The 72,089-nt window shown below is 29.6% G+C and overlaps 6 protein-coding genes across 11 annotated transcripts in view; 4 read left to right on the top strand and 2 right to left on the bottom strand.

Moving 5' to 3' along the window:
• LOC113846455 (XIAP-associated factor 1-like) overlaps positions 1–1,570 on the top strand; it is a 5,153-nt gene extending 3,583 nt beyond the window's left edge. The window contains exon 5 of the mRNA XM_027474755.1: positions 1,096–1,570. Coding sequence (XP_027330556.1) covers positions 1,096–1,264 — 169 coding nt within the window. The 3' untranslated portion in view covers positions 1,265–1,570. The remainder of the gene's footprint in view (positions 1–1,095) is intronic.
• Positions 1,571–7,659: 6,089 nt separating this feature from the next.
• Positions 7,660–12,852, top strand: LOC113848541 (probable rhamnogalacturonate lyase B). Of its 4 annotated transcripts, none has more exons than XM_027478130.1 (15): positions 7,660–7,799; positions 7,885–7,913; positions 8,266–8,325; positions 8,448–8,567; positions 8,659–8,778; positions 8,958–9,099; positions 9,652–9,834; positions 9,983–10,138; positions 10,226–10,332; positions 10,824–10,914; positions 11,069–11,210; positions 11,592–11,748; positions 11,859–11,975; positions 12,066–12,192; positions 12,463–12,852. In XM_027478130.1, the coding sequence occupies exons 1-15, from the start codon at positions 7,758–7,760 to the stop codon at positions 12,733–12,735; spliced, it is 1,866 nt and encodes a 621-aa protein (XP_027333931.1). In that variant the 5' UTR covers positions 7,660–7,757; the 3' UTR covers positions 12,736–12,852. The 4 variants fall into 4 exon arrangements, with proteins under 4 accessions (XP_027333931.1, XP_027333930.1, XP_027333932.1 ...); XM_027478129.1 differs by having other exon boundaries at positions 7,885–8,006; XM_027478131.1 differs by lacking the exon at positions 7,660–7,799 and having other exon boundaries at positions 7,887–7,930.
• A 1,260-nt stretch (positions 12,853–14,112) lies between these two features.
• LOC113848435 lies at positions 14,113–14,498 on the bottom strand. The gene is made up of 2 exons (XM_027477943.1): positions 14,335–14,498; positions 14,113–14,238 (listed from the first exon to the last, which is right to left on the bottom strand). The coding sequence occupies exons 1-2, from the start codon at positions 14,482–14,484 to the stop codon at positions 14,113–14,115; spliced, it is 276 nt and encodes a 91-aa protein (XP_027333744.1). The 5' UTR covers positions 14,485–14,498.
• Positions 14,499–19,818: 5,320 nt separating this feature from the next.
• LOC113847003 (transcription initiation factor IIA subunit 2) lies at positions 19,819–24,293 on the top strand. Its single transcript, XM_027475819.1, has 4 exons — positions 19,819–19,943; positions 20,108–20,256; positions 20,343–20,393; positions 23,928–24,293. Exons 2-4 carry the CDS (start codon positions 20,128–20,130, stop codon positions 24,066–24,068), a joined length of 321 nt encoding a protein of 106 aa, XP_027331620.1. The 5' UTR covers positions 19,819–19,943; positions 20,108–20,127; the 3' UTR covers positions 24,069–24,293.
• A 20,660-nt stretch (positions 24,294–44,953) lies between these two features.
• LOC113846536 (E3 ubiquitin-protein ligase UPL2-like) lies at positions 44,954–61,254 on the top strand. 3 transcript variants are annotated; one of them, XM_027474928.1, is made up of 17 exons: positions 44,954–45,076; positions 45,359–45,486; positions 48,196–48,291; positions 48,379–48,582; positions 48,726–55,275; positions 55,428–56,485; positions 56,557–56,859; positions 56,942–57,146; positions 57,409–57,683; positions 57,779–58,074; positions 58,395–59,496; positions 59,574–59,720; positions 59,822–59,902; positions 59,982–60,207; positions 60,336–60,475; positions 60,892–60,998; positions 61,138–61,254. In XM_027474928.1, exons 2-17 carry the CDS (start codon positions 45,391–45,393, stop codon positions 61,238–61,240), a joined length of 10,989 nt encoding a protein of 3,662 aa, XP_027330729.1. In that variant the 5' UTR covers positions 44,954–45,076; positions 45,359–45,390; the 3' UTR covers positions 61,241–61,254. The 3 variants fall into 3 exon arrangements, with proteins under 3 accessions (XP_027330729.1, XP_027330727.1, XP_027330728.1); XM_027474926.1 differs by having other exon boundaries at positions 44,960–45,111; XM_027474927.1 differs by having other exon boundaries at positions 44,960–45,200.
• Positions 61,255–64,262: 3,008 nt separating this feature from the next.
• On the bottom strand, positions 64,263–67,503 carry LOC113847815. The gene is made up of 5 exons (XM_027477105.1): positions 67,305–67,503; positions 67,119–67,145; positions 66,567–66,689; positions 65,557–65,806; positions 64,263–65,209 (listed from the first exon to the last, which is right to left on the bottom strand). The coding sequence occupies exons 1-5, from the start codon at positions 67,361–67,363 to the stop codon at positions 64,397–64,399; spliced, it is 1,272 nt and encodes a 423-aa protein (XP_027332906.1). The 5' UTR covers positions 67,364–67,503; the 3' UTR covers positions 64,263–64,396.
• Positions 67,504–72,089: the final 4,586 nt, after the last annotated feature.

Here is a 72,089-nt window from a genome sequence, read left to right as displayed (position 1 = left end):
CAAAATCTTCTTGTTTGTCCGTCTGCCTTCTCCTTTTTTGTTCTAGGGGGACTCCAGTCACATCGCATGGCTTCCGCATTGGACCTTTCCTCTATTGTCTCTAAAACCTCAAAAAACGGCCTTAGCTCTTTTTGCTTTCTTTGGTACTCTGACTACAATGTATCAGAGACTTTATAACTATGTAGTCTCTAGAATTTGATCATTTTCCCCCCAATCTTCTAAATAGAAGTTAAATTTTAGCAAAAGGCAACGTGGGCCTATGCATATTCCATGCTTCTAACCTGAAGAACTTGTGCATGAGGATATGAAACCATTGATGTGCTTTCACCGCTTTTAGGAGAGTTTGTTCATGACTAGTACAATCATCTTATGGCTTTTGTAGATTGTGGATACAGCAAGATTATTCAGTTAGGGCTTTATGTTAATAATTAGTTAATTACACTGTTAACATGAATCCTTTGGCCTCGTTATGAAGGTGGAGCTTAATTGCAAACCTGACCTACATAATGGCATAATCTGCAGAAATTAACTTTGTGAATTTCATTGCCTTTAAGCCCTAATTAGCATCATAAAGAAACATTCCGTTGCTGCTGCAGTAACTTTATTATTTTAGATGAGTGTAAGATGTACGTTTACAGGAGGGTAACAAAGGCTCTTCATTTAGTAGTTGTGTGTGACATGATGTCACCCTGTTCTTACACGCATAGTGCACGTTTCCCAAGTAAAACTGGACGAAAAAAACTTGCTACTATTGGGGCACAAAGTAGATGGTATTGTGAGAAATTGAGCCTATATTCATTAGGTGGATAAAATAGTAATTTGATAGCTTTGACATGCTACAAGAAGTTATTGAACAAGGAATTATCATCTGTCTGCATAATATTTGATTTCCCTCATAATTTTACAATGGGGAGGACATCTAACTAATATTTTAAAGTAAATTTCATTATTTAGAATCTCTCAAGAAATGTTTGTGATGGAAATGAATTTCTTAAGTTAGCATTATGATATGCCTATGAAACAATCCATTTCTATCCTTTTTCATGGTTCCCAACTTACTTATAATTAAGCTATATTCTTGTGTGTTGTGTGAAGGGATATGAGGGATGCTGAGACAGAGAGAGAGGAAGGTGCTCCAAGAAGGCAGCAGCAGAATGAGTTCTCAACTAAACGTCTTCTTTTCACAATAGCCATCACTGGTATTGCAGTCATACTGGGATCTTTTTTCCTGCAGAGAAAGGCAGAGCCCAATGATGTGCATTAGCATGCAAAAAAGCCAACTATTTTAGGATCCTGCAAATCTGCGTAGTCTGTATAACCCATTCCCCTGCATCAGAAGTCGTATAATTACCGGCATTGTCATTATATATAAACATATATATTTAGTTATATACTTCATTGAAAATAACTAGTTCTGCATTTGATGCAAATCTTTGAAAGTTGTAGGAAATTTTCTGTTCCTTTTTTTATTTGTTCTGATACGGTAATATCTAGACATTGAACACTGCGTAGAATTCTGTTAAAGTCCTTGACCGTGTGTTATTTTTGTATCATGATCGTTAAAGCATTTGTAAGGTGTCATTTGTAACCTCTGTCTGAGTGCCATACAACCAGCATGCCTAACATGGCTGTTAATTTGCATGCAGAGATTTGCCCCACAGACAGAATCAGAGAACACTGTAATACCATTTTAAGATGGATTTGGTTCTAAAATGAATAGTAGAGTTGGGAATATATAAATTGAATTTAAATAAAATATATATACAATGTTAAAAAAGTATGCTAACGGTGTATTAGGATTAAATTCTAATAAATCATGCGATTATTTAAATTGAAAACCCTTAATTTGTTTATATTATGGTAGTCTTAATGAAGGACTAAACTGGTAAAAAAAAATAAGGTTTTAATTTACTGATGAATTAATTCTTTAAGAGGTTAATTTAGTGACAAAGTCTTCAAAAGATTAAAATAAAGATTAAAAAATCAGTAATTATTATTTTAAAAACCTAAATCAGAAATTTTCTCTACTTAAATTTCAACTATGAATTTTTAAATTAATGTCGTAGCTTTTATTTTCTGAAGTGATTTTTCCACTATCAAATTCTCAACAGACATGGATATGTGAGTGTTGACAACCTATTGCACCATGTGCTTAATATTTTGGTGGCTATCAAGTGGCATCATCCTTATCAACATGTCGTTGCCCGCCGTACATTTATGCGTTGTTTCAATCCATTATTTTTGTAGTAAAAGTATTATTTTGTTTGTTTGCATATTTTGTCATTTAATAAAAAGAAAGAAAAAAAATAAGTGAGGCTCACACAAAAATAATCATTCCTCCAATGTCAAGATTTTAGTACAATAATGCAAAAGTGAGAGAGAGAGAGAGAAGTGATCTTTCTGTATTTTTATATTTTGTTGAAAATAATTTTTAAAATAATATAAAAATAAATTTAAAAAATTATATAATTAAGAATAAAAATCATATTACATTTTTAAAATTTTTTATTAAAATAATTTTTTATTGTTATTATAAATTTTTTATATATAAATTAGTTTTTTTTCTAATATCTTTTCCATCCCTCCAAACAAGTAAATTTTTTTCACTATTTTCTCGTATTTCTATTAATCCAAACAACACATTTTTCCATCTTATTTACCATATATTTTTCTCTCACCATAATTTTTTTCTACTCATTTTCTATTTCATCCATACAAAGCATTAGGGTGCAATTAAGAATACAATTTAATTACATATTTATTTTAATAAATTTTTATTATATAAGAAATTATGTTATAAATTAAATTAAAAACTTTTTATAATGTTCTGAAAAAAGTTTAACAGGATAAGTTACACTAAAAATTTTATTAAAATAAATTAAAATTAGCTATTAAAAATTATATAAGTTATTTTCATGAATTTTCCATCATGAATTTTCCATCAACTCTTTCAAATATTCCTGTGATTGAATTTTCCCTCCTCAATGGGTTTATTTTATTATTGTATTTCAAGAATTTCTCATTTTGTTTTTAATGACTTATTCTAATCACATATCATTTTTCAATTGAAAAATACAGAAAAGAGACAGGGCAGGCGATTTCGATACCTCTTGCATTCGGTCTTTTTAGTAAATGAGATTGAGAACGTATCTGTGTGTTTTATCTGGTGAAAAGATGATATATTGTGGGCTTTATCAACTATACCATTAAATGTTGACGTAGAGAGCACTCTTCTTGTGCAAGCTAACTAGCTAAGCGATATGTACCATCTTTCTAAAGCAAGCAAGAAAAACAAGTTCTTTCTAAGGAATTCTCTCTAATTACATTCGTTTAGAAGGAATCGTTTCTCTACATTACAAAGATGACAACTAACGATTTGCTGAGGACAATTCTTGGCAAATATCATATATTTATTCAAATGATATAAATGAAAAAATAAAAATTAGTGGTCGGCAAGGCAAACAAAATTATAAATATTTCAAATCCTTCCTTTCCTATTTGTTGGCACATGTGAAAATTTTCTTTCAATAATTTTTTGTTTGTCCTTTTGAGAAAGTCCTTTCTTATAGTAGAAGAATTTTTGCATCTTATAATAATCCGATCAATACTTAGTATAAATAATTTTAATACATGTCAAATATTAATTAACCGGTGTTCCAATCATACAAAAATTTATTCTTGTGTAATATGCAAGTTACATTAGTATTTTTAAATAAGTTTATTTGAAAAGACGATTTTTCTTAAATAAAGATACAAAAGCAACTACTGGGATCCATATCAGATGTCAGCATATAACAACAACAAATAGTGAGTCACGAGTGACCATGAGATTTGAAAATAAAGTGAAAAGTTTCCCACGTGATTTAGTTGATCATAGAGGAGACAGTCTAAGCAGAAAGTCATAAACTTAGGTGGCAAAAGACTATACCCAAATATTTAAAAGCACAATTCTAATCTCACATGAATTTCATGTCTACTCTTCTCATATTTTAAAGAGAAATATTGCGATACTCTCATTAATACATTTTCTTATTTTTTGTTAAAAAAATTTTAAAATTTAAAAAATACAAATTTTAGTCATAGTTAATTTAATGATTTTTATTCTTAATTTAATTATTTTTATTTTTAAATTTTTAAATTTTTCTCCTGTTTTCTCTTATCAAAATGAATTAGCTTGACCTGCAAGTTAATCAACCTCTTTTAGCTTATTGGCTTATCCTCTATTTGTTAAGCAATGACAAAGGCTCTTAGCTTTTCTTTTCCGTTTATGAATATGTTCCTTTTCTCGCTCACTTTAGCTCTAAGTTAAAGAACAGCGCACATTCGTTCCATGTGAGAAAAGGAAGAGAACTTCAATTCTTCTACTTATCATTTTTGGATAGGCATTTCCATCATGCAAAATTACGTTTTGAGGGTCATACGGCATTGGAATTTGGAGGGAATAAACAATGGAATTTTTGGCAATATGATTGCCCGCATTGTTTGTAATATTAATTTTGATAAACTTGATTTTGAATGTTGAATATAGTTAATGCACTTGTTTTTTAAACTAATTTGAATTACAGAATATTTATATTGAAATAATGATTTTGATATCCATTTACAAATATAATTTTTTTTACAATAAAAAAATATATTGCCACTTTAGTTCTTAATTTTGTAAATCCTTTTCTAATTCATCTCTAATTTAATCAAACTTTATTTAAGTCTACGAATTCAAGATGTTTATCAGATTAATCTCTCTCATTAGTAGACATTAATAACATTTCCACAGCAGTATTATGGTGACACCTAAAATATTAACTTTGCATGTTAACCAGCATTTTAATTAATCTTGAAGGGCAAACAATAGAAATCAATGAAAGTTATAATAACTTTGAAGTTTTGTGAAAGAAAATAAATTTAAATATAATTACTCTTTTAAAAGTTACACGAGTCTTTTAAAGTGTGACATATTCTTTAATGTATTAAATTAAAACTTTGACAAATTAGATAAATAATTTGTATAACAAAATTTATAATTATTAAAGTTTAAAATATTTTGAATTGTATATTGTTAAAAATATAAAAATTATTTCACTACAAAATATAAAATATAAATAAATTCATTGGATCGTATTTAATCAAAATTTATTGAAATCAATTATAATATTTTACATATTTTAAAAGTTATCTCAATATAAAATATACACAAATTTACTATGTTGCATTTAATTAAAATTTATTGAAATTAATTACAATATTTTATATAATTTAAAAATTAAAATTATAATTGATTTATATTTATTATATTTAAATTATTTTTAAGAAAAATTTATTAAAATTGATTGTATATAAAATTTTACATTATTGATTATACAATATTAAAAGAGACTAACAAATTTGCTATGAATGACATTCATTAAAATAATATTAAAATTTATTAAATAAAAAATTAAAAAAATTCACTATAAATTGTTGAAAATATAAAATAAATATTGATTAAATTATATGAAAATAACCTTGCAAAAACTTACACAATTATAAGTAACTTAATAGTTGAAAATAAAATCATATCATTACTTTAAGTCTTATTTAAATTTGAATGATATTAATTTAAATTATTTTATTAATTATTAATATATTATATGTTTAAAAATATATACTAAAAATTAAAATGTACTTCAAATATAAAAGATTACAGTTATAAAATTATTTTTTTATATTGTATATTATTAAATTATATTTTTTACAAAAAATAAATAAATTATAATACAAATAAAAAATAAATTTTATTACATTAATTTTTCAGTTTCTGAATATTCATATATCAATATATAGAATTTTATTTTCATTTATATAATTAATATTTACATAACTTTTGAAAATATGTTAACTATTCTTTTTACTATTTTATTTTATTTTTTTATTTTATAATCTTGTCAACGATAAATAGTTACTTATCTAAGTAATTAATATATTTTTTAAAAATATATTATTTTTAAGTGATATTATGTATTAGAATTTATTTTTAATTAATTAAATTATATCAAATTTTTCAATATCTTTTTAATTAATCTAATTCACAATAGTATAAATTTATATCATTTAAAATTATATCATAAAATTAATATATCATATATATTCATATTTTAAATTTTAAAAATATATTTTATACTACATGTTGCCATTTTTATTGATACAAATAATAATTTTTATATTAAATAAAACAATTCTTTTCTTATAGTTTTTATTTAATTTTTAGTTAAATTTTTTGTTAATTATTTTTTTTCTCTTCTGCTATTATTTTAATATTTTAAAATAAATTAATAAGAATTGATATGTGTAGATATTTTATTTATATTTTATATTATAATTATGATAAAAAATTAAATTTTTTAAATAAATTTTTAATAATAGCTTATATTTAATAATTTTTGTAATATTTTATTTGTTATTAACTGTTATAATAATGATAATAAATTTAAAATTATCAAATTAAAATTAATTAATTATAATAATTAAAATAAATTAAATATCATAACAATGAATGGTAATTTATTCAGAAAATAAATATAGTTTATTATTTATATATTTAATATTTTTATATCATGATAAATGAATATATAAATAAAATATAATATTTTAAATCTAAATTAAATTTGACTATTATATTTAATTTTTATATATTATTTATTTTAAAAGTTAATTAGAATCTTTTATCCTTTTAATCTTTTTTTTACATTCAAACATTTTTAATGTATTTTATTAATTAATTTTTTAATTTTTCTTTTACATTAAAATAATTATTTAATGATTATTTAATAAATATTTATTTTTTATATTTAAATTATAATTATTTTTAAATATAGCTAACTAATAAAAATATACCTTTACAAACTTGTACAAAATACATGTATATTTATTAATTAAAAAATAAAATAAAATTTTATATAAGTTAGAAACTCCAGTAAAAATAGCTTAGTTAATAATAAAACTGATAACTAATTCAAAAAACATAAACTGAACATTAAAAAAAATTATTGTCATTAATATTATATTATTATTTCAACATACATTACCTGCTTATATTAATAATTATAATTCTAAAAGTGATCTTCCGTTAACAAAATTAATTCAATAAAATTAAGTTTATTCAAAATCGAATTTTACATACTCTAATTTAAATATATTACTATAAAAGCAACTTTTTTTTTTATTATTATATATATATATAAGAACATAAATAAAAAATTATAAATTATATTATATTTAATAATATCAAAACATTAAATTCTATGATTTTTAATAAAAATTTATTTGCATGCAATTTTTTATTTGTATTTTTAAGCATAAAATAAATAATCATAATAATAAAAACAAATAGAAAAACTTGAGATATTGAATAAGATACCACTTCCTGGTCATCTTAGAAGTTCCTGACATCAAACATATATTTCGTGATGTTTGTTGAGAGCATCACGTGACCCATATAACAAAACTATGGGCTAAGTCACGAAATAATTGCTTAATATCCTAATAATTGTTTAACAATAAGTCACAATGCTAAACGTGCACGGCTACAGTATTGATTGAGTAAAGAATTGAGCGTAAAAAGGGCGAAGAAATAAAAAAAAGTGCTTGGCCTTTAGTCCAAGAAAACCAGACCCAAGACTCTTAACCTCCAGAACTTCCGCCATAACACGACAAATAAATAAAACAAACTACAGCAAAAATATAGTGTGACTAGAAATAGGAACTGAGGAAGACCCTTCACCATGGCCTCAGAAGCAGTGCAGCTACGCGTCGAAGACAGTCAAGTAAGACATTATTTGCTTCATTCTATTTGAAGTTTCGAAATAATTAATATTCTGAACTTATGGCAAGTTGAATTTCTAATCTCAGGTGGTTATGGACAATGGCATACTGCAAGTGTTTTTATCCAATCCAGGTGGATTTGTTACTAAAATACAATATAATGGCATTGATAATCTGCTTGAAGCTCTTAACAAAAGTGGTGACAGAGAGTATGTGCTCACTGAGAATCAGATCTGATGTTCTTAGGATGCGATTGAGAATCCAAGTTATTAAATGTTTATTCAATAAATACTATTTACACGAGAGTTTATGTTATAAATTTCACCATAAAATTTATTAAAGTAAACTAATAGAGTATATTGACATTATAGAAGCTATAAGTTATTTTCATGAAGTCTTCCTAAGCTCTTATAAATACTCCTTTTGTGAGACTTTAACTTATGGTTATGTTAAATAATTGATTCATAGGTATTGGGACGTTGTATGGAGTGAAGCCGGAAGTACAGGAACAACTGGGACATTTGAAAAGTATGTGGAAATTCCCTCATAAGCTAAGTTCATTTTTTTCTAAGCCAAATGTTACTTACCAAAATGTGTGCACTATGGCTGTAATGTAGTTGATGTCTTGGGTGTTCTGTCATCAAATGCAGGATTATTGGGACAAGTTTTAATGTAATAACTGAAAATGAGGAACAGGTTGAAATCTCATTTACAAGTGAGTGGGATCCATCTCTGAAAGGAAAGCGAGCACCTCTAAATATCGACAAAAGGTACCATTACATATGTTGCTAACTAATTAATATTGAAATCAGTCATGAATACGATGATTAAGAAATTACACTTAAAACAATTTTTCTACAGGTATGTGATGCTTCGTAATTCCTCGGGCTTCTACTCTTACGCCATCTTTGAACACCTAAAGGAGTGGCCTAATTTCAACATACCTCAAATCAGGATTGTTTATAGGCTTCGAAAAGACATGTATGGAAAACCCCCCTTGTAACATTATGAAATATATACCCTTAGATTTCTTCATTTTCATACTTAAATGTTCTTGTGGAGGGATCTTGTTTGGTGCCCTTTATTGACTTCAACTTATATTTGGCAAAAAGGTGCAAATTAGCTTGCTGCATAGATTACTTTAGAGATTATTTATGTAGGTTTCATTACATGGCTGTTTCGGATAATAGACAAAGATTTATGCCTCTCCCAGACGACCGGTTACCCGGAAGAGGAAAAGAACTAGTTCCCCCTGAAGCAGTTTTGCTAGTCAATCCCGTGGAGCCAGAGTTTAAAGGAGAGGTACAATTTTCTTTTAAAAAAAATTGTCTAAGTTACTCTATGAAGTAAAATATCCCATCTTAAGGAAATTAATAAAGTTAAAATATTGTATTAAAAATTATATCAACTTTTTATTTTGATTTTTTAAACAAAATCTTATTAGTTTGTCTATAATAGAATTATTTTACTCCAAATGGTAACTTAGACATGTGCAACTATTAAAATACGGACATGATAAACAATCTGCATGGTTGTTTATTTTTAAAATAAGAAAAAAAATGCACCGTAACTTTTTAATTTTTTCATGCCGATAGTTTTTGCCTACAAAAAATTATCAAACTATTTTTTTATTTTTAAAAAAGACTCAATTTTATAAGCACTAAAAAATTAATACTTATAAAATTGACTGTTTTTAATACTTATAAGTATTTTTACCATTTTTTTTGTCCATAAGCATTTTTTAAATACATATGGACCAAGTATTTTACAACTTATAAAGAATACTTGAGCAAATCAACCCTTACTCATAACAATTTATTTGTGGTTAATGACATTTGTTATTGACTGATTAAGGTGGATGACAAGTACCAATACTCGAGTGAAAACGAAGATCTTAAGGTCCATGGATGGATAAGTTCCCAACCCGAAACTGATTCAGCAATGGGGTTCTGGGTAATCATACCAAGCAATGAGTTCCGATCAGGTGGCCTTGTTAAGCAGAACTTAACCTCTCACGTAGGCCCAATAAGCCTCGCCGTAAGTATTTTTTTATGTGAAGCATGAACTCAACTCGCTTGTACCCATTAATATCCTTTGTTGAGTGCTTAATTTTAATGAAAACTATGATCATTATTCATATCAATCAGCTGCAAACAAATAGCTTAAATAATTTTGTATGTGTCAGATGTTTCTTAGTGCTCATTACGCAGGAGAGGATATAGTTCTCAAACTTCAACCAAATGAGCCTTGGAAAAAAGTTTTTGGACCAACTTTTGTTTATCTCAACAGTTTGTTGGATGGTGGGGACCCACTGGAGCTCTGGGAAGACGCCAAATATCAGGTTTCAATTTCATAATCAAATTATTAAACTTGGGTAATGGAAATTATATAACAAGAATTTACACTATGCACCAAATATGGTCTTCAGATGAACGAGGAGGTTCAAAGTTGGCCCTATGACTTTCCAGCTTCGGAGGATTTTCAAAAGTCTGGCCAAAGGGGTAGTGTGTGTGGCACTTTACTAGTCCAAGACAGGTAACATCGAAGTCCCAATATTTATACTAAGTACTTATAAAATTTTAAAATGAAAGAGGATAATGACTTAAACTGTTTTTATAAATTAAAATAAACTTATATTCTCTTTTTCAGGAAAATTTTCATTTAGCTTCGCTCAAAATAGATGAATTAATTTATTAATTTTAATATAAAAATAATAATTCAATTCATTTTTCTTATTTCATTCTTGTATAAGTACTTATTTAGAAATTTAAACAGATAAAACTTCATACAGTTTCATATTTGAATATCTAAAAATTAACACAATTTACATACTTTATAATTATATCTATCTCTTACCTTTTTTATCTTTTTTTACATACACTCGTCTAAAAATACATTCCAAAATCAAAAGAGGCAACTTTTAACTGTCCTATTCTGTTGTCAACAAACGTTTTCCATATATATATAGTTGTCAGTGTCACTGTGAAAATGCATCTTTTAAAGCTCACAAAATGTCAAATTTTCAGGTGCCTAAGTAACGAGTACATATTAGCAGAAGGCGCATACGTAGGACTGGCACCACCAGGAGAAGCTGGATCCTGGCAAAGAGAATGCAAGGTTTAAACTACACAAGCACATGCTTGTTAAACACCCCAAAATCTGGGTTCAATTTCTTTTTGCTCTTGGCTTAATAATCAAACACTAAAGATTTACGAATACAAGAAGTAATTGGGCAGCAACTTCATATTTCAAGGCCTTTTTGTTTGGTCAGGGATACCAGTTTTGGACTAGAGCAAACGAGGAAGGCTACTTCTCAATCAATAATATTCGTAGTGGAGAATACAATCTCTACGCGTGGGTTCCAGGTTTCATTGGAGAGTATTGGAACAATGTTGTCCTCACCATAACCCCAGGTTACGACCATCATATTTCATTGGGAGAGAAGAGGAATGATGTGCCTATAGATATGGGCTCTAATTTTTACTGAAAAAGTTTTTTAAAAAAAACTAATTTAAATACATAAAAATTTATAATGTTGTCTAATCATAAATTATTGAATAATTAAAATATTAAACTTTATAATAATTACTAAAATTATACCTAAAGTAACTTCTAATTAATTGATAACATTAAAATCTTTATAGTATTAAAATTAAATTTATTTTTTAAAAATTGCCACATAAAGTACATAAATAAAAGTATCTTTATCCCCATTCAATGTGAATTTAGCCATTATATCACTTGTTTATATTTCATACCATGGTTGTTAAACACTATAACAATGCAATATGCAGGTTGTGAAATAAACGTTGGTGACATTATTTATGAGCCTCCAAGAGATGGTCCTACATTATGGGAGATAGGCATTCCTGATCGCTCTGCTGCAGGGTTCTATGTTCCTGATCCTAATCCAGAGTACATAAATAAGCTTTTTGTCGACCATCCAGATAAGTGAGTCCCTATTTACATGAATAGTAAATTAAACTTTAAAAGGGTGAACATTTTTTAACTTTGTGCTCCAAAACCATCTATTTCTCAAGTCTTGTTAACTGCTGACACAGGTTTAGGCAGTATGGTTTGTGGGAAAGATATGCAGATTTATACCCAAATGAAGATTTAATTTATACTGTTGGTGTCAGTGACTATAGCGAAGATTGGTTCTTTGCACAAGTCACCCGGTACACTCTTTTAAGACAATATATAGAATTGCTTTCGTTAAAAGCACCTTATGTTATTCATGAAAGATGAACTTAGTGCATGAAATACAGGAAGAAAAATGATGGCAGTTATCAAGGAACTACGTGGCAAATTAAGTTCAACCTCGATAACGTGGAGGAGAGTGGAATCTACAAATTGCGAGTGGCACTAGCAAGTGCAAATGTCTCCGAATTACAGGTTTGGCACCTTATAAAAATGATCTATCTAAGTTTTCTCATAAAATGATTAACTCCATCCTACATAGACTAATCTTAAGTAAACAAATAAAATTTTATCTATAAAAAATTAATACAATTTTGACATAAAATTATTCACCCATAAAGTAATTTAAACAAACCCTACAAAAATAAATTATTTGCTCTCCCGGGTAACCATGAATATGCTGTGTGATTTAACATTAATTTGTTTCTCGTCTCATCGTTTGATATTTTGGTTTTGGAACTGAAGGTTAGAGTGAATGATCAAAACCAAGATCCTCCACTATTTACTACGGGAGTGATTGGGAAGGACAATGCAATCGCTAGACATGGGATTCATGGACTCTACTGGCTATTCAGTATTGATGTGCCATATCTTCAGCTAGTGAAAGGCCTTAATACTATATTCCTAACACAGGCAATGGCTACTGGCCCCTTGGTCCTCTTCCAGGGGATTATGTATGACTATATCCGTTTAGAAGGCCCTAACCCTTTTCTTCTCATAAAAACCAATTCAGTATGACCCTTCTTTGTACCTACTACAACACCTTTTACAATCACAAATTTACAATGTTGTTTGCGTGTCTTGTTTTGTATCGTAAATATATGAACTTCGACATTGGACTTTAGTATATCATACATTGTGGACATTACACTTAATGTTCCATTTTGCTTGGCCCACAAATATACTTAGGAGCCGCTTTATTCTTTGTTTGCAAACTTGTAAGTGGTTTGATATGTAGTGGGCATGGTTAAAAGAGTTGTTGGTTTGGTTTTTGAGTGAGCATGATTTGTAATAATTATGCATTTGAAACATTGTTGGGTGATCCCTTTTCTTGTGTAAGGATCGTCAGACATTATAAACTAAAAAACACTTGTAAATGGGTTTGATCCACTAAATTCTGAGAATTTATTTCCGGAATTTCCATTTTTTTTTATTTGCATCCCCTTAGACTTTTTTATTATTATTAAAAATTAAATTGCATAAATATAATTTAATATGTTTTAAAATTTAATTTTAAAAAATAATTTATGGATCATTTCTTGAATTAAATTTCAAGATAGAAAGAAATTTTAATCTTTCATGAATAGAGTTAATGATCGGACAAACATGCAAAAAAAAGTCGGATAAAACTAACACAAACAACTGCGGATAAGTTTTGTCAAAAATGATCTTGTCAATGTTAGGTACATGACAGGTGTACTTAGGAAAAAGAGCCATCTTGATCTTGAGAAAGAAAATAAAACGAAAAAAGAGAGACTAAAGCTAATGTTTAAAATCAATCAAAAATTAGAGAGTAATTATCCTATTAAATAACTGTTTAAAAGTCGTGAATACAGCTTATAAATTTCATTTCAACTTCTTTTATTTATAAATTATTTTTAATTAATTTTAATAAACATCTTATTATAACTAATTAAAATAAAATTATTTCAGCTAGGAGGTTTTAAATCTAAAACTAAAGCTCAAACTTGTCAATAAATATTTATAAAAAATAATTTATAAAATGAATCAAATTTCACTTTTCTATTTATTTAATCTCTAAAACCTGAAAAAAAAAATAGAGGCTTTTGTACAAGCTCATCCAAAAATTTTAATACATGCTAGTAGCCCAATCGCTTTTTCTTACTTTTGAATCAGGCTCATATTCAAAACCTATTACGTAAGTTATCTTTACTGGAAAAAAAGAAGCTTATAAATAGATAGATAGTTATCCAAATCAAATGCATCCTAATTCGGATTAACTCACACTTAACAATATTTTATGTTCAACAAAACCAGAAAAAAAAAAAAAAGATATATTGGAGCGACAAAAGGACATTTGTTTCCCACTTTTCCTTTTGCACGAGTAGAAGAAAAGGGAGAGAAATTTGGTCGTAATTAGTGAAAAGCTAAAAGTTACGCGGATTTATTGAGTCTGTTCTTGATATCTTCGGCAGCATCAGCAGCCTCAACCTGCATCTTGGTAGCCTCAAGTTCAGCTACACTTGCTTCCTTCTCATTTCTTGCAGTAATAGTCTTTGCCTGTTTTTCCACACCAAATAATAATCAAATTGAAATCAGTACTAAACCAAAAAAAAATAAAAATAAATGGAAAGGTCGTGTTTGGATATTTCGAACCTGACCAACAAAAAATGCTTTTACGTATCGAAAGCTTTCCTGAATGGAAGCTGCTAAAGATAAGCAACTCTTCTTCAGGCGAGAAACCCACGAGGTGTTCTTGTGATTTGATAAAGGGGCTGAAGAAGAAGAACCCATCTTCTCTTCCATTTCCACTTGATATATTGTTGAATAAAAATCGCCTGCTCTGTCAAGTTCGCAGAGTTTGGAAAGAGACAACAGAAGCGAAGCAGTGTTTTTACATACAAACTGAACCAATTTGCGTTTGGGAAACAAAAAGAGATGGGTGAGGGTTACACGTTTCCGGAATATGGCTTCTTTCTTTACGTGGCACCTCTGTATTCTGTCCGCGTCATTCACTTCCTTACTCATCCCTTGATGATTCATTTAAAATAATGATAGTTGAGACTTAAAAAATAAAAATAAAAAATCTAGGTGCAATTTTTTTAACTAGTTAAGTTTTTCAGTTTTAAAATTTTGTAATTTAGTTTCTAATCGATTTTATATTTTAAATCTTCCTCTTTTTAATTTATTTTTTTGGAAAATTTGTAACGAAAAACATAAAGTAGTTTTAAAATTTTCAAGTTTTAACCTTTTACGCGATCTTGATTTAAGCAATTTTTTTTATTTAAGCAAAAATTACAGTTTTAGTTTTTTTTTTACTTGAGGGAATTTTTCAGCTTAAAGAAAAATTCGTTTAATATCATATTTGCTTAAATACAACCATTGAATGAGACTGCAGAATCATTTCGTGGTAACGACTATCCCAAGCATGGAAATTTTCACTTTTATCCAGTGCAGCAGCACCTCAGGCTAATTAAGGACGAGAGGCGATACGAGTTAATTTTAACTGACCATATATCAAATATTAAGATTGTTTAAATTAATTATAACTTTAACTATTTATTTTAACCATAGAATTATGATCATTTATTTTTTCATATTCTCATCTTTCATCTGTCATAAATTTTAATATATTTTCAAAAAATATTCAGATAAATTCTAAAATAACTCGTACAAAAATAAACTCATAGAACCATATTAAAATCACAATGAGAAATTTTAAAAGTAACTTATGAGATTCGAAGCAATTCTGGTTTATAATTGATATCACTATCTAATTGATATTTTTTATTTTCTTTGTTAATATATTTCATTACTTATTATATTTTTTTTTTATTTCTCTCTATATATAAATACTTCGAAAATATTTATCAAACAATTTTCAATTCGAAATCCCCTCCTCCCAAGTCAGTAGAAAATTATAGACAAGAAAGGCGCAAACATCGTTAAGCTTACATGCAATATTTAAGATTTTTTTTTACACTTATTCAAGTAGCTATAAAATAACAAAATCATTTATATTGCTGTTTAGCAACAAGGACTTCAATTATGTAGTTTAGCTGTGTTCCGCTGTTTCCTCCTAAATTTTCATTTTTGTTATTGTTTGATACTAGCCCTGTCCCAAAATCTAAAGAAATTATTTTATTTGTAGTGATTACGACAATAATTAATAACAAATTCTTTTTATACGACCATTTGAGATTATTCGAGCAATATATATGGTTGATTTTCTTTAAACAGTGTCTCAAATTCAAACTTAATATATGAAAGACAATATCTTAAATAATTGTGCTATAGCCTTTAATTATATAAATACAAATATTTATAGAAAAAAATAATGACACTTTTTGTTTTTCAATTAAGCACATTTTCTATTTTAAACAGTGGAATTGACAAATTTTAAAATGTTAGTTATAAATTTCAACATTTAAAATATAAAATTATTTGAGTTTATTATTTTATATAATTATTTTTTTATTAATTAGAAATAAAATAAAACAAGACTACAAAGACATATAATAAGTGTTAAAAAATAAAATTATTTTATAGATAATTATATGAGCTAAATTATTCGCAACTCGATTAACTTCACAATGAACAAATAAAATTTTCACATTTCAAGATCGGTAGATCAAGTTAAAAATATCTAAAATTATATGAGCATAAGAATGACAACAAGATATCAAATCAAAATAAATGATATTTACAACCTCTTTCTTTGCATTCACTCTAAGAGACCAAATTGTTATAGTTGTTAGAGTTTCAAGCCATTTAACATAGTACGAACTTCAGCTAAGGTTGAGTCATCATGTCCATGAAAATTATTAAAATCCAAAAATCAATTCTAATTAGAATATTTAAAGACTCATCCTAAGCTCATTTGATCCGTGTGTGGAGCAAAATTGTCATCCACATTGAGTTTAATAATGTCATCCTTAGAAGGTTTTCAAATATCAATTATGTATATCATTTTTGCTATAAGTTTTATTAAAAAGATAAATATTGATTCATCATGCAATAGGCAAGTTTTATGCAAAATTTCTTAGATCAATCAATTTTTGCTTTGAAAAATATAATTACTCCTTTAATGCTGAAGCCATTAGACTATTAATAAAAAAAGAATTCATTATTTAGAAGAAGCACTTCTAGACAACCAAGAACTTACACTACTAAATAAATGACATTGTCTCCCAAAGTCCAATCGTTAGTCATACTTCTGTAAGATAGTAGAGAAAATCATCCTTAGAGTAAAAACATTGAGGGTAACTAGAAGAATAGTGTAACTTATTGTTGGTAGATCATGCAAAGTTTGCCAAAGAAATAAAATTCTTAGAAATTTGAAGTTTCCAAGCCATTTCCAAATGTGTGTAGTGGGTTGGAAATGACAATGACTATTAAGCCAAACATAACTCGAGGTTGTTGAATAATTGCCTTCTTTCCCAAACTTCTAATACCAACAATATTGCAATGATGCAATGAGTGTGAAGGGGATTTGACAAATTAAGTCATGCAAATATTGAGATAAAATTGTATGTAATATAGAAAATTTTCAAGTGCCACTATAAATGATATTCTTGAGACAAAATCATGTATAAAAAAAACATGAATATAGTCTACTAGTTGACATAATGGTCCATAACCAAGGCAATTTACAAACCAAAAGGAAGTCATACCATCCCCTAATAAGAAAAAGAAGCCCTCCTTAAGTAAATTCTTTGCTTTAATCACTCCACGCCATATGTAGGAGGCATTGTTATCCATTGAAGCATTAAGAATGAATCCATTATTAAGACACTTGTGAGATAAGACTTGACACTACAATTTATCTATATTGATGAGGATATCCCACACAAGTTTTCTTAGGAAAGTTGTGTTAGTTGTTATGCTATCTCTAATTCTAAGACCTCTAGATCATTTATCTGTTGTTAGAATATTCCAAGAAACTTTGTGCCAACCTCTTTGGTCAACATTGTGTCCTTAAATAAACCTTCTCAAAATCTTATCAATTTCACAGTGAATTCTTCTAGGTAACCAAAAAAACTTGCATGAAATAAATGAGAATATAACTAAGAATAGATTTTACTAAAAAATTTGCCCAACTTTATTTAACACCCTTTATTAACCCTTTCAATAATATGGTTGAAGGTGTTCCTCCTATTACAACCATGCAAAATGGAGAAGTCAAAACACTTTCCAATGTCCTTAACAACCTTGATAGGAGATGGTTTGAAAAGCTTGTCTATCATTTCTTAAGATATCTAGTAAGCACATAAGTATATATTTATCAAAGTTAATCCTCAAACCAAACTTCATACAAAATTGATGAAGTGATTAGTATCTTGTTTGAGTTCTTGAAGCCCTAAAAAATAATATACATAATCAGTAAATAAAAGATGAGAGAGCTTTGGCTCACCTCTAGCTAGTCTAATAGGTTGCCAAATATTATCTTTCACTAACTACTAAATATATAAGAATAACTTTTTCATACAAAGAGCAAACAAGTAAGGTGACATTAAATCACTTTGCCAAAGTCCCTTCACTAGAGATAAAGGTTTAGTAGATAATAGATAATGATAAGGTGCTCACACACCACATAACAAGAGATATGATGACACGTGGGAGACTAAAATCTTCAAGAACACATTGTAAAAAATTTCAACTGAAGCTGTCATAGGTTTTCTAAGGATCAACTTTGAATACCAAACAACTTTTTTTTACCTTAAATTTATACATGTGATGAATAATTTCTTTAACTATTATTGTATCATCATAAGTACCCTTTCAAAGAAGAAAGTTACTCTGGTACAGACTAATGAGATTATTTAAGAAAAGGACAAAGTCTATGCACCAACACTTTGGATATGATTTTGAAGATAACATTGCAAAGACATAATATTAGTACATTTATCTCTAATAAATTTTTAAGCGTCATCACTCACAATATGCCAATACTTCTTAAAGAAGTAAGACTAAAATATATCTAGTCCTCATGCCTTAAAGAATTTTATACACATAATAATATATTTAACTTTATCCTTAGATATTAGGGTAGTGAAAACTAGTCTAGCTTCATCATTCAAAGTTGGAATATGTCAAAGGCTAATTCTTAAGGGAGAGTTCAAAGTAGGAAAAGAAAAACTTTTTAAAATAACCAACACCATTATTTGAATATAAAAAAATTTGAAATTGCGATCACCAAACTTTATCCATTATTTTATTTTTTTTAAAACTTCTCTTATAAAATTTACACAATATTAAATATAAATATTATTATTAATATGTTAAATTATAAATATAAATTATAATTTAATGTTGTTCAATTATTATTTTTAATTATTTTGTAATTTGATATAGAAGAATAAATTAAAATTGTCTCATGTATAAAGTTAATTGCAAAGATGTGCAATGTGTAATTCCATCGTTCCAAATTTATTAAATATATTATTTAATAAAATTATATATTATCATAATATATATTTGATAGTAATAAAATAACTTTGTTAGTGTATAAATTTGTAATTGTGTTGTAATTTATCAAATAATTTGTTTTTATTATATTATTATATAAATTTCATTAATTTTTATTTGAAAATTAAATTTAAATATCTAAAAATAATATATTTTAATTAAAAATATATATTTATTATATTAAAATTTAAAGTGTGATAAATATTTTTAATAATATTATTAAGTACTTAAATTCAGGTTTAAAGTTGTAGTTAATAATTTATAATTGTGTGAGAGAAAGAAAAATATTTAATTTAGATTTATTGTTAGTATAAATTATTTTATATTATGATTAATAATGTTTATTAATACAATAATTTATAATTTAATTAAAGGATATTTAAATTCAAATATATACACATGTATAGAACTCAACAGAGAAAAGAAAATAAAATATAATATAACAATAAAAAATATAATATTTCTGCTAACTATTCATGTACACAGACAACGCGCACACAAAAAAAATTATACTAATGTTAACTTAGCAAAGCAAACAGGATGCTAGTTTTTATTTGCAAGCGTCACCACTCACATGACAGAAATGTTAAGGAGGGTAGGATGGTCATTGCACATTGTTCTCCCACCTTCACTATATATACCCTCAGCTCCAAATTCTAGGGTATAAAATGCCCCAAATTTCTCCTCCCAAACGCTATCGAGCCAAACCCAAACGTTAACTGAGAAACACCAGCAGAAGAAGAAGAAACAAAGAAAGAGAGAGTCACTCTCAACTCCCTAACGTCGCCACCCGATTCGTAATATGAATTTTAACCCACTAGATCTCCGTTTTCCTGCTTTCGCTTTTTCCCACCGCAATAGTTTTTCTTATTTTTGTTATTATTATTTTTCAATTCTCTGCTCTTGAATTTTTCATTATATTTTCATTCTGTTATCAAAACTCGCGTTTTATTCCGCGCAGATCGCGTTTCGCAAGCTATAATGGCGACGTTCGAACTGTACCGTAGGTCGACGATCGGAATGTGCCTGACGGAGACGTTGGATGAGATGGTTCAGAACGGTACTCTCAGCCCTGAGCTTGCGATTCAGGTTCTGGTCCAGTTCGATAAGGTACGGTTTAGGATTGGTGCTGTTGGTTCAGTTTCTGGATCTGTTTTTCGCGTTTTAACTTAGTTGACATGTGGATATTATTTTAGTCTATGACTGAGGCTCTGGAAACGCAAGTTAAGAGCAAGGTCTCCATCAAGGTAACAAACAACACGTACTTTCACCCTTTTTTTTTAATATATGTATTTAGTGTGACTGTGAGATGTTAAATTTTGGATATGCCACGGGCATTTACTCTTTCTGATATTGGTTGTAGTTAGGGCTGGAAGAGAATTGAATTATTTGGCTCAACAAGTTAAGCATAACTTATTTTTTCTTTATTGGTCTTGCTAAACTGTGTCTTTATTAAGAATTAATAGATAGAAAAATTTTATATTGAAAATTACGTTGGGGAGGATTAGAAATCATGAAGGGAATGCCGTGGTCATACTTTTTGAATAATTTGATTCCTTAACAAGAACATTTAGGGTACTGGTTATATATATATATATATATATTGGTTAAAAAACAATTGAGTCAAGATTTGATTAATGCTAATATTTATCATTTTATGCATTATTATTCTTAAAAGCTTTTCAGTTTTATATTAAGTCGATTTGCCAGTGAAAGTAACCTGTGAAAGCTAAAGTTTGTCTTATTCACAAAGTAGCCACAAAATTTTGAAAATGGATTCTCTCACGTTGTTACTGGAAATTGGACATCAAGTTCCAGATTTGCTTAAGTGAATCTCTCCTTCTCCCTTCCCCAAGTCCCGCACTTTCTCCCCCCACCCTCAAGCTCCCCTCAGCCCTCCCTCCCCCCACCCAGCCCTGCTCTCCCTTCCCCCAGCTCCCACCCCGCTCCCCCACATCCCCTCTGTCAATCTGCTTCTTTTTTTTTCCGCAAAAGTGGTAGGATTTCTTATTCAAAAATGGAACTGAATTGAGTTTCTGCTTGAATGGAAAATTGGATGTCTAGTTCCCGTGCAAACCGGAGAGAATTTGGATCCCAAAATTTCCATCTCATTCGGTTGTTTATGGATTAAGTTGCAAGCAAACTGACCAGTTGGTGAGGCGCTCTTGCAGCCCTAGTTGTGGCTTCATGAAATTTGGTGTTTATTGTTAAAAGACACGTTTGTGTTTTTATCACTGTTATGAGTTTGCTTGGTATCTACTGCATCTGAATCTTTTTATTTGTGGAGGAAGTATTAATACTTTTTTGCTAACCTAATATTAATAGATTTCAGATTGATAGAGTAGTGATAATATTTTGAGTAATAATATTAAAGGCTAATTTAGTCAAATTTAGTTGTTTTCCTTACAATTGAGGATGTTTAATAATTTTCTTGATTCTTTTATGACTACCTTGTATAAAAAGGAATAGGAAGAGTAACACAGAACAAGTATGTGAGGAGAACTATATGCGGATTCTTGTTTGGTGTAAAATAAATAAAATTGTATGCATGTAACAAAGAATGAGCTGATCAAGATTCAAGATACCTGTTTGCTTATCTATAGTTAATGGCTTGAAAAGGTATAATTGTTTGATACTGCCAGTTTTGGTTAGGATATTTTCTTGTTGCCTTAAAAAATCTTTGGTTTCCCTTTTGCTACAAGTTAGCTAGTCATGACTCACGACTATAGGGAACGGGTATGAGCATGCATGAATATTAACACCAGGAGTTAGAAATCATGTAGAATATTCAATTCTTGAGTGTATATTATGGAGATCTTGATGGATCAGCATTGCAAATACTTTTATAAAGTGCAACAGAAGTAATTTTTTTTGTCTATTTTTCTTTTGAGTTTTAGTTTATATTTACAATTAGGAGTCTGAAATTGTTGAAATTTTATCATTTTATTTTTCTACACATTTATAAAATCCTGTCAATGTTATTTTTGTTTGAAATTCTTTCTCCTTTTCATTCTTTTCTGATTTTTTCCCCCATTTGTTGTTTGAAAGTGACATGCAATTCCCTTTGTTGATATTTGGCTTTTTTGTCAAAGCTGGGGTTGAAATATGGATTTTTCTTAAATTTGGATATTTTGCCTATGAGGATACTGTCTCTAACAGGCTTTTTTTTTTTTTTTTCTATGTACATATTTATGGTTATTTTCATGATTGAGCATTGGTTTTTTGAGTGGAAAATATGCTCATTGAACTTTTAATTTTTTCATGCATGCTCTCATTTGTCATTGAACTCAATAACAAGATATGTAAAAAGACAGTATATCGATCTTCCTATTTGCAAACTATCAATACCAACAGATATGAGATTCAAACAGAATGATGACATTATCCTTCTATAAATACCTTTTCACTTAACTTTATGGCTTTTAAACTTTAAGATTCATTTGTCAGGTATGTAGTCCACTAATTATATATAATCTGCTGATGGTTGATTTCTGAAAACTAAGTTAAGCATGTGTACTTTTTGTTTTGTCATGACTTATCACATGTTTTGTCATTATTACAACTTCCATGGGCATCTCTCTCTCTCTCTCTCTCTCTCTCTCTCACACACACACACACACACACACACACTTGTTTTCTTTTTATTTTAACCAAACGCCTGAAATTAGACATTGTTTGATAGAGATAGTGTAAAGTATTGTAGTATGTCTCAAGAGATGCCCGATTGGAAGGGGTTTGTTTTTGTGTTTTGGTTCTCCTGGTGAACCTGTATGGGAAACAGAAAATGGAAAGCTTTTTGTTTAACAGACTGGAATCTTCATTGAAAATTGAATGATATTATTTTTCAGTATTAAAATGAAGCCTGGAGTGTTATATAAACAGAAATGAAAATGGAAAAAATTTCCAGATTTAATCTCTCTCTTTTATTCACTTTTTATACCTGGCATAAAAGTCAATAAAGAAGCCTAAATGTTCCTCTTCCAATTATCGAGGTTTTTTTTTTATAATAAATATGGAGGAACAAAGTGTATAATCTTCTCAGGTAAGCTCTGCAACAATTCTTCTGGCTTATCCTATTAAATAGAATATAGAAGTTCTATGATTTTTCATTTACCATATGTTATTATTAGTATGTAGGATAAGAATTCGATAATGGAAAAGAAAAGTATTATCCTTCTATAGTGACCAAAATGCAAAAGCCAATCGTACAAAAAGAGAATTGCACTGTCTGAAAATGGTTTCCAATCACTCAACTACAGCATAGTTTTAGTTTTTGTTAATTGATTTTATTATGTGGTCTTCCCTGTGCACGTTGCTCTAAAAAATCTTCTCTTTAAACTTGTCTTCTTGAGCTTACCTAAGCTTTTTCTAATATTTTAGTTTCTTATATTGTCCGATTGCATGATATCAACATATTGGAATTAGCTGTAAGCTTTAGTCTCAATCTTTTGCTGTTGATTTTAGTATGATTTGACTACATTATTTTCACTAAATTGCACGCATGCTTTTGACTGCGTGTTGAAATGGCACTGTTTCTTGTCTAACGGAATATTCAATGTTAATTTGACTGGGCTGTTATTTCATGTGGCTATTGTGTTCTGCAGTAGTTATCCCTAAACAAGTGGTAGTGAATCACCCAATACCTCCTTGACATCTGCGGATTTGTTTTCGATACTGCATATATGATTTTAATTTGTAATTCTTGAATTATGCTGAAGCTCAAGCCCTTATAACTAAAGATTGTAATTATTCACCTTTTTATTTCCACTTTTCATTCACAGGGACATCTCCATACATATAGATTTTGTGACAATGTTTGGACCTTCATCTTACAAAATGCTTTGTTTAAGAACGAAGACAGCCAAGAGAATGTTGGACGGGTTAAAATAGTGGCGTGTGACTCGAAGTTGCTCACACAATAATGTGCCTAATTTCTGCCACACTGTCAACAAGGTGGTGTTGTCATCTGCTGGTACTATGGGAATGGTGGCCAGACCATAGTGACGGATGGTCTTAATTCTTGCAGGAACTAGCAACTATAGTATGTTATAGATTTAAAAGCCATCAATCATCATGTCATTAGGTGTTTAATGCTACATTGAGAATATCGCTTGGGAATTGGATGAATCTACTTTCTTTTTAACTGTTCTTTGTTCTATTCTATGAGTACCAGTAAACTAATTTATTTTTCTCCGGCAGATAAACAATCGTTGCAGATTTCATCTTAAATTCTGGAAAGTAATTTAAGTAAGGTTACATCAAAGATAAAAAAGTATGTGAGGACTAGGAGCTTCAAAATTCGAGGCCTCGTTGACCATCTTACCTGTTTGTTTATTTTCTCAAGTAAAAACTTTAAGAAGATTTCGTGTAAGGTTTGAATTATGTTCAATTTTTAGTTTATATTGTTGATCATTCAATCAATTTTCAATATGATACTTGATTGTTATGACAGAGAATTTGTTATATCATACTCATATGGTCTAATTTCTTGTATATGAAATGTTTTCTTCATGCACGATTCTTTTAAAAGATCTTTACTCGAGGCTTCACAGTTGCTCCGCTTGACCCAAAATTGAACTGGCCTGATGACCCATAATTCTTTTAAAATTTCTTTGAAGATCTTCTTGTAGTTTGATCTCTTAAAGATTTTGTTATTAAGTTTCTAAAGATTTTAGGATGTGTTTTGATAAATAATTCGATTAAATGACTATTGAGTTAGTTAAGATTTTTATCTCTCAAAATTTTTTAAATTTTATTTAGTTTATATTTTTATTTTTTTAAAATAAAATTTTTACGATGATTTTTGTTAGAAATGATTCCATTTGTCTTTTCTTTTTTTATCCGTCAACTTTCGGGGATTAATTTATTCAATAAAAAAAATTAGATTTTACCAACCTAATCATAATATAAAAAAATAGTGAAATAAGCGGGAGTACAATTTCTTCACTAGGGATTATTCTTCTAATTGTTTAGCTACATACCAATGAAAAAATAGTTATAGGCAAATAACTTCATGACTCAGTAAATTATAGGACCGTTCCCTCAAAAAATCATTCAAATCAAACATATAAATAACATTTTGATTTAGAAATTGGACTAAATTATTTAATATTTTTCGGTTCACTTATAAATCATTTCAGTTTTTATTTATTATTAAATTACTTTCATTTTTAAATTTTATTTATTATTATATGACTTTTGTTTTAAAATTAGACTACGTAGTAACTCAACAATTGAAACGAGTTTGTTGAAAAAAAAAAGGAAAATAAAGACATTTGTTTAAAAGGATTAAAATATAAAAGAAATGTTAAATTATTGATAGAGAAAAAAAGTACTTAATTGAGAAAAAATGATTGGGGTTTTTTAAGTTGCAATTAATAAAACTTAAAAAAAGTGAATTTTCTTATTTTAAATTATTATAACAGAGTAAAAAATGGACTTAGCATTTTTATGATGATAATTTAGTTTTGCAATTTTGATTTTGTTAACAAGTTGTTGGAAGTCATGAAAGAAGTATTGAATTGGTAGCAAAAAATTGAGTATGTAACCTTATATGGCAAAATAAAGGATTTGGATTCTTTGTAATTTTAACGCAAGCTACATTCTGTAGTTTAAATTTATTTTAAAAAATAAATAAATAATTTATTTTTGCTAATTTGTTTACATAAATTTAGTGAAACCATAATTTTTGCTTAAGTCAATAAATCTCGTCTAAGTTAAAAACATAAAAAAATTTAAAGTTTTTTTTTTCCAATAAATTAGAAAAAGTTTGACAAAACTTTGTACAAGATCATGTAGTCATATTTTGTGGTCATCTTTATTATTGGCCATATATATATAAATGTCTTCATTTTTACATAATCTCTTTAGAAAATGAAGAGTAACAAAAGCGAATGTCTAGTATTTAAAAAAGAAATCAATCCTCCCAGTTCCATTATATCAAAAGAAAGGTTCATCAAACAGAAACTATAATACCACAAATATCTCAAGATCTTAACTCATGTAATATTACAATTGTTTCTCAACTAATTTTTTAAAGTTATTATCCTTATAATCTTTATTACCATTCTCAATAATTTAACTCAATTTCAAATAGTTATACCTCATCAATGCTTAGTACAAGTGGATCACTAGACAGTACATTTAAAATATTTGGTAGGATGATATATACAAGGTTTTTGGTAGCTAAGTAGCTATTTATGAGAAAGAAAAATTCTTCAAATTTTTCATAGTTTAAGAAAAAAGATGAAAATTTGAAATTTGTTGTAATTTTAGCCTAAGCTATTTTTCTCTTTTTGCTTAAGCATAAAAAAATTCACAAAATTTGCTTAAGCAAATTTTTTTATGTAATCAAAAATTATTTTTTGTTAAATTTTCTTATACAAATTTAAACTACAAGTTGCATTTCATACCAAAACTACAAATGATTCAAATTCATAAAATAAAAGGATGTAAATGACGCTTAAATATTAAATACAATTCTCATGGAAGCTCGAATGTTATAAAATTAAAGCTTAAATATTATTTTAATTTTACACAAAATGTTTTTTTATTTTATTTATATATAAAAAAATTTATAAATAAGTTTTTAAATTAAAAAAATATTTTTAAAATTGTTCATATTATTAATGTTCATATAATATTATTATCATGTATTTTAATATCATTTGTTTTGATCCTTATACATAATATATTTTTTATTTTAATTCTTGAACGAAAAAATAAATTAAACTATTAAATCAAAATGAAAGAATGTGTGACATTCAGAGACAGTGATGGAAAAAATGTAATTCCTAATATGTTAAAAAAGTGATTTACCAACTTTAAATAATACAACTATATATTACTGTGATTATGGAAATTATGATAAGTTAGTTCTTGAAAGTTTCGTGAAATTTTTTTTACTGTTGTACCCTTAGTATTTTTTAAATGTTATTTAAAAAATTGTTTGATAATAACACTCATACGCAGTGCCTTAAATAATAGTTTTGTAAGCAAATTTAACTATTACTTTGACAAATTAAGATGAAAGCACAAATAAAAAAAAGTTGTTACTACTCTCTTGAGTAAGAAAAAAAATAGTTTTAAAATTTAAAAATTATTTCACATTTTCTCCTACAATAATGAATGCAAGTAAAATATTTTGTACCTAAATCTCAAATATCATGATATTTTTTTTATATTTACATTAAGTTACACTAATATTATTTAAAATTATTAATCATCTTTCATAGTCTTTCATAAACTACCTCGACATTCTTTTAACTTGTATTTGGTGGTAAATTTTATTTTGATCTCCATAAAAAAAAGAATTGTTCCTTTGTAAAAGATTTTTTTTTAATTTTTGACCCCTATAACTGATTTTTTTTTTTGTATAAGGACTAAAATGGAAAATATGTTATATATAAAAATTACAATGCAAACTATACTTTATGGTAAAGGGATTAAAATTTAAAAAATAAATAATTGATTAACAATTTTGTCACAAAAAAATTGACATCAAAGACTATTTTATAATTATATTGTTTTAGACTTATTTACAAGCTTTTTTTTTTATACAAGACAAATAAAAAAATATATAAAGACTAAAATAGTATATAAACATGAGATTAAACTTGTTGGAAAAAAAAACACTTACAAAGACAACATTGATGATCAAGAGACTTTTTTTTTTTCTAATTATGCACAAAAACTATATAAGGATTATTTGTTAGCAATTTGTAGCAATTTCATTTCCCATTTTCAGATAGGTTGTTACTGTATATGATCCATTTTGTGTAGATGTTAAAATTTTATGTGAATTTTTTGGTTACCATAATCTCTTCACATTTTTAGTTCTGTCATTGATAAAGTTGTATAAATACACATATGCTCTTTTTTTTTTTTTTTGTCACTAAATCTACTCTTCTCTTTACAAAAAAAACATTCAAAGCGTCTTAATTGAGTGAACCAAAATCATTGAAATTTGTTTTCTATGTTTTTTGTGCCTAAAAACATGTTGGCTCAAGGTTGAAGACAACTCTAACGTGATCTGTTCCATTAACACATTTAAAATATATAATATTGTATGTCAATTAATAACATATTTTTTGCTTTGTAGGTTATTTCCTTTTAAATGATATATAACATGTTCTTTTTACTAATTTTGCTCATACATGAAAGTTTGCATAATCCATTTAATATAAAATTGTTAATTTTATTATTTTAGACATATTGGTATCATATATTGCATAGATTATTGTTTCAGTTTGGATATTATATGCATATTATACATACAATTTTGTGTATTATTGTCAATTTTGTGTGATGCTAAAGCATACAATTGAATCTTTAGAGAAAATTAATGTTTAGTGATAAATATAATTTTAATAATTCAGAGAATAGTCACAACATCTTTAATTGAATAAAATTATATATAGTTTTAAGGTCACATTGAAAACATTAATTTTAAGTGATTGTCTATGATGTAGTGAAATCTACCTATATGAATTTTATTATATTTGTGTAATTAATTAAGATAAAATATTGGATTATAGTTTTTAACCTAACATGATTTGATAATTTTGTTATAAGGTTATATGATGAGTCTGATTAAGTAACACTTTAACTCACAAGCAAGTTTTATGTCACTAGATTCATAAATTAAAGCATATTTGTATTGGTAAAACATGACATTTATTTTAACCTCAAATTATGATGATAAACATGTATTTTGAACTTTGTAGTTTATCAATCTGTAAATATTTTTGATATTAAGTTATGCCCGAGTTAAAGTGTGACAACTATAAGATTTGGAATGAGAGATTTTTTCTTCATTTTAGCTGTATATACATTGATTATGTTATTAGGAAGGATAAATCATTGGCTATTACTAAGACCAGTACTACAGATGTAATTGATCTTTATAAAAAGTGAGAGAGGTTCAATTACCTTTTAGTGACTTTCATAGATATCAATATTTCTGCTGGTATCTGGGATTTTATCAATCAACATGATAATGTCAAAGATTTATTGAAGGCCATTGATAAGTAATTTATTTCATTTAATAATTTTTTTGTCAGCACCCGTATAATACAATTTTCATGCATGAAGCTCATTGGGATTAGAGGAGTGCATAATCACATCATACACAAAAGAGATATAGTGGCTCAATTAAAAGCCTTGAATGTCACTATGTCTAATTCTTTCATGATACACTATATTTTGTGCACTTTACCTAATCCATTTACCCCTTTTAAGATATTTTATAACACATATAAGGATAATTATTGACCATGTATATTAAAAAAGAGGAAATGTTACTAATAGAAGAAGGGGAGAGGGTGAACTTTACTACATTTAGAAAGAGTAAAAAGAATCAAGTTAATTACAATGGAATGATTCATGTTCAGCTAGACATAAAGAATGAGTCAGGTTGTTTCTTTTCTTTGAAAACAAGATATATAAAGAAAGATTATCTAAATTTAAAAAATTGGCTTGATAAGAAAAGTAATTCATTTGCTTTTGTTTGTTATAAATCTAATATGGTTAGTATTACTCATAACACTAGTGGATCGATTTTGATTCTACAATTTATATTTGTAATACTTTGCAAGCTATGCATCTATTTAGGGAATAAGATGAAAAAAAAAATTGTTCCTAATTTTTCTAAGAATTTGATTTCTATTTCAAGGCTTTCATCTTTGGGATTTTTCTTTAATTTTTCAAATACTGATTTTACTTTATCAAATAAATATGAAATTGTTAGTTTTGGTGAACTATTGGATGGTCTTTATTTCATTGTTTTGCAAAATAATGTCGCTTATAAATTTATGCATGTTCCTGTTAGGTTAAAATAATGTGTTGTGAATGGAAAATTCTCTATGTTGTAGTACTGGAGATTGAAACACATCTCCATTAAGAGAAATAAGCTATTAGTAAATAAAGAAGTACTTTAAACTTTTCTAATGTATAGATTGTATTAAGGATAAGTAAACTAACAAGTCTAAAATTGGTGTCAAGAGAAGTTTGAACATATGAAAGATTATTTATACAGATATTTGTTGTCTAGACATAGACACTAGTAGTTTGAGATACTTTATCACCTTTATAAATGATTACTAACAATATATGTATCTCTACTTACTTCATTCTAAAGATGAATTTCTAGATGTCTTTAAAGTTTTTAAAGTTGAAATAAAGCTAAAATGTGGAAAGCAAATTAAAATTGTGAGATTAGATAGATGTGTGGAGTACTACAGTAGATACATAGAGAATGAACAAACACTTGATCCATTTGCGAAATTTTTTCAAGAACATAAGATTGTTACGTTGTACACTATATCTGGTTCTCCATATTAGAATAATGTAGTGGAAAGAAAGAATCAAACTTTAATAAACATGGTGATAAGCATGAGGAGTAATGCAAAACCTTCTCAATTATTGTGAATTGAAATACTTAAGACAAATATGTATATATTAAATAAAGTTTCGTAAGGCTATCTCAAAGACACCTTTTAAGTTATTTAAAGGATGGAAACCTAGTTTGCAATATATATGTGTTTAGAAATACTCATTTAAAGGGAAGAATTTATAAGTCACAAGAGAAAGAAACTTAACCCTAGGACTTTTAGTGGGTATTTTATTGAATATGCTAAAAAGTTAGTTCTATTATACATCTCATAACACTAGAATTGTGGAATTAAGAAATGAAAAGTTTCTTGAAAAATATTTTATTAGTAGGAGTGATCTATTTCAAGACATTGCTTTTGAAACATATCATTATGAAACTTAATCCTCCAGTGATTTAAGTGACAAACGTTTTTCAAGATGATACTGTAAATTGAGTAGTTTACGAGAAGCAACAAGTAAATGTTGAACAACCTATTAAACAATAAATTTTTCATCGGGGTAATGCGACAATATTAAGAAGATTTACTAAAGTCAGAAAGTTAGCAATTCCTAGTGATTATGTAATGTATCTTCAAGAATTAGACTATAATATAGAAGTTGAAAATGATCTTGAAATATTTTCACATGCCATGAGTTCTAAATAATCAAATTTATTGTACAATGTCATAAAAGATGAAATGGATTCTATGACATCTAACATAATATGGAATCTCGTTGAGCTTTTTGACAATATAAAAGTTATTGAATGTAGATGGGTCTTTAAAATATAGAAAGATGCACAAGGCAATATTAAGAGAAATAAGATAATACATGTCACCAAAGAGTTCACTCAAAAAGAAATGATTGATTACAAGAAGACTTTTTCTCCTGTGTCTAAGAAATATTCTCTTTGAGTAATTATAGAATTTGTAACTCATTTTGACATTGAGTTACATCAAATGAATGTGAAAACAACATTCCTCAATGATGATATAAAAGAAGAGATACATGAAATAATTTGAAAGATTATTCTCTAGTAATAGTGAACATTTAGTTTGCAAACTCAATTAATTCATATATGAATTGAAAATAGCTTCCCGCCAATGGTATTTAAAATTTCAAGAAATTGTATCTCCATTCAGTTTTGAAGAAAACATCATGGATTAATGTATATATCTAAAAGTTAGTGGGAGTAAGATTTGTTTTCTTGTTTTATGCATGGATGATATTTTACTTGGGGCTAATGATGAATATGTGTTATATGAGATGAAAAATATTTTGATATGAAAGATATAAGTGAAGTATCTTATATAATAGGCATTAAGATCTATAGAGAAAGATCTCAAGACATTTTGAGTTTATCTCAAGAAAACTATATTAACAAAGTTCTAGAGATTTTTAACATGAAAGACTTTTCATTAAATGTAACTCCCATTGTGAAGGTTGATAAATTTGAATTAAGTTAGTGCTTAAAAAATGACCTTAAATGGGAACATATGAAAAATATTTCATATGCTTCAGTTGTTGGAAGTCTTGTATATGCTCAAGTTTGCATTATTGCATTTGTAGTTGAAGTTTTGAAAAGATATAAGAGTAATCTAAGTGTTAATTCAAATAACAAAGGATTACATACTCATGTACTAATAGACTGATGATTTAAAGGTAACAGGCTACTTTGATTCAGACTTAGTTAGCTGCATTGATATTAGAAAATCTACATCTAATTATATTTTTATGTTAGCTTGTGGAGTTATATCTTAGAGTAGTGTGAAATAGACCTTGACTGCTACTTCCACTATAAAGGTTGAATTTGTTTCTTATTTTAAGGCTACCTCACATGGTGTATGGTTGAAAATTTTTATATTTGGACTTAAAATTGTGGACTCTAATTTTAGGTCATTGAAATTGTACTGTGACAACTTTGCTACAGTATTTTTTACTAATAATAATAAGAGCGAAAGTTAAAATAAATATATTAACATTAAATATTTTGCTATAAGAAAACATGTTAAGCGAAAAAAAGTAGTTATTGAACACGTTAGTAGTTGGTTAATGATTGTCAATCATTTGACTAAAGGCATGTAACCAAAGAATCTTAAGGATCATGTAGCATGAAAGAGACTTAGCTCCCTGATGTAACAATAATTATATGTTCTTTTATTATTTTGATAGACTTTTATTTATTTTTTATGCTTTTTTATTTATTTTGTGCATATTTATTTATTTATTTTGAGAAATCTCATTTAGTTTTGATTTAAGATAAACAAGTAGTTTATTCATTAAGTTAAGAACTTGTGTTGAAAGACTTAATATATTATGATACATGAAAAATAATACTCACCATTAAAAAATTTGTCACCATGATTCATATATTAGTTTCTTGTTATAATTGATAATAGGATAAATGGACTAAATGAAAGAATGTTAGCAACCTATGATAATTCTGCTTCCTATTTTTCAGATAAGTTATTATTATATGTGATCCATTTTGTATGGACGTTTAGATTTTACACAAATTTTTTAGTTATCATAATCTCATCACATTTTAAGCTCTATTATAGATAAAGCTCCATAAATATAATTGTGCTTATATGCTTTTTTATTACTAAATATGTTTTTCTCTTTAGAAAATAACTATAAAGTTGTGATGACTGAAAATTTTAAAAAACCAAAATCATGCTCAGTATGAGTTGATTTATAATAATCAGAAATTAATTTTTAATTTTTAACATTTCTCGTTATTTTGTCATCATTAAATAATTTCAACTTTTAGATCTACAAGGTAAGGAGGTGAAAATTATCTTCCTTGATAAAAATTTATAAGAAAATATTTGTACGAACAAACTCGAACAATCCTCCTATCAACAATATCTAAAGTTTAATGACAATGTTTTCTCCTTTTGATCAAAGTAAAACACTACCGACTAGTGTGTATTGAAAGGTCCGCAGGAGTATGTTTATATCTTTAATTATCTATGATGATGGCATTTTGTACGCAACAAATAATCTTAATCTCATACATAACATCGAGTAATATCTTTGTACTAACTTTAAATGAAAACATTTGAATAAAATAAACTATGCAATCGGAATTTAAAAAATTGAAACAAATCGCAAATATGTTTGGGTCTATACCCAAAAAAAATTAAAAAAGAAATAAAAGATTTAAAATATATAATAATTAAGTATAGATAAGTTCAGTCTCATGCAGTTCTTAAAAAATATTTCAACAAAAATAGTTGAAAGTATTACGGTGTTGTGTGTATTATGTTTATTCAAACTTGTAACCGACTAGATATAAGTCTTGTAGCTAACTAGATAGATGCTAGAGTAATCTTGCATTGGATTTCTAGAATGATCACCTTAAAATGATATAGTATTTATATTAAAACTTTACTTCATACGTGGATACAATAAAATTTCATCCTTATCTGATTTTGCTTTGTGTTTTTTTTTTTTTTTTGGTCAACTATGCTTTTTCTTGGCTAAACAAACAAACAGTCACGTGTAAGGGTGTGAGAGAACTATTTATAAAGAAAGCTAAATTTGAATTGTAGTTTGCAAAACTTTATTTTAAAGCTTCAAATAATTCACAAATTTGTCTAGCCAATGAAAATTCATTGAAATAACTCTACACCTATCTTTTCTATTTGAATTGAAGTATTTTTTCATTAAAGAAAAAAAATCAAAAGTAGAGTTTATTTATAATTTAATATGGATTAGATTGAATAATTTAATTTTTAGTTTATTTTAAAATAACAAATAAATTATTTTATCATTTATTTTTATTATTTTAAAATAAAGTTAACTTCTATATAATTTTATATAAAAAAATATACTTATATAATCATAAAAAAATTAAAAAATATATTATAATTTTATTAATATATAACTATATATATAGACACGTAAATTCAGATTGATTGAATTGCATCAGTTTTTAAATAAAAAATTTAGCTTTGGCAGTTTTGAAATTTTTTTTATCGAAGAACATCTTAATACAATTGAATAGATTTAATTCTATTGCAATAAAATTATACCTTAAATTTATTTATTATTATTATTGTAATATATATATATATATATATACTGACTTTTTAATTTAAATAATATACTTTTTAAAAATAATTTCTTAAATAAAATTTTTTTAAATTAATTTTTTATCTGGTACTTTTTTTGTTTTCGCTATGTTAGTATCAATATTATCCATATAAAATTAATTCATGCTTTTTTTTGCTATGAAGAATGGTGTAATTCCTGTTAACGAGGATCTCCACCCTTCAATTTGGTATGCCCCTGAAGTTAATACCGAGCTGGAAAAAACGGGAAATGCTTGTACCTCTTGTAGGTACTCTGAGAAAGCTTATGCATATAGTTTTGGGATGATATGCTTTTGAGTTGTTGACAGGGAAAGTACCCTTTGAAGACAATCACCTTCAAGGAGACACAACCAACCAAAATATCAAAGAAGGGGAAAGACCATCGTTCCCCAAACAGCTAAGCTTATTTAGTATCAATTATTATCCGACGATAGCATATTAAAAAAATAATAAAAATTTTACTATTATTCTATTTTTTTAAAACTAATTATAATAAAAAAATTTACTATTATTATCTTTCTAATACACAATTTTTAAATAATATCAATTATTTGAAGATGATAACTTATTTAAATAATAATAATAATAATTTACTATCGTATATAGACGATATTAATATGATAAAAAATATCAGACAAAAAAAGAATTTTTTTTTTAAAAATTATTTAAATAAAAAAAACCCAAATCCTCCGTAACAGAGTCGGTTAAATCGAGAACTCCTTGTAAACGCGTACACGCGCACAAGAAGCAAGCCTATTAAATAATTAGAGCATTCGAAGGAATATTCGAAATGCATGCCAGCAAGGCTTGCTTACGTCAATTGAGGCCAGTTTCAAATAAATTTCGCCAAAAGAAAAAACATTATCACCAAATCCCATTTATTTTTTAAAATATTTATGCCATTTGTTTCTTATAAATATTTGATTTTTCCTCATGTTCTTGTTGGTAAAACATTTTTTTATTAAAAAAATCATACAAATGATCGCTATTTCTTTTAACTTGAGTAGTATTTCAAAATATTTTTTATTAAAAAATATACAAATACCTAACTTTTATTATATTTTAATTTCTATATATTTTTATTATTTTAAAATATTTATATTTATTAAATTGATTGAATTTAATAAACGAATCAATTACATTTAATAAAAATATTTACTTATGCATATGGATTCTGTTATATACGCATGCATGCATTAAAAAAACTCTGAGAATTATGAGGTGTTTAAATTATTCGGATTTATGAAAGTAACTGTGACTTTTTTTATAATTTTTTAAAAATTTGTTTAAATAACTTTTATAGGGAACTTTATTACTTTTAAAACTTATTTTAATAAATTTTATGCTTAATTTAAAGCAATTCAAATTTTAAAACTTGTCTTTCTTTCTTTTTGCTAAATAAAACTTGTCTTTCTTTTATAATAGAACTTACCCTAGTTAGCTTTTGTAGATTTTTTTTTTCATTAAAACTACACTAATTTTTAAGACTTTAATCAAATTATATTTGGCTTGACTGCTTCTTTTAACCTCAAAAAATTAGGTCAAAAGCTACCGATGAATTAACTATTTTGTAATAATTCTTTTATTGAATAAGTATTAAAAATTACTTAAAAAATGCTCTTAATAGCATGATTTGATAAGTTTTATAAAATTATACTAGCGACTCTATGGTATTTTTTTAATTATTGCTCAATTTATGAAAAATATATAATAATATTAAATGAAATTTTAAAAAATGACATTATTTTTTAAAAATATATTATATTTATAAGAATATAAAATATTTTTTTAAATATTATTGAGACATTTTGAGTATATTTAATTTATATTTTAAAAATTTATATTACATTATATTTTTAAAAATAGAAAACTGTTTTTAAAATAAAAATTAAACATGTTCAAATCATATCTTATCTTCTCGTATTTTCTTTAATTTTTATTTATTCAGTAATTCTAAAATTTAAATTAATAGAGATCACGGAAATAACAAACATTAAAACAAATAGTCAAAATAGACTTCTGAAATGGCAGGTAAATAGTTTAGTTTCCATTTTTTTATTTTTTTTTACGATTATTAGGTATCAATTGTATTCAATGATGTTCTTTCTGTCCACCAATTTTGTATCAAGTTTATTTAGTGTTAAACGACTTTATTAATTTTATGTTATTAAATTCATCTATAATTCTAATACTTTTAAAATGAGCAGATCGATATTTTGGTGAAGGTATTAGTTTACAATTTAATAATCTAATTACGTTTGAATTGTAATCCATTTATAATAAATTAAATATTTATTATGCAATATTGTATGGGCAAGATAAATAATTTTTTTTTATTTTAATTATTATTTTAAATGCTTCTATTTTTATTTCTCAAGTTAGATTTTTATTATAATACTATTAAAATTTGCCAAAAAATTTGATATAAACTGTATTTTTTAATTATTTCATCTTGACTCATCTAAATTTTTATATATATAGTCCAATAAATGCGACAAAAATTTATAACAAAACTGTATGTTACTGACGATGAAAAATCCTAAAGAAATTTGATTAATTATTATTAAAATATACAAATTTTATGATTAAAGTAAAAACGAATCTTGAAAAATAACCACTTCTAGCTCTCTTTTTAATAAACATTGAAAGATTAAAAAAGTTGGTAATCAAAAGACAAGGTTTAATAAAAATGACCTAATTTTTTTTACAAATTTTATCTCTTATTTTAATCAATAAATCATCTAAATATTGATACGTTGGTTGTAACATAACGTTTAGAAAAAAAAATTCAATCAACTTTAATAATAATTAAAAAATTTAGATTCTTACAATATTTAATGATATTGTTATTAACAGAAGCGCTCTCTTAAGATAAGAAGAAAAGTTAGAAAATTAAATTGAAAAAATAAAAAATATTAGAGAATGATTTTGAAACCAAAAATAAAAGTAGAGAATAAAATAATTAATTTTACTTATTGTGTAATATTTTCAAATAATAAAATAATATAAATTAAAAAATTCATGTTAGATAAGTTTGTAAGTTAATATAAATTATTTTCGGGTAATTTCAAATAAAGACAAATTAAGAAAGTATTATTAACAAATTGATTACAAAATTTAAGAAAATAAACATGTAATATACTCAAGCATATAAACATATATTTTTTGTTAGTTAGTCTACTGATACAATTAGTTAATTACCTTCATCATTTTGGTTCTGTTAAAAGAGCTAGATTTGAAAGTAATTAAATTTGCACCAAGCTTTGTTATAGCGACCATACTAAAGAGCTGTGTTCGAGATTACGTCGATGTTGTGCAACTTTTCAGAAATTTCGTAACATTCTTTTAGATAAAACACACAACGGGAATAGTCAATAGATGTCTTAAATCATTCATTATTTTTAATTTATTCTATAAACTTGTTCAAAAAATTATTACGAATGAGTGTTAGAATAATAACTAAGAGAAAATTTAATCATTACGAAAAATAAAAAATATAAAAATAAACATATTAATCATGCTTATCAATCCAACTCTGTTATATATTTGTGACATGTAATTCTTAAAAATGAGATAATTTGTGAATTTATCCTCTCGAGTAATATCAACAGTATCATTTTTTTAATAAAACGTATTTTCTCTCCAAACCTACGTTAAAAGTGCATCTCACTTTTTAAAGTTAGAGTATGCAATTTTATTAGCGATTTATATAATATTACGTGCACTAAACTATTTTTATATGAAATAATAAATTAAAATTTCAGTAGTTACATATGATAGTCTAAATTGTAATATGATATGAAATCACTTAATTAAAAAATTTTAATTTGAAAAACAAAATATTTAAGTTATACCTTATATACATACATATAACACATAAATGTATATTGTTAAATTTAGAGCGTATACAGGAAAACCACACTCTCTTCCAACTAAAACAATAAAATATTATATGATATAAATGTAGATTTATCTTAAGTTGAAATGTTTTAAATTAAGGGTTATTATTTTCTTAATTACGTCACACATTTTTTTTATATTTAATATTTATTTTTTCAATTCAATCTTATTTACTTTTGAATTTTAAAACTCTTTTATAATTTATTCTTAGTTTCAATATTATTTATTTCATCTAGTCTTATTAAATAACATTATTTATTATTATAATAAAATTATTTTATATTTTAAAAATAATAAATTTTTAAAATTTAAAATGAGACATGAAATATATTTTTTTATTTAAAAATATATGTTATTTTAATAATATTTGTGTAATGTGCACAGAATTCACTAATATAGAATTTCAAAATTATATATTATAAATAGTGTATAGATAATAAATACTTAAAAAAATATATTCACATTAAAATTTTATATTATTTTATATAAAATAATATTTATCAATGATTGACATTAAAATCACTGACCAGTTTGTTTTGTTTAATACTTCTAAATTTTTTGTTTGAGCAAATTTAGAAGTTTTAAACAAACTAGTTAGTAGAATTGATTTAATTTAAAGTTAAATATAATTGATTTTATGAAATTATTTTTAAATTAAATGTAATTGAATATGTACATCAAATAATTTAAATTGTATATTTTTATTATAACACTTGTTTTATATTGAAAATATAAAAATTATTTTTTTACTAATTTCAAATAAAAAATGATTTTTAATTTTTTTCTAGTTATTGGAAAGGGTTTCAAGCTCAAAATATACAACAATCTAAACAAATATTTAGGAAAATACAGACAGTTAGAATTCAGATTAAGAAGAGGCAAAAGGGAGTGAGGGAAACTTAAAATGGGATGAAAGAGATATGATATCTAAGCCTAATTTTGTTAAAAAAAATCAATATAAAATTTAACTTATTTACAAATATGAGCAAACCTGATAAAACAAATAGAATTTAAAGTCTTTCTAATATTACAAATAAGAAAGAATAATATATGAGAAGGAAAATAGACATTTAATACGAGTGATGACTTATTTAGAATTACTCTCAATTTAAATTATATGGACTTGAGAAAAGTCTGACAACTAGATGCCCTAAAGTTCAGCAGATAATAGAAAACAGGGATCCAGGTTGCTATAGAAACTAGCTATGAACCTGCCATGGTTGTCTCGAATCAATTCACCACAGGTAGTCATTCCACTAGATACGGGCACAACCCTATTCACGTCTGATTTGAGTTGATCAACAAGGGGAGTCCATTTAATCATCCTCAAATCATTAACTAAGTTGAGGTAAGACATAGAATCAGTCTTGCCACAACAAAAGAAATAATCAACATCATATAAAGTTTTTTGAGCTAAATAACTAGGCAGAATAAAAAATTTTAGAAATATAAAATGATTCCTATCATTACAAAAATGCTAAATAATAGTGTCAAAAAGGTAGATCAATTATGAAAGTACTTAACATAAAATTTAGACAGATTAGATAATAACAAAAAATATATACTAGAGCTGAAAAAAATACCCATTGGTCAACTAGAATAAAATTCTCCCAAACCCTGCTAGCATAAAAGCACTCTTTTAACATATGCATAATGATTTCAGGCCCATTCTCACATCTAGAGCAAGTAAGAGAATTTGTCATACCCCTATTTAATTTTCTTATTGGTGAATAATCTCTCATGAGCAATTTTCCAGAGAAGGAAAGCAACTTTAGGGGGCCATTCTAATTTCAAATGGTTTTAAACATATCATTATTTCTCCTATGAGTAGTAGCAACATTATTTAATAAGGAATAAACTGATATTAGGGTAAATATACCATTACTAAACATATTCTAAAAAGTAGAATCAGGGCCTCTAAATCTAGTAGGTGGTCAATCAAAGTTATGATATTGCCAATTTGATCAGGAAGAAATGGCAAAATTCTATCTTAGTCCTAGCTACCTTGGTCTAAGAATAGAGCAATAAGAGAATCTATATCAAGGTTAGGAATAGAGAATTTAGCATGGTTAATCAATTTATCATTACTAGAAATCCAATTATATATCTAAAATTTTATGGACATTCCATCTTTCACAACCCAACCCACACCTTGAAAGAACTGAGGCCAAACATACATAATATTTTTCCATAGAGAAGATTGGTTGAACACTTTTGTGACTCCCAGAGTTTGGCTATGTCTAAAATGATACACGTGACTCAGAATTTGAACCCATAAATTAGAAAAGAAAGAAGTCATCCTCCAACAAAGTTTCATCATATAAGTTTTATTAAGAAAGTGCAGGTCTTTAAAACCCAAGTCTTCCTCATTTTTGGGCTTACAAATATACTGCCACCAAATAAGATGTCATTTCTTCTTCCCCAATGATCCCCAAATAAACTTTCTACATAGGCTACTAATCTCATTACAATTAGAGGAAGGGAGAATAAGAGATTGCATAATATAAGAAGGGATACTTGTAAGAAAAGCTTGAGCTAGAGTGACTCTGCCAACAAAGGAGAGAGAGTTCATCTTCCAAAAGGCCAACTTTTTCCTAATTTTATCCAAAATGGAGGAAAAATGACATCTAGCAGGTTTCTGGTGCAAAATTGGGACTCCAGGGTAATTACCAAGCTGGTCAACATGCTTAATTTCCAAGTAATCACCAACAAATTTAGAGATAGAGATATCAGTATTCTTAGAAAAGAAACTTATCCTAATTCACTTTTAAACCAAGGGTAGAACAAAACTCACCTAAAACATTCTTAATAATTTTGGCATGTAAGATATTAGCTGTAGAGACTAAAATTAGATCATTAACAAAGAAAAGATGAGAAATTTTAAGTCCATGAAGGTCAAAAGAAAAGGGTATCTAGTCTTCATTAAAGATTTTGTCACTAATAAGATGGGCAAGTCTTTCTATATAGAGAACAAAAAGATAGTGAGATATGGGATCCCCTTGGGGGATGCCCTAGAGGGAGTGAAGGGATCATAAAAACTATTGTTCTAGTTAATAGTCATAAATGAGGTAGATAGACAGTGATGGACAAGATTGATCAGATTTGAACTCAACCCTATGTTTTTAAGAGTATCAATAACAAAGTTCCATCTAAACCTATCATAGGATTTTTCCAAATCAAGTTTAATGATCATATAGTTACCCCTCTTTAAAAGTTTTGGAAGGAATGAACAAGTTCTTGTAAAATAAGAACATTATCAATACCCTATCTCTCAGGGATAAAGCTAGATTGATTAGCAGCTATTAAATGTGGAAGAGAATCTCTAAGTCTATTGGCAAAGAGTTTAGTAATGATTTTCTAACTCATGTTACACAAAAATATCGACCTAAAGTTCTTTATAACCTCTAGATTCTCAATTTTAGGGATAAAGTAATTACAGTCTTATTGACATATGAAGCCCTAGTACGATCATGGAACATATCAAGAACAAATTTTAAAATAATGGGAGATAACATATTCCACAGAAGCCATCAGGGTAAAGGGATTTAAAATTTCCTATACTAAACAAAGAAGTCTTGATCTCTTAAATGGAAGGAACAACATATAACCTCTAAATATTAGAGTCTTTAAGAGAGGAAAAACAAGAATGGGTAATGAGGCTGAGATTATTAGATAAGGGATCATGATAAATGTCTTTGAAATAATTATAGTCATAAGTTTAAGCTTAGAGGGATTGTATCCTTAAGATCCTTCTTCATCTTTAAGAGCTACAATAATATCTTTATTCTTATGAAAAATAGCAATTTTATGAAAGAAACTAGTATTTTTATCCCTAAGCTTGATTCACTTAGAATAATTATACCAATAGGTCTCCTTATAATCCAATGATATTTCATGAGTTTACTAAGGAAGAGATTATCACCCTGAATAAACTTCTTGAGAATCCCTTCTATTCTGCTAAAGAGCCTTTTCTTTTTGTTAAAGATATTATCAGAAGTGGACTTGTTCCACTAAGACATATTATCCTTAAATCTATTTATATTATCAGTTCAAGATGTAGAAATAGATCAAGAGAGTTCTAAATTAAATAGGGAAGTCGGGGTGGGAAACCTAAGGGGCTAAGGGTTTCTTGGTAGAAACACCCTATCCTAAAAACTCATTTTAAGATAAAGTCCTACATGGTTAGATTTGAGAACATGAATATGGATGATAGTGCTATTCTGAAAAGAGAGGCACCAATCCTCGTAGGCCACTATTTTATCACTCTTTTCTTTGAGGTTATCCCTTTGCCAAATAAAGAGATATCTTTTGAATCCCAAGTCTTGAAGACCACATTCATTTAGATAGTGAGCAAATTAGTTTATTAGGTAGGGATTGGCAACATTACCTCTTATATTTTGCTTATCATAAAGTACTAAATTAAAGTCTCCAACAACACACTAAGGGCTACTAACTAAATGACTAAATTCAATCAATTCATTCGAGTAATTCAACCTAAGTTTTTCCTGACGGTTAACATATATAGAAGAAAGAATCAAATCAAGTTGGCCATTACAACTAACTTTAAGTTGGATAATAAACTTAGATTTGGACAAAATATTAACTTCATTTTTATAGTGTTCTAGAGATATTAAATTTCTCCTAAAAACCCTAAAACCTCAATTCTTTTAAAATCATCAAGATTAATCTTGCTAATGATCCTATCATCCTTTTATAAACTAACCCTTGGTTTAAATAAAGCTACAAAATATAATATGTAAATATCAACTAAATCATTAATAATTACAGAAAAAGATCAACTACCAGCCATTTTATAATTTCAAAAGAAATAATTCATAAAAATCAAGAGATATTAAAAAGCATATGAGTGATGCTGAAGAATAGCCATGCTGAAATTCATAATCATTTTCAACTAATTTCAAATAAAAATTAAATTACTTTTAATTTTATTTATTTATTATTCTTAATAATTATAACAATATAAATGCACCATTTATTTTTTTTTTCTTAATAATTTTATATCAATTTCTATGTACTTATTATTATTTTATCTACTCAATCAAATATCAAAATTTTATAGATAAAATTATACGAATATTAGTTCTAGCAATTGTAAGATAAAAATATACGAATATGAATTCGAGCAATTGTAAGATATTTTATCTGATTAAGTATATATTACTTTCATCGTTTTAATAAATATTTAATTATTTTTAAATTAATATTTTTCTTAAATTTAAAATTCTCATTTAACAAATGAAATATTTACTAATTTAATGTAATAAAAATTTAAAATTTTTTTCTTTAAAATAAAATATTGTTATACCGTTTTTCTCAATTACTTAAGATTTATGACATAATATTATGATTTGTTATTTATAAAACAACTAAAAGCTAAATAAATTATGATATTATTTTAATAATAAATGTATCTTTCTTTTTTCACTTAATAATATAGTAATGGAAAAAACTGTTAATTTGTAAAAATTTCACTCTTAATTTTATCTTTTCAAAATATATATTTAGATTTTTCCTCTAAAAAAACTTTAAATTTTAAAAAGATTTCACAAGAGATTCAAGAATTAAATGAAGAAAAGTTATCTAAAATAAAAAAGTATTAATCAATGGCTTTATAATATTAGTTAAAAATAAAATTAAAACTAATTTATTAAAAAATTATTTTCACAATTTTAATACATTGTAACATATTATTTTGAATACAAAATTATTTAAATTTTCAAAGGAATACCTTAAGGAAAATCTAAATAAAAAGTAGAGATTTGTTAAGTTCAATTTTAAACTTATATTTTGTTAAAAAGAATTCATGGATGATTTTATGATAAATATATTTTTACAATTTATGATTTCTTTAAACTATTTTTTAATTTATTTAAATAATCTTTTATACAAAACAAATTATTTTCGATTATCTTAAGAAATTTTATACCAAATTTTCACGTAAGATATTATTTAAAAATTATTTATTTAATAAATACTTACTTAATCAGTATATAAAATCATACTCTCAATATTTGACATATTTAAAATTGGTTATATTTATAAATATTTAAATTTAAATTAACGATGAACATTAGTTTTCTTATTTTACATTTTTTATTTTATAAAATTAAATCCTAAAAAATAATAAAAATAATTAATAATTATTAATTATTTAAACTTGACTTTGAAGAAGGAGATTAATATTTTTCTTAAAATTATTATGAAGTAGATGTTTAGAAGGGGAAAAAGTGGAATCACACGCTACAAGGAAAAGAAACAAGACACACACGTTGGAATACCACAAAACCTAGGGGCAATAAGGGGAAAACAAAGTATTTTACAAGACCCCGCAGTAGAAGCAAGCAAGGAAATGACTCGGCCTCAGTCCTCCCTATATATACACACACACTTTCGTCAGAGAGGGCACAATTTTGTGTAGAAAGTAAATAAAAATTCTTCTCACTTCTCAGACACACACCCACACGGCGATTCTCGACCCCTTTCTCTCTCTCTCTGGGGTTTCGCTTCGCTTTCTCTTCCCATCGCTCTTCTTCGGATGTGTATGCACCCTTCGCCTTTCTTTCTCATCTCTGAGGTATCAACGCACTTTGTCTAATCACCAAAATCCCGTTTTATCTAACGTCACCAACTTGATCTGATTCCTTTACGCGAATTGCTGATTCGGTACCTACTTTTTGTACTTTCGGAATCGGTTTGGTTTAATCGCGGATTATGCTCCACCTAATCGGTTTTTAAGCTTAGTTATTGGTTGTTAATCTTATTATTTATTTATTTATTTCATTTTTTACTCCGATTTATGTATTTATTATTTATTGTTTTAGGTGGTGGTTCAGTGTAGAGGAGTTGAGGTGAGATGACAACCCTAAGATCGAGTTGGCCTTCGAGGCTGCGCCAACTTCTGTCTAACGAAGGGGCCATTGGCCCGTCCATCAAGCTGGACTCTGAGCCCGTGAGTGTGCTTTCTCTTTTGCTTTTTTCCCTAATACGCACTGTTTTGTTATATTCGTGAATAGGGTTTAATGGTGTAAAATTTTTAATTGCTGGGTAAACCCTGTTAAGATTCTTATCCCCTCCTTAATCATTTGTATTGATGTGTTATGTGAGAATTTAATTAGTATTGTGCTGTAACTCGTTATGCTATGCACTTCGAATGGCTTTATGTTTAATTTTTTTAGCGCTTAGCGGATCGTGTCATATTGGCTTTTTCTTCTGCTAGTAAGAACCCCGTAATCTGTGTTTTTTTTTTCCCGTCATATGAATTATGCTTCTGCGTAGCTCTTTTTTTTTCAAAAAATAAAATAAAGTTCATGAATGCTTTTATGTACGGGGGAAATTAGAGCAATATGAAACATCGTTAGTAATTTAGAATATTGCGTGCACTTTGTAATTTAAATAGCCCGGTAGACACATTGCGCATTTCAATGGTACTTGTTTGCCGAAAGCTCACAAGTGCTGTTGGGTTTTAAAAGGAAGTATTTTTTTGGGGGGGAATAAAAAACCAACTTTTTCTTAGCTTTGTTGATATACAATTTGTAGCTTATCCAGAAGTACTATTTGCTTGTGAATAAAACTGTATTTCTAACTGGAAATAGCTTATTTAATTAGCAAAACAAGTTACTCAGTTTTTCTTGTGATTGGTACATTACAAAGCCAGGAAAGCTAATACTATGTGTGATCAAATCAATAATCTATGGTATGGTGTAGAACTTATTGGTTGTTGCGGTACTGGGTATTTACTGTATATTTTGTTTGCTGGTGCATTACTGGGTTTGATTGGCAAAGTGAGCTATTTGAACGAATAGGGAGTTGTTCCAGAACTGTTTACCAATACGTAAAAAGTTAGCATAAGCTATTCGCTTTGGTTTCTTAAATTTTATAAGCTTTTATATTGTTTAATGCTGCTTCGAAAAGATATAATTAAGATAAATGGTGTTTTTGAAATAATGTCACCTCAAAATTTGAGTAGGATACACTGTACTACTTGTATATACTAATTGTTAATTTCATCAGTAATTTGCTAGAGCTGGTTTAATCAGCATGTGAACATTTTTTTCTCATAAAAGGTAGTGATATGCTCAAAATTTGTGTAATTATTAATTAATAGCTCGCATGCCTGCTGGATGCATTTTTGCCGTGTCCCAAATTGTTAAACATTGAATAGTTAAATGTTATTGATTAGCTGTAGTTGCTCTCCTTATGTTTCTGAGTATTTTTCTGTTTCAAGCCTATCAAAATGCTCTTGCATTGCACATCCAATGAAAATAGTGGTCAATATAAATATGTGCAAGTAATATACTGTTGTGATATTTTCTTACTAGCCATTTTCTGTTTTTAGTCTAGTTATATGCATTTCAGGTACCTCTTGAGACTGTTATATACTAAAAAGCAGTTTGGATTGGCTTTTTAATTAGTACTTAAAGAAAATAAAATTAATCAAACTTTTCCCTCAAGTTAAAATATACTGCACTTATTGGAGAAGAAAATAAAATGAGTCAAAGTGTTAAATGAATCAGACTTCTCACATAAGTTAAAATTTATTTATGCACATCGTATTTTCAGAAGTTTTCTCATCTAACTTCTTAAGTTGATGTATGTGAGTTGATTTAAACTTGTAGCAAAAGTTTGATTCATTTTTTTTCCTTCTGTTGTAAGTGCTTGTTGATAAGTTTATCATATATTGCTTCAGTACAACATGTGTTTATATAGCTTTGTCATACCTACGTTTTGACCTTGGTAGCTGAGTTAAAGGTATACAGTTATAAATACAATAACTCATTACTGAGTTTATTCAGAATTTTCACATAAAATTCTTTAGTTTACTCTTATTTTCAGACTCTTCTATTTCCTTGCACACTAATTCTTTTATACAGCTGTAGGCTTTAGTACTTCTTTTTGTGCATGCACTGTTTGTGGCAAATTCCATAGGTGGTGTTTGTTTCAAGGTATAATATTGCATTCCTTGGACTGACTTTCCTAGGAAAATTATAACCAGAAATATTATTCCTGGTTAAATTCAAAATTACATTTTGTTCAATTTTAATATTCCTTGATATAATTTTTTAAACTCAAATGATTAGAAGAAAATTGTAGAAATGGAATTTATAGCTGAGTTAGAAAATTATGTCCTATATTATTCCCATTGGAATATAACTTTCCGACCCCTCACCATGGTTATAAGAACAAGTAAAACAATTTAAAGCTACTTCCCCAGGATAAAATACCGAGGAATAATTTTTTAAAGCTCATTACAAATATGTGAACATTGTATCACCAAGTTCACATTCCCAGAAATAAATTTGTAACCGTTGAAACAAAAACACTCTTAGCCTGTTCATTTAAATTGTGGGTGCTCCTTTTGCATGTATTGCATTTTGGTAGAATTATTGTTGTGCAGTGATGATTTTCTTTTCAAATAACTTTGATTAATTCTGTAGTTCCTCACTCAAAATTTATTATCATGGACAGTTCTTTAAGTAAAATGTGTCTATTCGGATATTTGCTTCAACTGTACTCTATAATTTTGTATCCTTAGATCCATTTGCAGGTATTGTTTTTTGCAGTGTTACATGTGCAATAGTATCAAAACCTATATATCATTCATTTTTTGCCCCCTCATATATGTAAATGCCATCTTAATTTGGTGATTGATTGGTTTCAGCCACCTAAGATCAAAGCCTTTATTGAGAAGGTCATCCAGTGCCCGTTACAAGATATTGCTATACCACTTTCTGGCTTTCGATGGGAGTATAATAAGGTAATACTTCAACAGGTCTGCTAGTTTTTGCTGCATTGAGTTATTTATTTTAGTTTCCTGTTGCCTCATACCTTACTTTCTTGTCAGGGGAATTTTCATCACTGGAGACCATTGTTACTTCATTTTGATACATACTTCAAGACTTATTTGTCGTGTAGAAATGATCTGACTTTGTTAGATAATCTAGAAGATGATAGCCCATTACCAAAACATGCAATTCTGCAAATATTACGCGTGATGCAAATAATTTTAGAGAATTGTCCAAACAAGAGTTCTTTTGATGGCTTAGAGGTTAGTTGATGGAGATTGTACCCTATCTAAGTTTGGTCTTAATTTTTATATTTTTGTTAATTCCTTACCCTATTTATTTTAGTCAAGTGGTTCTTTATTTTACTTTGAAAATTTTATTTATTATATTTTATCTGTTCCTTCAGCATTTCAAGCTTTTACTAGCATCAACAGATCCTGAGATTCTTATTGCTACGTTAGAAACTCTTTCTGCGCTTGTAAAAATTAATCCCTCTAAGCTTCATGGAAGTACAAAGATGATTTCCTGTGGTTCAGTGAACAGCTTTCTTTTGTCCCTAGCCCAAGGATGGGGAAGCAAAGAGGAGGGCCTGGGATTGTACTCTTGTGTGATGGCAAATGAGAATGCCCAAGATGAAGCTCTGTGCTTGTTTCCTTCTGATGTGGAGATTGGTCATGACCAATCAAATTACCGCATAGGCACTACCCTTTATTTTGAATTGCATGGACCCATGGCCCAAAATAAGGAACATAATGCAGACATAGATCCCCCTAGCTCAACAGTTATACATATGCCAGATTTACATCTGCGCAAAGATGATGATTTGTCATTGATGAAGCAGTGCATTGAACAATATAGCATTCCTTCAGAACTCAGATTTTCATTGCTCACTAGAATCAGATATGCTCATGCCTTTCGGTCTCCTAGAATATGCAGGCTTTACAGCAGGATTTGCCTACTTTCTTTCATTGTTCTGGTCCAGTCTGGTGATGCTCAGGACGAACTTGTGTCCTTTTTTGCTAATGAACCTGAATATACAAATGAATTAATTAAAATTGTACGATCTGAAGAAACTATATCTGGATCTATCAGAACACTTGCAATGCTGGCTCTAGGAGCTCAATTAGCAGCATATACATCTTCGCATCATCGATCAAGGATACTCAGTGGATCTAGTTTAACTTTTGCTGGTGGGAACCGCATGATACTCCTGAATGTGCTCCAGAGGGCTATTTTGTCATTGAAGAGTTCTAATGATCCATCATCCCTTGCCTTTGTTGAAGCACTTCTTCAGTTCTATCTGCTCCATGTGGTTTCAACCTCAACTTCTGGCAATAATGTTAGAGGTTCTGGCATGGTGCCTACATTCTTGCCATTGCTGGAGGATTTCGATCCTGCACATATTCATCTAGTCTGTTTTGCTGTCAAAACCCTTCAGAAGCTTATGGATTATAGTAGCTCAGCTGTATCACTGTTTAAAGAGTCAGGGGGTGTTGAACTTTTAGCTCAGAGATTACAGAAAGAGGTACACAGAGTCATTGGTTTGGTTGGAGAAACTGATAACATGATGCTTGCTGGTGAAGGTTCAAGACACAGTAATGATCAATTGTACTCCCAGAAGAGGCTCATAAAGGTTGCTCTCAAGGCTCTTGGTTCTGCAACATATGCTCCTGCAAACTCTACCAGGTCTCAACATTCTCATGACAGTTCATTGCCTGCAACTCTATGCTTGATATTTCAGAATGTAGATAAGTTTGGGGGTGACATCTACTATTCAGCTGTTACTGTTATGAGTGAAATAATCCACAAAGATCCTACATGTTTTTCTGCTCTACATGAAATGGGTCTTCCTGATGCATTTTTATTGTCAGTTGGATCTGAAATACTTCCTTCATCAAAGGCTTTGACTTGCATTCCAAATGGTCTTGGAGCCATTTGTCTTAATGCCAAAGGGTTAGAGGCTGTTAGAGAATCTTCATCACTACGGTTCCTTGTTGACATCTTCACTAGCAAAAAGTATGTCTTAGCCATGAATGAGGCTATTGTTCCTCTGGCAAATGCTGTGGAGGAACTTCTACGTCATGTATCATCATTGAGAAGCACTGGTGTTGATATTATCATTGAAATCATCCATAAGATTGCATCCTTTGGGGATGGAAACAGTACGGGATTTTCTGGAAAAGCTAGTGATGGTACTGCAATGGAAACAGATTCTGAAGACAAAGAAAATGAAGGCCATTGTTGCATTGTAGGCACATCTTCAGTTGTAGAAGGGATAAGTGATGAGCAATTTATTCAGCTGTGTGTCTTTCATTTGATGGTATTGGTTCATAGGACTATGGAGAATGCTGAGACATGCAGGCTGTTTGTGGAAAAATCAGGAATTGAAGCTTTGTTGAAGTTGCTATTGCGACCCAGTATTGCACAATCATCAGATGGCATGTCTATTGCTTTACATAGTACCATGGTGTTTAAGGGATTTGCTCAACATCACTCCCCTTCCCTCGCTCATGCCTTCTGTTCCTATCTTAGGGAGCACTTGGAGAAAGCTTTAGAGGGTTTTGGTGCAGCTTCAGAACCTTTGTTACTGGATCCAAGGATGACAACTGATGGTGGCATCTTTTCTTCACTTTTCCTTGTTGAGTTCCTTCTTTTTCTCGCTGCATCGAAAGATAACCGTTGGGTGACTGCGTTGCTTACAGAATTTGGAAATGGGGGTAAGGATGTTCTTGAAAACATTGGACGTGTCCACCGTGAAGTTTTGTGGCAAATTGCTTTACTTGAAAATAGAAAACCTGGGATTGATGAAGATGGTACTTGTTCTTCTGATTCACAACAGGCTGAAGGGGATGCAAGTGAAACTGAAGAGCAAAGGTTCATTTCTCTTAGGCAGTTTCTCGATCCCTTATTGAGGAGGAGGACATCAGGTTGGAGCATTGAATCTCAGTTTTTTAACCTTATGAACCTGTATCGAGATTTGGGCCGTTCCACCCAACATAGATCAAATTCTGTTGGGCCTTCAAACATGAGGTCTAGTTCTAATAATCCAGTACTTCATTCTGGGTCAGATGATAATTCTGGAACTGCTAATAAAAAGGAATCTGACAAGCAGAGGTCATATTATACCTCTTGTTGTGATATGGTCAGATCACTTTCATTTCACATTACACATTTGTTCCAAGAGTTGGGAAAAGTGATGTTGCTACCTTCACGTCGACGTGATGATGTTGTGAGTGTAAGTCCTGCTTCAAAATCAGTGGCTTCTACATTTGCATCCATTGCTCAAGATCACATTAATTTTGCTGGCCGTGTAAATGTGTCGGGAACAGAAGAATCCATATCAACAAAGTGTCGTTATTTTGGAAAGGTGATCGATTTCATTGATAGTATTCTGATGGAGAGGCCAGATTCATGCAATCCTATTCTGCTGAATTGCTTGTATGGACGTGGAGTTATTCAATCTGTATTGACTACCTTTGAAGCTACCAGTCAGCTACTCTTTGCAGTTAATCGGGCCCCTGCCTCGCCTATGGATACTGATGATGCAAATGCAAAGCAAGATGACAAGGAAGATGCAGCAGATAGTTTGTGGATATATGGTTCTTTAGCTAGTTATGCGAAATTGATGGACCATCTAGTGACCTCCCCTTTTATATTATCATCATTTACTAAGCACTTGCTTGTACAGCCCATCACTAATGGGGATATACCTTTCCCAAGGGATGCTGAGACTTTTGTGAAGATCCTCCAATCTAGAGTGTTGAAGACTGTGCTTCCTGTTTGGACTCACCCCCAATTTGTTGACTGTAGTTATGAATTTATTTCTACAGTTATTTCTATTATTAGGCATGTCTATTCAGGTGTTGAAGTAAAAAATGTAAATGGCAGTGGTGGTGCACGCATTACTGGGCCACCTCCTAATGAGACAACTATTTCAACCATTGTAGAGATGGGTTTTTCCAGGTCCAGAGCAGAAGAAGCTTTAAGGCAAGTTGGGTCAAATAGTGTGGAGTTGGCAATGGAGTGGTTGTTCTCACATCCAGAGGACACACAAGAAGATGATGAACTTGCCCGTGCACTTGCCATGTCCCTTGGGAACTCTGAGTCAGATGCAAAGGATGCAGTTGCAAATGACAATGCTCAGCAGCTTGAGGAAGAGACGGTCCAACTTCCTCCCATTGATGAGCTGTTATCTACTTGCACAAAACTTCTGCTGAAGGAACCTCTTGCTTTTCCTGTCCGTGACTTGCTTGTGATGATATGTGCGCACGATGATGGTCAACATAGACCTAATGTGGTTTCATTTATTGTGGAACGGATCAAAGAATGTGGTTTGGTTTCTAGTGATGAAAATTACGTCATGCTGGCTGCGCTTTTTCATGTTCTTGCTTTAATTCTCAATGAGGATGCTGTAGCTCGGGAAGCTGCTTCTAAGAGTGGTTTGATCAAAATTGCCTCGGATCTACTCTACCAGTGGAATTCTAGTCTTGATAGCAGGGAGAAAAAACGAGTGCCAAAAGGGGTCACAGCTGCTTTTCTTGCATTAGACAGGCTCTTGCAAGTGGATCAAAAATTGAATTCTGAAATCGCAGAGAAGTTGAAGAAGGAAGTTGCCAACAGCCACCAAACGTCAATTACCATTGATGAAGATAGGCTAAGCAAGTTGCAGTCTGCATTGGGACTCTCTACAAAGTATGCAGATATACATGAGCAGAAGAGACTCATTGAGGTTTCTTGTAATTGTATGAAGAATCAACTTCCATCTGACACAATGCATGCTGTTCTGCTACTGTGTTCCAATCTTACAAGGAATCATTCTGTTGCTCTTACCTTTTTGGAAGCTGGTGGTTTAAGTCTACTTCTTTCTTTGCCAACCAGTAGCCTCTTTCCTGGGTTTGACAATGTTGCTGCAAGTATTGTTCGTCATGTTCTTGAAGATCCACAGACTCTCCAGCAAGCAATGGAATCTGAGATAAAACATAGTCTTGTACTAGCTTCTAACCGGCATCCAAATGGAAGGGTCAATCCTCACAATTTCCTTCTAAATTTAGCTTCTGTTATTTCTCGGGATCCAGCAATTTTTATGCAAGCTGCTCAATCTGTATGTCAAGTTGAAATGGTAGGTGAAAGGCCATACATTGTATTGCTGAAAGATAAGGATAAAGACAAAGCTAAGGAGAAGGATAAATCATTGGAGAAAGACAGAGCTCAGAACAGTGATGGAAAGGTTGGTTTGGGAAATACAAACACAGTAGCTTCTGGCAATGGCCATGGCAAAATTCACGATTCAAATACCAAGGGTGTCAAAAGTCACAGAAAACCTACCCAAAGTTTTGTTAGTGCGATAGAACTTCTTCTTGAATCTATATGTTCTTTTGTTCCTCCCTTGAAGCATGACATTGCCTCAAATGTTCTTCCTGGTACCCCAACATCAAGTGACATGGACATTGATATCTCTATGGTTAAGGGAAAAGGAAAAGCAGTTGCCACTGTGTCTGAGGGAAATGAAACTGGTAGTCAGGAGGCTTCTGCATCACTTGCAAAGATTGTCTTTATTTTAAAGCTTCTGACCGAGATATTATTGATGTATTCGTCATCTGTTCATGTTCTACTTCGACGAGATGCTGAAATAAGCAGCATTAGGGGAACTAGTCAAAAGAGTCCTTCAGGTTTAAGCATGGGTGGAATATTCTACCATATTCTTCATAATTTTCTTCCATATTCTCAAAACTCAAAAAAGGACAAGAAAGCTGAAGGTGATTGGAGGCAGAAACTAGCAACCAGAGCAAATCAGTTTATGGTGGCAGCTTGTGTTCGTTCTCCAGAGGCAAGGAAGAGGATTTTCAGTGAGATTAGTTATATCATCAATGACTTTGTTGAATCATGTCATGGTGTTAAGCCTCAAGTCAATGAAATTCAGGTTTTTGTTGATCTACTAAATGATGTCATGGCAGCTCGTACACCTGCTGGTTCATGCATCTCAGCTGAGGCCTCTGCCACTTTTGTAGATGCTGGCTTGGTTAAATCATTCACACGTACTCTCCAAGTTTTGGACTTCGACAATGCTGATTTATCTGAAGTTTCTACTGGTATTGTTAAGGCTCTTGAGTTGGTAACAAAGGAGCACGTCCATGCTGTTGATCCTAATACAGGGAAGGGTGATAATTCAGCAAAGCCTTCTGATCTAAATCAAACTGGAAGAATAGATAATATTGGTGACATGTCTCAGGCAATGGAAATGACATCTCAAACCAATCGTGATTCCCTTCAAGTGGACCGTGTTGGGTCGTATGCAGTTCAGTCCTATGGTGGGTCTGAAGCTGTTACTGATGATATGGAACATGATCAAGATCTTGATGGGAGCTTTGCTCCTGCCAATGAAGATGATTACATGCATGAAAATTCTGAGGATACAAGAGATCTTGATAATGGAGTGGAAAATGTGGGTCTACAATTTGAAATCCAGCCGCATGACCAAGAAAATCTTGATGAAGATGACGAAGAGGATGATGATATGTCTGGAGATGAAGGTGAAGATGTAGATGAAGATGAGGAGGATGAAGAGGAACATAATGATTTAGAGGATGAAGTCCATCACTTGCCACATCCTGACACCGATCAGGATGATCATGAGATTGATGATGATGATTTTGATGATGAAGTGATGGAGGAAGAGGATGAGGATGATGAGGAAGATGAAGATGGTGTTATACTGCGGCTTGAGGAGGGCATTAATGGAATTAATGTTTTTGACCATATTGAGGTTTTTGGCAGAGATAATAGTTTTCCAAATGAAGCTTTTCATGTAATGCCAGTTGAGGTTTTTGGATCCAGACGCCCAGGGAGGACAACATCTATTTACAGTCTTTTGGGCAGGACTGGTGATACTGCTGTGCCTTCTCGTCACCCACTCTTAGTTGAACCTTCTTCTTTCCACCCATCTACAGGGCAATCAGGTTTGTTTTCTCTATAAATTCATTGTTATTGATTAGTTATTCTAGTTTTGTTTTTTTTTCTCTTAATCTATTAAATTTTATTTGTTGTATAGAAACATTTGATGATTTTGAATGACACTTTTGATTTTTGGTACCTTGGTTAAAATTTCCAGATAGTTCATTGGAGAACAACTCAGTGGGTTTAGATAATATATTTCGATCACTGAGAAGTGGACGGCATGGACACCGTTTGAACTTGTGGACTGATAATAACCAACAAAATGGTGGTACAAACACTGTTGTTGTACCACAAGGCCTTGAGGAGTTGCTTGTCTCTCAATTAAGACGACCGACGCCTGAAAAGTTGTCCAATCAGAACATAGCAGAAGCGGGTTCTCATGATAAAGATGGAACTAGCCAGACACAAGATTCAGGAGGTGCAAGGCCAGAAGTCCCTGTTGAAAGTAATGCTATTGAGGAAGTTAGTACAATAACTCCTTCAGTAAATGATAACAGTAATAGTGCTGATGTCAGGCCAGCTGGGACTGAATCTCTACAAACTAATGTGTCTGGCACTCCCTCACAGGCAGTTGAGATGCAGTTTGAGCATAATGATGGAGTTGTGAGGGATGTTGAAGCTGTTAGCCAGGAGAGTAGTGGTAGTGGAGCAACTTTTGGTGAAAGCCTTCGGAGCTTAGATGTTGAGATTGGAAGTGCTGATGGCCATGATGATGGTGGAGAAAGGCAGGTTTCTGCAGATAGGTTAGCAGGTGATTCACAGGCTACACGCACAAGAAGAGCCAATGTGCCTCTGAGTCATATTTCTCCTGCAGTTGGAAGAGACGCGTCCCTTCATAGTGTTACTGAAGTTTCTGAAAATTCTAGCCGTGATGCAGATCAAGATGGTCCAGCAGCAGAGCAGCCAGTGAACAGTGATGCTGGATCAGGAGCAATTGATCCTGCTTTTCTGGATGCACTTCCTGAGGAGCTGCGTGCTGAGGTCCTCTCTGCTCAACAGGGTCAAGTGGCTCAGCCATCAAATGTTGAGCCTCAAAATACTGGGGACATTGACCCAGAGTTCCTTGCTGCTCTTCCAGCTGATATTCGAGCAGAAGTTCTGGCACAGCAGCAAGCACAGAGGTTGCATCAGTCTCAGGAGCTGGAAGGTCAACCTGTAGAAATGGATACAGTCTCAATCATTGCAACATTTCCGTCAGATTTACGAGAAGAGGCAAGTTTTTCGGATGATTCCTGTTATATTGAAAGTGAAATTGTCTCTGAAAAATTTTCTTTTCCCTTCAGGTTCTGTTAACCTCACCAGATACCATCCTTGCCAATCTTACACCTGCTCTTGTTGCTGAGGCAAATATGTTGCGGGAGAGGTTTGCACACCGTTACAGCCGTACCCTCTTTGGCATGTATCCAAGAAGTCGTAGAGGTGAGACTTCAAGACGTGGTGAAGGTATTGGGTCTGGGCTGGATGCAGCAGGGGGAACCATTTCTTCACGCCGATCCAGTGGAGCTAAGGTTGTTGAAGCTGATGGAGCACCTCTAATTGACACACAGGATTTGCATGCCATGATTCGATTATTTCGCATAGTGCAGGTATTAATTTATGACATGAAGAAAAGAAGTCCTTCATTCAAAATGAGTTATTATCTATAATTTGTCTATTACTCTTTTGCAGCCACTCTATAAAGGCCAACTCCAGAGGCTTCTTTTAAATCTTTGTGCCCATAGTGAAACAAGAACCTCTTTAGTGAAAATTCTTATGGACTTACTAATGCTTGATGTAAGAAGGCCTGTCAATTATTTTAGTACAGTTGAGCCACCATATAGATTATATGGTTGTCAGAGCAATGTAATGTATTCACGTCCTCAATCTTTTGATGGTAAGAAGGCTTGATTAACTTATTAATGCTGTCATTGTAAACAGTTATCCTGGTTTTGAGTATGTAACATAATGTCATTTTTTAGTCTGTGTTTTTATATTTAAATTTTCATAATTAAGGCATATCTTAAACAACTTCCATTTTCTTATTTCATGAGCTTCTTTGCAATAGTGACCATTTATAACAGTTGCATGACTTTCCTTTCCTTTCCTTGTTTAGTGGAACGAATTATTAATACCTTCCATATTGTTTAATCATGTAGGTGTTCCCCCATTGCTGTCTCGTAGAATACTTGAAACACTTACTTTTCTTGCTCGCAACCACCTATACGTGGCAAAAATATTGCTTCAGTTTAGGTTGCCTCTTCCTGCAATAAAAGAACCAGATAATGCTGATGATGTACGGGGTAAAGCTGTGATGGTTGTTGAAGATGACACAAATATAAGCGAAAATAATGAAGGGTACATCTCCATTTCAATGCTATTGAGTCTCTTGAACCAAGCACTTTATTTGAGGAGCATAGCTCATCTTGAGCAGGTGATGCTTTAATTTATCAGCATCTATTAATTGAATTTCATGTGCCTACCGACTGTTCTGACATAATTTACTTTGTATCTGTGTTGTGTTTTCAGCTGCTAAATTTACTGGATGTTGTCATTGACAGTGCTGGAAGTAAGTCTAGTTCATCTGACAAATCCCTGATTTCTAGTTCTAAGCCATCATTGGGTCCACAGATTTCTGCTGTGGAGGCCAATGTAAATGCAGATTCTGGTATTTTGTCTTCTGGGAATGATGCATCTACTAAAGTTGGTGACTCCTCCAAACCCACATCCTCTGGTATCAATGTGGAATGTGAGTCTCAGAGAGTATTAAGTAATCTGCCAAAAGCTGAACTCCGGCTCCTGTGCTCATTGCTTGCAAAAGAAGGGTATGTGGACTATGCTTGTTGGTTTGTATTAATTGTACTGTCTCTATATTTTTGTCAACAGTACCCTGTGTCTGTGTATCTATTCACTGTCACTAAGCTCTTGTTCTTGTGGGGGGTGGGGGTGATAAAACTCATGTCTTAGAAGAGCTTCAACTATTTTAAATTAGGACTGTTGCTTTGGTTTGCTATGCGGATTTGCTTGTTTTGTTTGTAATGGCGCAGTTGATACTGATCACCATCTGTCCAGATTGGTCTGGCTATAATGATTGTATATTTTAGTAACGATAGAGTTGATCTGACATTTTATGTATTCCTTCCAGTTTGTCAGATAATGCATATACTCTGGTCGCAGAGGTAATGAAGAAATTGGTGGCCATTGCTCCAACTCATTGTGAGCTTTTTGTTACTGAGCTTGCAGAAGCAGTTCAACGCTTGACTTCATCTGCAATGAAGGAGTTACGAGTCTTCAGTGAAGCTATGAAAGCTCTGCTTAGTACAACTTCCACTGATGGAGCTGCAATTTTGAGAGTTCTACAAGCCTTGAGTTCCCTTGTCACCCTACTGACTGAGAGAGAGAATGATCAAGGTACCCCTACTGCACTTTCTGAGGTTTGGGAAATTAATTCAGCATTAGAACCCTTGTGGAATGAGCTAAGCTGTTGCATAAGCAAGATAGAATCTTACTCAGAGTCTGCTTCTGAGTGTTTCACCACCTCTAGGACATTTGTGTCTAAACCGTCTGGTGTCATGCCTCCACTTCCAGCTGGCTCTCAAAATATCTTACCATACATTGAATCTTTCTTTGTTGTTTGCGAGAAGTTGCATCCTGCACAGCCAGGTGCCAGTCATGACTCAAGTATTCCTGTCATTTCTGATGTTGATTATGCTAGCACATCTGCAACTCAGCAGAAAGCATCTGGACCTGCTGTGAAAGTAGATGAGAAACATGTAGCTTTTGTTCGGTTCTCAGAGAAGCATAGGAAACTACTAAATGCTTTTATTAGGCAAAATCCTGGTTTGCTTGAGAAATCTTTCTCACTCATGCTGAAGGTTCCAAGATTTATTGATTTTGACAACAAACGTGCCCATTTCCGATCAAAAATTAAGCATCAGCATGACCATCACCACAGCCCCTTGAGAATATCAGTCAGAAGGGCATATGTTTTAGAAGATTCTTATAACCAGCTTCGCATGAGATCAACTCAAGATTTGAAGGGAAGGTTGACTGTTCACTTCCAAGGGGAGGAAGGTATTGATGCAGGCGGGCTTACAAGGGAATGGTATCAATTGTTGTCCAGGGTGATTTTTGATAAAGGAGCTCTTCTTTTTACTACCGTGGGCAATGAATCAACATTTCAGCCAAACCCTAACTCAGTTTATCAAACAGAACATTTGTCTTATTTTAAATTTGTTGGTAGAGTGGTGAGTCTCTTTTCAATTACTCAATGTTCTCTGTTGGTTGTCAATGATTTTTTCTTATACCTTTTTATCATATTTAGGTTGGGAAAGCATTATTTGATGGGCAACTCTTGGATGTCCATTTTACTCGGTCATTCTACAAACACATACTTGGAGTCAAAGTCACATATCATGATATTGAAGCCATTGATCCTGATTATTTCAAAAACTTGAAATGGATGCTTGAGGTAAGTGCATTTATGTAGTTCCCACCCCTCTCTCTTTATGTATTATCATCTCTTGTTCATTGTTGCATTTGTGACTTTTGTCTGTTTCACTATGGTTGCAGAATGATATCAGTGATGTTCTGGATCTTACTTTTAGCATTGATGCAGATGAGGAAAAACTGATCTTATATGAACGAACAGAAGTATTGACTGCTCTTAAACTTTTGAGATGGTATACTGGATTATGTAATAATATCATCTAATCTTGATGAACCTTTTTAGGTGACTGATTATGAATTGATTCCTGGTGGTCGGAATATCAAAGTTACTGAGGAGAATAAGCATCAATATGTTGATTTGGTTGCTGAGCATCGGTTGACAACTGCTATTCGACCTCAAATAAATGCCTTCTTGGAAGGGTTCAATGAATTGATTCCCAGGGAGTTGATATCGATATTCAATGACAAAGAGCTGGAATTATTGATTAGCGGACTTCCTGATATTGATTGTAGGGTCATTGTTTTACATTACTTTAACTGTTGTGATTAATGTTTACTTACTCCTGCTGCCTGCTCTGTTTACTGGTATCCATATTATATGGTAGGGCAAAATTAACTGTGATGCATTTTATTTCAGTGGATGACTTGAGAGCAAATACAGAATATTCTGGATATAGTGCTGCATCGCCAGTTATCCAATGGTTTTGGGAGGTTGTTCAAGGTTTCAGCAAAGAAGACAAGGCTCGGCTATTGCAATTTGTGACAGGGACATCCAAGGTAAATTGCTATCAGAGCTTTGAACATTTTATTAGCCACTCACAATTTCTGGTTGTTTTCCAAGGTGTTTGAAAACAGATGAATTCCATAATAAGATAACTATATTCATTATGGCCATTCATGAGTTTAATTTTATTTCAGATGCATTTAGTCATGAGTTAGTCGCACATAATTGAGATCTGCCACTGACTGTGTAGTTGGCTTTGGAATTTTGAGAATGATTTTGTGATAAGTTGTTATTTAGTGAACTGATTATATACAATGATCTAAGCTTTGTCTGATTCCTTGGAAATATAATATTATATATCCTCTTCTATAACAAGTGAATGATATTGATCAACCTTATTTTGTAGAGAGCAGATAAAATCACTTGTGATGCAGTTTGTGGTTCTGATTTTTTTTCACTGATGTTTCAGGTGCCTCTGGAAGGTTTTAGTGCCCTTCAAGGAATTTCAGGCTCCCAGAAGTTTCAGATACACAAAGCATATGGAAGTCCTGATCACTTGCCTTCTGCTCATACTTGGTATATCCTTTTTCCCTTTACAAATTCCCTATGTATTAGCCTTTTCAGGTTTGATTATCTGTAAGCTATAGGCTATATTTGTCTCTTGATGGATCATTATAGTGTGATTTCAACTAATTAAAATGAAATCTTCATGCAGTTTCAATCAATTAGATTTACCGGAGTATCCATCCAGACAACATTTGGAAGAGAGGTTACTGCTGGCAATTCACGAAGCAAATGAGGGATTTGGATTTGGTTGAGAAGTTTCAGGGGGGCAAAATACTATGTATTTCTTTTTTAGGTTAGGAGCTATTTTCAAATAGAATTGAGTGGTACAGGGGGATGAAGATTTTAGTTTTATATCATGTTAATATGCTGTACAGTCGTATATTGCAATGGGAAATGCCGTTGGCAGTTTTTCAATTAACCGTTTTGGCCCGCGATGTTTCATTTATTTCAGCTGGCAGCTTCTATGCGACGATCATTTTGGCGTAACAATGGAGAAGCTAAGTACCTGATTATTTTCGTAGGAAAGTTGAATTGCTGGTACAACCTAGGAAACTTAACCAACGTGTGATGGGTAAAGTTTATTTTGGTGCAGAGTATAAACTATTTCTATAAAATATGTACGGTAGTTTATGATGAGTGAAACTAGTGAAATTTATGAAGTTATTTTTTATTTGAAAAGATTGTCTTCATGTGATTTGCAAAATTTTCGGGTTCGTTGCTCTTAATCGAACTGACTATAGAGAAATTTGGGGGCGAAGGTAAAATGAAGTGAGGAATGAAATCTCTATTATCGTTCAATGTCAAATTTCAAGCAGTTTTGGCAAACAAAGAAATATGAATGAAAGAAATGCGGCAGCATGATAGAAACTGTGTGCTTTGTTTAGATGTGGAGGAAAGTTGTAAAGGAACAAGATGGAAAGAGGCGCGGGAGAAAAGAAGTACAAGATGGACGACTTAAGCTTATTTGGATTGATAGAAATAATAATGAGAAAATCGAGTTGTTTGGTTGGCTAGAAAAGTAAAAAGTAAATTAAATTTTATATTAGAGTTATTGCTTTTGTCTACACTTTTGAGTCATTTAAATATTGGTATGAGTAAAACTTGGGGGCCTTACAACTCTTGCAGGCCAGAAGCGAGATTCTTTCGATATGTGTACCGGTACAGTGCATGGGAACTGGTTTTATCAGAACCGACGAGAATCGATAAAAAATCAGAGTACTTGCTACAGTACCTTATAAACTTGAGAGTATTATATATTATTTGTAAATTATTTTTTTAATATTTTTAATATTAAAATATTAACATTTTTAATTAAATAATTATCTTCATTCTTTATAAAAATAAAATTATTAAGGGTAACGATTCTTTTATGTATAAAAATAAATATCAAACTTTCTCATGAGATACATTCGATTTTATTAAATATCAGTAATAAAATAGTTTGAACGAGTCATTTTTAATTTTTTTTAAAAAATTTAATTTAAAAATATTCCTTTAAACTAAATAAAAAATATCGACGTATTATAAAAATTCATATACAAATATTTACTATTTTTTTATATTGATTTTTTCTTGCAGAAAATATATATGATCATTTTATATTAATGTAAAAATTAATTTATCTTCTTAAAATAATAATTTATCTTATTTTTAATATTTTATGTTAATTTATTATATATATATAATTATCTCTAATTTCACCACAGTTGAACTATTGAACCGGTACCTTTAACAATTTAATGACTGATCCGATTCTTAAAATATAACTCTTAAATGATAAAAATTATATTTTTACTCCAATTTTCTCTTGCTTATTAGTTCCTTAGTTATTTTTCTTGAAATAAACTAAGCCCCAACGTATAGATAGATTAAAAATATAAAAAGAAGCTTTTTTCTACTTTAAATGAATAGAAAAGAATAATGTATGTATATAAAGAGTCTTGGAAAATGGAAGTGTTAGAACTTAAAACGAGTCAGTCAAATTCGTGAAAGCAATAGCGGATCTTTGTTGAGTTTTAATAATTATAATATTTTTAATAATTTTTTTATTCGTATAAATGAATGAATATATAACTTTTTTTTATGTTTCAAAAATTTCTTTTTTTTTTGTATGTTTTTGAAAATGAACTTTTATATTTCTTTCTTTCCTTTTCTTAATTCTGGTTAGTTTTTTTTTTTTTAATTGTTTGCTTTTTGTTTTCTGTCACAAAATAATAAAAATATCTAGCAATTTGGATCCAACAAGAAAGAGAGTCAATAAAGATGATCTAATATAACTTTTTTATCCCACCACATCTATGTAGCATTACAATTCAAATAATATTTATAAAGAAGCGTCATCTTACGTGAAAAAAAATGAAAAGAAAAAAGAATATATATATAAAAAATGTATAAGTACTAACAGAGTAACAAGTGGCTAGATATTACTTAAGAAAAGTCTTGAGTTCAAATTTTTATGTATGCGAAAAATTTTCAGTAATAGACTCACCCAATATATTTAGGTGCAAGACTTGAGTCAGACTCGAGTTAAATCAAATAAAAAAAAAGTAGCAAAAATATATTGAGAGAAAAAATAAATGGTTAAAATTAAATTTGACTAAAATAATCTTTATCATCTATGTATTATTATATAATCAAAATTAATATTTCTAATCTCTTAGTCTTTCACTAAATACGTTACCTACTTATTAAAAATACAAACTAATAATTATAATAGTTAAACAATAAAGTCAAAATTATATATTTTATTAAAAATCATTTTTTTAATGTAGACTATAGGTATCATCTAGGCAATCTTATTTGAACATAAAATATTCACATTACTGCTAAACCGGCTCTTATAGAGAATTCTTTACTTTTTCTTTTCATATACAAGGTATAAACTTGAGATCTTACCTAAAAGAAATCAAACATATACTCTGACTTGAATCACCTACTCATTGGTTGCTAAAATAAAATGATTTGGTTCTTATGTTTGTTTTTAAACTTTCTTAATGTATAGTTATATATATTAAATTGAAATATAATTGATGTATAATTAATTTAAAAAAATAAATTAGTGAATTGACTTAAGAAAAAATAAAAAAATAGGATGAATTGCCAAGTCATTATAAGGGATACTTTAGCGACATACTTAGCTAATGTGAGATTTTAATAATATCATTAAGCAGGAAAATACTAGAATTTTTTTTCCATCTCCAATGTAAATAAAATCAATTGCTGGTAAAAAAAAAACAGAAACTCTCTACATCCATCTTGAATTTTGTGGTCTACAACAGTCAACTGACCTCCAAATGAAAGCTACAACATTTCCAGTTACAGATCTGTTATTTAGTTCTTTTCTATTCGTACTTCTCTCCCACAATCTCATTCAGATGGAAATATGAACAAAGCTCGAGAGTCAGATGTTATCGTCTAAGATATTTCTTTCCCTTGGCATCATCATTAATGATATTGCAAAGGCTAGGTGGAAAATCAACTGGCCACAAAACCACATCATTTCCCCAAAGAACCATCTTAGTAAGATGATCTGCTGCTCTATTTGTTTCACGCCAGGAGTGAGAAATCTGATATTCATCAAACTTCTTTAATAGTTTCCAGATTTGTTTCAAACAGCTATCAGCTTTTGGACAAGAAGGTTGTTTTCTATTGACTGTCTTCACAACACTCATGGAGTCTGATTCCACCCATATTGCTTTAATCCCAAGACCTAAGGAAAGAACAAGGCCTCTCCATATGGCCCACAGCTCAACCAAGAAAATATCTCCTTGAGGAACTTTAGAGACAAAAGCACAGATTGGTTTGCCCCTGTAATCACGAAGCAGCCCACCAAAACTAGCAGTTTCTCTTTGTATAGAACCATCAGTATTTAATTTTGTCCATCCAAACTCTGGCTTTGTCCATCCACACCATCTTATGGATCTGGAAACTGGATTCAGAATGTTTGCAATTTGGTTGAGATTACTTAGTAGAACCATTCGTTTGATTCTTTTCTGAGTAGAGGATAACAGGTAAGTGCTATTTGGTACATGAAACTCAACTCTAAGCTCTTTTTCCTTAGTCTTGTGTTTCTTTCCTTTAAGGTGTACCGTTAGGCAATTTTCACTGGTAGTACTAATCTGACATAAAGCACAGCTCCATTCCTTCTGGACTTGGTTTTTACCAGTTAGCTTTGTATAACTGCTTTCTGTCTTGTCACAACCAGCAAGATCATCTCTCCCCTGAAGTAACAAATGTTTAGAAACAAGTCTATACTGATATCACAATGACACAAAAGAGATAGAGTAAATGAAAATCTGGCTTGGAATGAATGGGAAGTCACCATCTCCTTTTAGGTGGTGGTTACCATATTACATCTAAACAAATTTGCAATACCATTCAAGTGAAAAATCACCATAAATAGCACATTTTCTAACATTTAGCAAGACACTTGTATATTTTGAGTAAATGGATAAACTGAGAAATCAAAACTACCAAACGAATAAGCTAAAACCTTAACATCATCAAACGGGTTGTTGGTGATGCAATGGTGCATGAAAAAACTGGGGCAAAAACTTGAAAACAATACCTGATATTCTACAAGTTTCTTCTCCTGTACCTTACATGTTTTTGTTTGGTCAGAGACGTCAAGAAGTTTGCTATCCTCATCTAATTCAAAGAGTGTGCTATTCTGACTGAAGATGTTCAATGTCCTCGTATATAGGTTCCAAGTGCAGTAGTGCTTAATTAAGAACTTATAGATAGATGGTGCAGCACCAAAATAAGGTATTAACAGCAAGATTGTTGCAAAGGATTTCACATGAGGCCACCATGGGATCCTGTAACAACAACCAAATAAAAAATGAGAAGAAATGGTGGCAGAAAACCAAAAGATAAAGGATTTTCAAACACGAGCAAAAGTGATGATCGGTTCCAAGCTGCAGACAATGATAAGAGGATGAAATGGTAGTAGACAATTTTTTCTTTCCTAACCCTGCCACTTTTGAGACATTATTTTGAAAATTTCCTTTTGAAATTGTTTTCTAGTTTCTACCAATACACATGCTCACTCAGACTCTTAACTTTATTCCTAGAAATGCTTTCAAGTAAGATGAACACAGAAATAGATCATAAAAAGCTCAAAAGAAACAACAAAGTAAACCAACATGCAAGTTATACAGAGTCAGTACCATCTCAGAAGTAGTAGTACTTCATCTAAAATGGAATTTTGTCAAAGGAATCACATCTGCAGATTGGAGACAAGGTACCAGTAACACAGTTGGTAAATGTTTATGTTCCGACAAAACAGAAAAATCTAGAAAATAAAATAGAGATGTTAAACAAATTAGCAATCCTATATAGTACCATATCAGAATGGCATCATTTCAGTGATCAAGACAACAGTCAAACTCACAGCGATTAAGTAGCAACAACTGACTTGAATTATGAGTTCAAAGATTGAAGATGCCAAATTTCATAGTAAAATTATCACAATATGCATCAACTTTAAATGAGTTCCATGACTAAGGATACTTGTATCTTTGGGTACAAAAATGAGTACCTACTCAAACTCAAATTATCAATTAAATTCTAACTTACCAGTTAAATAACGCTGGAAGTTCCCATTCCATAATCATAGACATGGAAAACAGAACCCAAAAAGCAAGGCAATGCTGGTTGCTGGAATGGGAGTCACTCTCCATTGCCCGAACAGAAACACACCTGCAAATAATAATAATAATAATCTATAATTTGATCCTTGAAGTAACATCTTTTTTATCTTTGATTCCCAAATGTGTTAACTTACTCACATCATCCTCTCACAAAAATGTAAGCAAAACTAACATATTTAGAGACTAAAGTGTACGTACTAGGGGGCAAACTATTTCCCAAAAAAACTAAAATGTAAGCAAATTAACACATCTGAATACTAATTTGTACAAAACAAAACTTTCAAAGATCAAAGGTAAACAAAGTGTCACTTCCAAGCATATATTTGTGGATTTACTCTTAACAATAATAACAACAACAACGGTGACGATAAACTGAAGGTTCGCAATTCACAATATTCTTGTATTATTAAAAAAAAAAAACAGCTAATATTATTTTTTAATGAAAAAAGAAGAAGAGGAAACGTGATTAAATACTTACAAGGAACAAAGCAAGCTAAATGGAGGCCTGTATGTCAAAAAATAAAAAATAAAAAATGCAGACATCAAGTTAGAGAATGCTACCCCGCTAAAAATCTCATCGAACGTTTAAATTTATTTAACTGTGACTAAATTTTCAAATAACAGATAGAGGAAAAAAAACAAAAAGAGAGTTGGTGTAGAGTACCAGGCAACGACGGTGAATGATTTGGTTAAGAGAGTAGAGAGAGCTTCTTCCCAACCCATTCCTTCAGTCTCAGCTTTTTCTCTTTTCTTTCTCAACACAATTCCAAAGAGTTTTAGGCTGAAGAAAGTACATACAAACTACTCCCGTTGTGCGGAGGGAGAAGACCAAAAGTCAATGTGATGATTGACTCCTTCCTTGTGTCTCTTCAATAAATAATTGAGTCGTACTAATAATTGAAAGTCGAAACTTACGGGGTAAGATTTGAGACGTATCAACAAATTTTGGCATATACTAACTCCTGTAAGAAATAAAAGAATAAATTATCATGAAAAAAATATAATTAATAATTTATATATTTGATGTTATTAATAAAAAAAGGTATAAAAACATTTAATAATTAATATATTTTAAATTTATCATTTATTTTTTATAATAAAAACAAAAAATATTTTATTTTATTTTTTATAAAAAATTAAAAATAATATCTTATTTATGCCAGTGATGCATTATTATCACTTATATTTAATAAATTTTTATATAAAATATGTTTATTCATAATATATTTTATAAAAAAATATTATAAACAAAAATAAAGCATCCTGATTAAGCATATATTTTCGTTTTAGTCCTCTCCGCCATTGTACTCGCCACCGACGCTCTTCCCGTCTCCTTTGTCGAACTCGTCCAAGTAACTTCCACCTCTTACGACTCCTTCACCACCAACCACCACCAGCGGCTCCGACGGCCATTGGTGCTGAAAGTTGGAAGAGAAGCGAAGGATGAAGGAAGAGAGATCGTGAAAGGAACCACTGGTGGTGGAGGAGTTGTAGGAGGCGGGATCGACGAAGGATACGAGAGGAGCGTCAGTGGCGAGCGGTGGACTTGGGCCAAGGAGGACGCCTGAACGGTGGGGCTGAGGGCTGAAAAGGTAAATAAAAATTATAAGGGACCGTAAACAGAATTGAGAAATTTTGAAGGGACAAAAAGCATATGTATAAAGGTGACTAATGAACTCCCTTTGCCACGTCATACTTAACAAACACTAATTTAATGGTATTTATTTATAAAAACTAAGGGATGAAAAGGGAAAAAAATTATAAGAGACAAAAACAAAATTGATAAATTTTAGAGGAACGAAAATGATATTTAAACAAAAACTATTATAATGTTTTGAAATGTAATAAGTTAAACTTGTGTTTGTTTTAAATATTATTTTAATCTAAGAAAAGTTAAATAATTATAATATTTAAATAATTTCATAATGATTCAAGAAAATGTATCGTGATTATTAACATTATACGGAGAGAAGTATATTTTTTTTATAAAAAAATAAAGTAAATTAAAGTAGATAAATAAAAAATGTTACAAATATTTTGTACCAATAAACTGACCAGTTCTTAAGAAATATCAGAATGTATTGAAAGAGACATGAATGTTCAAAAGATTCCTACTAATAAAATCCAACATCTCTGACAACAAATATTTTTATGTGTCTAAAATTTTTCAATTTTATATTTTTTCCCCACTTTTCATTGATGAAGATCAAATTTTCTCTCTTATGTTAAAATTAATTTTTTAACATTCAATCCTTTATTTCAAGTAAAATATCTTAAGTCCTTAAATATTTTTAATCCAAACAAACATTAAAGACACAAATTTATAGGATCCCACAGTTTAAAGTGTCATTCATAAGATCTTAATTGTTTACCCTAATATCCAAGTCAATTACACATTCTTTGATTCCGCAATCAAATATAATGCTAATGCTTAGGTGACCAATGAAAAAAATGAACAACATGAAAAATTGCTTAATTGAAAGATAAAAACAGAAATCAAAATTAATGAAACAAGAAAGTGAGAATTGAATTCAGATTTATCCTCTTCAACCAGAGGGTTTAGTTACTTATCATAAACAAAAAGAAAAATAAAAAAATCAATAGATAAAATAAAAATAATTTCTATTTGAACTTTAACGAATTCCATAACTCGATGCCTTAACTTCGAATATTCACAAACCCTATTTTCATAAAAGATATTTTTATAATAAAGAAGTAGTTTTTGACTTCAAATAGTTTTAAGTTTTGATTAAAGTTATTTTATTCATAGTGTCTCGTCATTGCTATTTTGGCTATGTTCTCTCTAGCGTGTTTCTAGACAGTGAAAGCAATAAAAAATATAAAATTCAAAGGTCACAACGTTTAAATTAGGCACACGCTTTGGATTTACTGCTTCCAGCATACGCAGACATAAATTGCGCGTGCTAATGCCTATACAATCTCCTTCAAAATTCAAATTTATTCCATCCAAATGTCTTTTAAAGATAAGAAAAAGATGAACAATAAGCACCTAAAGAAGGAAAATTATCACATCCAAAAACTTATACAAACACTAAACTATCATAAGAAAATAAAAATCGAAATAATTCCTGGGAAATTCGCTTACATACAACAATTAACACTCTAATTCACTTCCTAATCTAACATAACTATAGTTATGTGTAACAATTATCTTAAACCCTTCTAATTGTTTTAGAAAATTAGGTCATTTAGCTAATATATATATATATATATATATATATTAAGTATTTTGAAAACTCTAGGGATTATTTAATGCATGGAGATCACCTAATGAAAGACTCATTATAATAGAAACTTATGATGTTAAAATTTTAGAATATAATTATATCCAAATACCATTGAGAGTAAAAATTATATTAGTTGAACTTAGAGAAAACACAGGCAAGCCTCTTGAATTGAAAGTGAAAGACAATCAATTTTAAAAATATTGAAAATTTTAGGAGTCTTGGAACTTATATAGCAAATGACTCTAATAGTTAACAGTTGTTTCAGATATAAAAAAAATGGAGCCTTTTCACGATTAAGATTGTAACCAACACAAAGTGGCACATCAATATTTGCAAAATGACACCTCCGCTAAAATTGTAAGCATCTCTCAATTTCTTATTTTTATATACATACGTAGGATGTTGTTAACTAGTATCTTAAGATATTGATTGAGAAATAAAAAATATTAGAATAAATTAAAAAAATATAAAATTACATACAAAATGCATTAACAATAGTTTAACAAAGATTTTTAACTTTTAATTTCTCATCTAATTTTTTAAATTAGCACTTGCCTCACTTATAAAAGTGAACAAGTTTTGACGAATAGAAATATAGAGGATGTATCATCATTCTTTGAAATTAAAACGGAATATAAAAATATAAAAATAATTAAAAATGTGAATAAAGTATAAAATGTATTTCATGCTTTTGCTAAAACATAAAAATGCATTTCAATGCTTTTGCTTGATATACAATAAATATAATGATAAATTCAAGTTTCAAATTATTAAAATATTAAAATAATCATGCATAATGCGGGATAGTCTCAAATATATGATAGTTTCAAATGTACCAAATATTCTTGACATATGTTAAGAAAATAATAAATAATATTTTTAAATAATAATTTTTAATGATATTAATATATTAAATTTTGTAATATTTATTATGCGAATTTGTGTGGCAAACCAATGGTCGTTAATCCCTAAAACTATATGAGTTTAACAATTCACTGTGTACACGTGTCGTACTTCATCCTAATTTGCTTTTCCTTTTCACTAGCACCAGCAGCGATGGCATGCCTTTGATTACCGAGCACCTCACGGATCGGATCTTAATTTTCAGGCACACAAGCGTGATGCATTTTTCTAAATAAATTTTATTTTTAGGTTCTTTTCATTCTACAACACTTCTTTTAGTGCATTCTGCGATGGTTTTATGTGAGAGAAGAAGCGTGTTCCTCTTTCGTTTCAAAACAATTTTGAGTGTGTGATTAAAAGTTATCGCAAGTTTGTTTCTTTGAAACAAGTGATTTCTCCATCGGAAAAAATGGCAATTTCTCCTTCCAATTTCCTCTTTAATTTCTTGGTACTTTGTATTACGTTGACGCTCTTATTCATGTAAGTCCTCAACCATTATTTATTTTGTTGATAAATGTATTTCTCGTACTAAATTTTGACATATTCAGTGATAATTTCTAGTTATGTTTTCGATGGAATTGTGTTTAGGATGTATGGTGTAAACAATTGTTTTAGATAGGGTTAAATTTCAAATGGTTGCCGCACATTTTTGGGTAGAATTCATCAATTTGAATTGTAAATTGTTTGTTTGGATTGTTAGAATTGTAAAACGTTGAGAATGTAAAAAAGGCAGGTATTTTGTGAATTTCGCAATTTTGTTATTAAAATAATTTCGGAGTGAAAGTGAAGAGAGTTACATATTGATATGAAATGATGTATGTGTAAATTATGTAAGTGAAACATGCTGAACTTAATTAACGTTGGTAACTAATTTACATTACGACAATTTCATGCTAATTAATCTTATTAATCAATAAACGAAATATTCTTTAAGAGTTAGTATAAAATTATTATTATACTTTTTTCTTTTACTGGATAGAATTATGACTGCTATGATTCAATTTCAACCGTATAAATTGTTCTTAAAAGTTTGTAACTTTATTCTTAAATTATAAATTTACGTTTTTATTCTTTGATAGGAGTATTTTTAAAGTTTTTTTTAATTCTTATTAAGTTATATTTCAAGGTTATTCAAATAATAATAATAATAATAATAATAATAATAATATACTTCAATTTAAATACTTTATTTTAAATTTTTTTCCTTGAGTTTAGAACTTTTTTTATTATTTCATTTAATATAATAAAATATTTATATCAAGAATATATATATATATATATATATATATATATATATT

This window comes from Abrus precatorius, unplaced genomic scaffold (assembly GCF_003935025.1).
Source record: "Abrus precatorius isolate BTA unplaced genomic scaffold, Abrus_2018 Scaffold8, whole genome shotgun sequence".
Taxonomy (NCBI): domain Eukaryota; kingdom Viridiplantae; phylum Streptophyta; class Magnoliopsida; order Fabales; family Fabaceae; genus Abrus; species Abrus precatorius.
Note: the sequence above shows the minus strand (reverse complement) of the source record. Positions and strands in the feature narration are given on the sequence as shown.

Bases quoted from the DNA above. Each gene is read 5' to 3' on its own strand.
- LOC113847815 (XM_027477105.1), bottom strand. From the start codon at position 67,363: ATGGGTTGGGAAGAAGCTCTCTCTACTCTCTTAACCAAATCATTCACC. The intron at 67,146-67,304 runs GTACTCTACACC...TTTGACATACAG, and splicing joins TCATTCACCGTCGTTGCCTG to GCCTCCATTTAGCTTGCTTT. The intron at 65,210-65,556 runs GTATTGTTTTCA...TTGTTACTTCAG, and splicing joins AGAAACTTGTAGAATATCAG to GGGAGAGATGATCTTGCTGG.
- LOC113848435 (XM_027477943.1), bottom strand. From the start codon at position 14,484: ATGGAAGAGAAGATGGGTTCTTCTTCTTCAGCCCCTTTATCAAATCAC. The intron at 14,239-14,334 runs GTTCGAAATATC...GTGGAAAAACAG, and splicing joins AAGCATTTTTTGTTGGTCAG to GCAAAGACTATTACTGCAAG.
- LOC113847003 (XM_027475819.1), top strand. From the start codon at position 20,128: ATGGCGACGTTCGAACTGTACCGTAGGTCGACGATCGGAATGTGCCTG. The intron at 20,257-20,342 runs GTACGGTTTAGG...ATATTATTTTAG, and splicing joins TTCTGGTCCAGTTCGATAAG to TCTATGACTGAGGCTCTGGA. The intron at 20,394-23,927 runs GTAACAAACAAC...TTTCATTCACAG, and splicing joins AGAGCAAGGTCTCCATCAAG to GGACATCTCCATACATATAG.
- LOC113848541 (XM_027478129.1), top strand. From the start codon at position 7,758: ATGGCCTCAGAAGCAGTGCAGCTACGCGTCGAAGACAGTCAA. The intron at 7,800-7,884 runs GTAAGACATTAT...TTCTAATCTCAG, and splicing joins TACGCGTCGAAGACAGTCAA to GTGGTTATGGACAATGGCAT. The intron at 11,976-12,065 runs GTACACTCTTTT...CATGAAATACAG, and splicing joins TTCTTTGCACAAGTCACCCG to GAAGAAAAATGATGGCAGTT.
- LOC113846536 (XM_027474928.1), top strand. From the start codon at position 45,391: ATGACAACCCTAAGATCGAGTTGGCCTTCGAGGCTGCGCCAACTTCTG. The intron at 58,075-58,394 runs GTATGTGGACTA...TATTCCTTCCAG, and splicing joins TCATTGCTTGCAAAAGAAGG to TTTGTCAGATAATGCATATA. The intron at 60,208-60,335 runs GTAGGGTCATTG...ATTTTATTTCAG, and splicing joins CGGACTTCCTGATATTGATT to TGGATGACTTGAGAGCAAAT.